At 39.5% G+C, this 72,089-nt stretch overlaps 2 protein-coding genes across 2 annotated transcripts; one reads left to right on the top strand and one right to left on the bottom strand.

Annotated features, from left to right (window-relative positions):
* Nucleotides 1-42,059: 42,059 nt before the first annotated feature.
* On the top strand, nucleotides 42,060-43,637 carry LOC107766981 (BURP domain protein USPL1-like). Its single transcript, XM_016585901.2, has 2 exons — nucleotides 42,060-42,241; nucleotides 42,357-43,637. Exons 1-2 carry the CDS (start codon nucleotides 42,188-42,190, stop codon nucleotides 43,455-43,457), a joined length of 1,155 nt encoding a protein of 384 aa, XP_016441387.1. The 5' UTR covers nucleotides 42,060-42,187; the 3' UTR covers nucleotides 43,458-43,637.
* A 20,239-nt stretch (nucleotides 43,638-63,876) lies between these two features.
* On the bottom strand, nucleotides 63,877-66,170 carry LOC107766982 (cysteine--tRNA ligase, chloroplastic/mitochondrial-like). Its single transcript, XM_016585902.2, has one exon. The coding sequence runs from the start codon at nucleotides 65,731-65,733 to the stop codon at nucleotides 64,162-64,164; it is 1,572 nt and encodes a 523-aa protein (XP_016441388.1). The 5' UTR covers nucleotides 65,734-66,170; the 3' UTR covers nucleotides 63,877-64,161.
* Between the last annotated feature and the right edge of the window lie 5,919 nt (nucleotides 66,171-72,089).

The following is a 72,089-nucleotide window of genomic DNA, read 5'->3' as shown; positions in this document are numbered from 1 at the left end:
ATTCAGTCATGTGTTGCAATGATTCTCCTGAAACGAGTAAAGTGAAAGATTCTACAAAGTGAAATATGTATCCTATTAGCGGTTTAGGAGTTATGATTAAATTTTTGGGTTCTCACGTATTGGTAAGATAAGTACGGTGAGCGGCACGAAATTTGAAAGTTAAGGATCAAGGTTGCAGTTTGGTGTCGACAAGAGTGTCAGGGAGCTCGGATGAGCGGGAAAGGATTCAGATGGTTAGAGTAAGCTGGTATTGTCTTTAGTGTCACCTAAGGTCGATGTCACATGTTAGAGGCCTTGTGTATTGATTTGTGGATTCTTGATTTGCTTTACAGCTTTAGTGCGGTCGGTGGTATGGATGTGCAGACTTGTTACCTGGTGCGGAAGGTCGTGGGAGCGTGTCCCACGAGAAGATTGTGTAAGAGTGGCATGTAGTCACTTAATTGAGTGAATATTGAAACCAAGTACGAAGATTGTGGTAATATCACTGATTCTAGAATTTATGTCTGGAGGGCGCTCAGTTCACTTGGTTGTGGATTGTGGAAGTTTGTTCTGGTTATGATGGTTGTTCTTGTGTGTTATGGGAAAATGGGTTATTATGGATCCGTGAAAGGTTATTAGCCTAGTACGGTGCGATCAAAATCGGCTTGAGGTCCATGGATGGATTTAAATATGAATGTGGGATCTATATCCGGCCGGATGTGTTCATTTCAGTATAGTGCTCCTTATGGGGTATTCAGACGTTAGATGTCATTTCGCCGTCGGCTATTTCATGTAATACTATATTATGTCGTGTGAGTTGTGAAACGGCTTGGTAAATTTCTTATGTGTTGAAGTTTCGCATAGCGATGGTGTTATGTGAGCAGGATGGCTCTCGAGATTCAGATCATATATCGCACCTTAGTTGTGCTTGAGTTTAGTAGCATATGACGCTATCTGTCTCCCCAGGGATGGTATTATGCACTTAGCGTGCTTGTGTCAGATATTCAGATATTTTGTAATAATGAGCATTCTAGCTCAGTAAATATCTCCTTATATAGATTTTTATGTGTGGATCGGGTGGCACGCCGCCACAGGTATGTTGTTTGGATCGAGTTGTGCGCCGCAACAGTGGGATGTTATTTACAGTCCCCTATATCTATTTTCGTGTGTTTTGTTTTCCATTTTCTGGGGAAGGTCCATAACACCTTTTCGGTTGTCTAATTCATTACGTGGGTTGAGTAATCCTTTCTAGAGTTCATTTCCTTATGTATCACGTTTGAGTTGGTAGCTTGTTGGCACATTGTGGCATCACATGAGACTTTTGATCGTGTCTGAGGTGGCTTATTTCCTGAGCAGCTTATACTGGGTAAGGCGAGATTATTGGATCCGGGATCAGTGCGATAGGATTATGTAAAGTGTAGTAAAGAGCAAATACCATTATTTGGTTATAATGGGGTGATGATTCTAGTCAGGAGGAGAGACTCAATGATTTGTTGACTCGACAGTCGGTTATGAACTTCTACACATCTCTTCCATCGTGGCGGTATTGCAAGAGTTGGAACTAGACTTATATATGTCATAGGTGCATGGTGAACATCAAATTCGGGGAATGTCAATTATTATGATCAGAGAATATTATTATGTTTATATGAATGTTGCGGTGCATGGCGTGAATTCAGCAAAGGTGTGCAGTCATGTTCTGGTACATCGTGTGGTGATTGATACGGTGTTCATATGTTAGAAGCAGGCCTGTCAGAGAGTTCCGGATGTTGGAACTGGGCTCTAAGGCTTGTTTGCCTAAATAAAAGAGAATATCTTTAGATTTGATCGAGCTAATGTGCTCAACTGAGTTGTGGTAGCATGGGTAGGTGCACGAGGTGATTAAACAGTGATTTCGGACAACTCCAACGCAGTTCTTAGCACGTTCGAGGATGAACATATGTTTAAGTGGGAGAGAATGTAATGACCCGACCGGTTGTTTTGAACTCTAGCACGTCGTTCAGCAGTTTGAGGCCATGAGCAACTTAACTTTAGGTATTATGACTTGTACGCGTGGTCGGAATTGAAATTTCGGGAAGTTTGGAGTTGATGTGGAAAGAAAATTCTAAATTCGGAAGCCTTAAGTAAAGGAGTTGACTAAAGTGTGATTTTTGAGTAAACGATATCGGAATCGGGATTTGAAGGTTTCAACAGGTTCGTATGATGAATTCGGACTTGGGCGTATGTCCGAATCGGGGTTTGGATGACCCGGGAGCGTTTCAGCACCTATTGTGGAAGTTAGCATTTTGGAAGAATTTCATAAATTTGGGTTGAAGTGCATTCCAATGTTATCGATGTCCGTTTGGAATTTCGAGTCTAGGAATAGTTCCGTATGGTAATTTCGGTATTGGGAGCGCGCCCGGAAGTGAATTTGGAGGTCCGTAGGTCATTTTGGAGTCATTTGGCTAACATTAGAAATTTGAAGGTTTTTGAGAAGTTTGACCGGAAGTGGACTTTTTGATATCGGGGTTGGAATCCGATTCCGGAAGTTGGAGTAGGTCTGTAATGTCAATTATGATTTGTATGCAAAATTTGAGGTCAGTCGGACGTGATTTGATAGGTTTCAGCATCGAATGTAGAAGTTAAAGTTTCAAAGTTCATTAAGTTTGAATTGGGGTGCGATTCATTATTTCGATATTATTTGATGCGATTTGAATGCTCGACTAAGTCCCGAGGGCTGCGGGCGGATTTCGGATGGTTAACGGATTAAAATTCGACTTGGGGGATCTGCTAAAGTTGCTGTCATGGCTGTTGCTGGTTTCCTTATACGCGATCGCGATAGGAAGTCCGCGATAGCGTAGAGTCATTTGGGGCATCCGGTGTTGTGCATCGCGATTGCGGGTGGATGTACGTGATCGCGAAGAAGGATTTATGGACCATGGATTTTTGCCTTATGCGAACGCGAAAGGTAAGACGCGAACGCTGTGAAGAACTTGAGGAACCTATGCGAACACGAGTGGGGAGTCGCGAACGCGTAGAAGGAAATGAGGACTGGGCCTGAGGGTATTTGGCCTATGCGAACGCGAGGCTGGGTATGCGAACGCGAAGCAGTGAGGGCAGAAAGCTTCGCGAACATGTCTTGAGGAACGCGAACGCAAAGAGGAAATTGGGGGCAGTGTGTCTTTGGCCTTCGCGATCGCGATGGTCTTTCCGCGATCGCGAAGAAGGGCGGACCTGGGCAGTGAAGTTTTATATACGGGATTTGGCCATTTTCCTCCACATTTCATTTTGGTTGGGCGATATTTAGAGCTTTTGAAGGGGAGATTTCATCATCTATTATGAGGTAAGTAATTCCCGCACATTGTGAGTTAAATACATGGTTTATATATGGATTTAGACATGGAAATTTGTAGAAATTGTGGGTTTTGGTAGGAAACCTAGATATTGGTATCTTTGGATTTTGATCACGAAAGTGAGCATGAAATGGAGAATAAATTATATATTTGAGTTCGTGGGGTTATGGGTAAAGTTTATCCTCAAAAATCTTCGAAATCTGGGCACGTGGGCCCGAAGGTGATTTTATCAACTTTTCGAACGGAGTTGGAAATTGTTATAAAATGATTCATTATGAGTATTAGAGTATATTTTGATTCGGTTGCATCATATTTGACTAGTTTTGGAACAATGGATTTCAGTTTGAGTTGTTGGAGCGGCTTTGGAGCCGGTTATGGAATTTCGGAGCGAGGTAAGCCTCCTTTCTAACCTTGTAAGATGGAATTAACCCCATAAGTGAATTAAATCAATACATGCTTCTATTTGTGGGGGCTACGTACGCACGAGGTGACGAGAGTCCGTGCGTAGCTACTATTATGCTTAAGTCCGGATAGTCTAGGACCAAAAAGCATTCTTTACTTGCGATATTTGTAACCTCATTGTCAAATGTAAATTGCTTAAATCATATCGAACTTGGTTAATAATTTCAAAAAGGTTAAACATCATTTTCTTGACTTTTAAAAAAGAAATTGCCTTTTTCTTGGATAATTGCCCCTTGAAGAATTCTTGATTGATTGTTTGAATTTGTTATCTTTTGTGGAACAGGTCGAATGCCTCGGTAGATTAAATAGATGCATCTATGGTTCGCTCCATTCGACCCTCTGGTAGTGCACAATTTAAATATTTATTGGATCGGGCCGTACGACCCCGACATGATTTGCGCATGCTTGTATTGCTTGCCTTGAAATTTATAAATAATGATATTGCCTTCTCGGCCTGAGTTAAATTGTTAAATAATGGGAGATAAATTTGGAGATTTCTTAATTATAAAAGAACTGCTTACTTACTTCAAAATATTGAGCTTGCAACCGTTCATAAAATCCATACTTAATTTTGTCATTGATATCCTATTTATAGCCCATAGTAACTGTCGTAGTAGACCCTTCGTCACTACTTCTTCGGGGTTAGGCGGAATACTTGCTGGGTATGCGTTGATTTACGTACTCATACTACACTTGCTGCACGTTTTTGTGCAGGTCCACATATGTTTAGCGGCCTTGTGGGAGCAGAGGCGTGATTATGTCGGGGACGTAGGTGACTGCATTCTATATGACGCACCGCAGTTAGCAGTCTCCTTCAGAGTATTGTGTTTTCTTTCCTATCCAAATTTGCATTCCGGACAGTTATTGTATTTTAATTTAAATTTCTAGAAAAGTCTCATGCACTTGTGACACTGAGTTCTGGGATAATTATGGGATGTTCAGTATTGAAATTTGAAAAACATTGTATTTATTATGTAAATTCATCTTTTACTAGATAATTTGAAGAAAATTTACGATTTTAAAAATATTAAAATGAGGATTTAATTAACTATTTAGTGTTGGCTTGCCTGACAGTGGAGTCCGGCTCCATCACGGCCTTTATGGATTTTGGGTCTTGACAACTCTACTAATACACAATATTTCCAAAACTCGAAACATCATAAGTCACAAGCTTCAAAAGAAAACTAGTATCTCAATATACCAGATTCTAATAAAGGAAGTACGGAAGATAAATGACATAAGAGAGAATAGAGGGAGACTCCGACATCTGGGGACGCGACAGATGTACCTTGAAGTCTCCGTACAGCAGCAAGAACTCTCAGCTAGTAGCGGGGCTAATAAGAAGCACCTGGATCTATACACATATCATGTACAGAAGAGTAGCATGAGTACACCACAACGATACCCAGTAAGTGCCAAGCCTAATCTCGGTCGAGTAGTGACGAGGTCAGGTCAGATCCACTGGTAAATAATAAATAAGGTAGGAGAATATGCAGTATAATAAGAGACTATAATTTAGCAAAAAGAAACACAACAAAGCAACAATACAATACACAGGGGTAAACAGCAGGGGATCTCCCGAGATACCGTCTCGTAGTCCCAAAATAAATATGCAGGAAGAACTCCCGAGATACCACCTCGTAGTCTTAAAAGTAAATATATACAAGGAGAACTCCCGAGGTACCGCCTCCTAGTCTCAAAAGTAATGTGCAGGAAGAAATTCCGAGGAACCGCCTCGTAGTCTCAAAAGTAAACACAAAGCTCAAACCGATAAATACAACAGTTAACAACAAGGTTTCTACAGTTAATACTGATAAAGAACAAGAAAAAACAGAAAATCAACTAGGCATACTTCACAGAGTTCAAATAAGCAGTTAAAGCACGTATGCATGCGATATTAGACTAAACAGGATAATTACAAAGGTTGGTATAACGCAACTAAGAATGAAAAGCAAATTACTACTCAGAAAAATGGTATAACCCAAATTAAAAGGAAAACAGGTTGCTACTCAGTAAAATCGAGTTTTACAACAAATAGCATGTGTACGTACTCGTCACCTCGCGTACACGATGCTCACATATCACAACAGTACCAAAACCTAAGGGGATTTCCCCCACACAAGGTTAGGCAAGCCACCTACCTCGCATCAAGCTCAATAAATCGGTAACAATGCCTTTTCCACGAATATCCGATTCCGAATGGCCCAAATCTAGCCAAAATCAATTACATACCATAAATACAACTATAAGAAACTAAACTAATGAATGAAATCAAAGCTAAAGCAAGAAATTAAAAAATCGCCTCAAAAAGCCTCCCCGGGCTCACGTCTCGGAATCGGGTAAAAGCCACAAAATACGAACACCCATTCACTCACATGCTCATTCGTACAAAAATTATCCAAATCCGATATCAAAATCCCAATCAAAACTCAAAAACTTAGTTGAAGAACTTCTCCCATTTTTCCTAAATGTTTCAACCCAAATCCGAAATTAAAGGATGGAATTAATGATAGATTAGTGGGATATAACCAACAACAAGTGAAGAATCATTACCCAATCGATGCCTCTGAAAATCCCTCAAAATATCGTTCAAATCCGAGCTCCCTATCTCAAGTTTTGATAAAAATGGCCAACCCTTGTTTTTGGAAACTTTAATACTGCCCAGGCATTTCCTTCTTCGCGAACGCGGCCACACCCTCGCGTTTGCGAAGCACAAATTTACTTCGGCACAAAATGCTCCATCGCGAACGCGATGCCCTTGTCACGACCCTACGCGAACGTGGGACCAACGTCGCGAACGCGTAGGCAAAAAGGGCCTAGGGACCCAGTTGGCCAATACCTCTCCGCGAATGTGGGACCTCCATCGCGAATGCGAAGCACAAAATCTTGCCTGCCTCCAGTTCCTCTTCGCGAACGCGAGACTACCCTTGCAAACTCGAAGAAGGAAACCAAAACTGAAGAACACTAGAAATCTGTAATCTCTCCTAAGTCCAAAATGATCTGTTAACCACCCGAAATCAACCCGAGGCCTCCGGGACCTCAACCAAATATACATACAAGTCCTAAAATACCACACGAACTTAGTCGAGCCTTCAAATTACATCAAACAATGCTAAAAACATGAATCACCCTCCAATTCAAACGTAATGAACTTTGAAACTTCAACTTCTACAACCGATGCCGAAACATATCAAATCACGTCCGATTGACCTCAAATTTTGCACACAAGTCATAATTGACATTACGGACCTACTCCAACTTTCGGAATCAGAATCCGACCCCAATATCAAAAAGTCCACTACCGGTCAAAATCTCCAAAATTTGACTTTCGCCAATTCAAGCCAAAATCAGCTACAGACCTCCAAAACACAATCCGGACATGCCCCTAAATCCAAAATCACCCAACGGAGCTAATAGAACCAACGAAACTCCATTCCAGAGTCGTCTTCACACAGTCCTGACTACGGTCAAAATCCTAAGACTTAAGTATCCCAAAACACTCCGAAACCAAAAACGGAACCTCCCAGCAAATCACATAAGCAGAAAAAGATACGGGGAAGGCAGTAAATAGGGGATCAGGGCTAATACACTCAAAACGACTAGCCTGGTCATTACATCCTCCCCCTTTTAAAAAAATCGCTCGTCTTCGAACGAGCATAGAGACATACCTGAAGTGGTGAAAAGATGAGGATAGCGGCTGCGCATATCCTGCTCGGTCTCCCAAGTCGCCTCCTCGACCGGCTGACCCCTCCACGAAGCCTTCATGAAAGCAATATTCTTCAACCTCAGGTTTCGAACCTTCCTGTCCAAAATAGCTATCGGCTCCTCAACATAAGATAAATCTTTGTCCAACTGGACTGAGCTGAAATCCAACACATGGGACGGATCGCCATGATACTTCCGGAGCATAGAAACATGGAATACTGGGTGAACCCCTACTAGACTGGGAGGCAAGGCAAGCTCATAAGCAACCTCCCCAACACGCCATAATACCTCGAATGGGCCGATAAACCTTGGGCTCAGCTTGCCCTTCTTTCCGAACCTCATAACACCCTTCATGGGTGACACCCGAAGCAGGACCCTCTCTCCAATCATGAATACAACATCGCAAACATTTCGATCCGCATAACTCTTCTGTCTAGATTGGGTTGTACGAAGTTAATCCTGAATCAATTTAACTTTCTCCAAGGCATCCTGAACCAAGTTTGTACCCAATAGCCTAGCCTCACCCGGCTCAAACCAAGCCACTGGAGACCGGCACCACCTACCATATAAGGCCTCATACGGTGCTATCTGAATGCTCGACTGATAGCTGTTATTGTAAGCAAACTCCGCAAGTGGCAAGAACTGGTCCCAAACAAGTGGCATATCCTCCAGTATCTGAATAGTGCGCTCGGACTGTCCGTCCATTTGAGGGTGAAGTGTTGTGCTTAACTCAACCCGAGTACCCAACTCCTGGTGTACAGCCCTCCAGAACCGTGATGTAAATTGCGTACCCCAGTCAGAGATGATAGATTCCGGTACGCCATGAAGCTTGACAATCTCGCGGATATAAATTCGAGCCAACTGCTCAGAAGAATAAGTACTCATCACATGAATGAAATGAGCTGACTTGGTCAGCCTATCCACAATCACCCAAACTGCATCAAATTTTCGTTAAGTCCGTGGAAGCCCAACAACAAAATCCATAGTGATCCGCTCCCATTTCCACTCCAGAATCGCTAACTTCTGAAGCAATCCGCCTGGCCGCTGATGCTCATACTTCACCTGTTGGCAATTTAGACCCGAGCTACATACTTCATATGTCCTTCTTCATTCTCCTCCACCAGTAATGCTGCCTCAAGTCCTGATACATCTTCGAGGTACCCAGATGAATAGAGTACCGCGAGCTGTGAGCCTCCTAGAGAATCAACTCACGCAACCCATCTACATTGGGCACACATAGCCTGCCCTACATCCGCAATGCACCATCATCCCCAATAGTGACCTCCTTAGCATCACCGTGCTGAACCGTGTCCTTAAGGACGGGCACATGGGGGTCAACATACTGACGCTCCCTGATACGATCATAAAGAGAAGACCGAGAGACCACACAAGCCAATACTCTACTCGGTTCAGAAATATCCAATCTCACAAACTGATTGGTTAAGGCCTGAACATCCAATGCTAATGGCCTCTCTACTGCTGGTAGATATGCTAAACTCCCCAAACTCTCTGCCCGGCGACTCAAAGCATCGGCCACCACATTGGCCTTCCCCGGATGGTATAAAATGGTGATATCATAATCTTTAAGCAGCTCCAACCACCTCCGCTGACACAAGTTAAGATCCTTCTGTTTTAACATATGCTGCAAACTCCGGTGATCGATGTAGATCTCACAAGGGACACCGTACAAATAATGCCGCCAAATCTTCAAGGCATGAACAATAGCTGCTAACTCAAGGTCGTGGACAAGATAGTTCTTTTCATGCACCTTCAGCTGTCTTGATGCGTAGGCAATCACCCTACCGTCCTGCATCAACACCGCGCCAAGACCAATCCGCGATGCATCACAATATACAGTATAAGACCCCGAACCTATAGGAAATACCAATACTGGGGCTGTAGTCAAAGCTGTCTTGAGCTTCTGAAAGCTCTCCTTACACTCCTCTGTCCACCTGAACGGAGCACCCTTCTGGGTCTGCCTGGTCATAGGTGCTGCAATAGATGAGAATCCCTCTACAAAACGACGGTAATACCCCGCCAAACCAAGAAAACTCCGGATATCCATAGCTGATGACGGTCTAGGCCTACTCTGCACTACTTCCACCTCCTTCGGATCCACCTTGATCACATCACTCGACACTACATGACCCAAGAATGCCACTGAGTCTAGCCAAAACTCACACTTTGAAAATTTTGCATATAACTTCTTTTCTCTCAAGGTCTGAAGCACAGTCCTCAGGTGGTGCTCATGATCCTCCTGAGTCCGGGAGTGCACCAGAATGTCGTCAATAAACACAATAACGAAAAGTCAAGATAGGGCCGGAACACACTGTGCATCAAGTGCATAAAAGCTACTGGGGCATTGGTCAACCCAAAAGACATCACAAGGAACTCATAGTGACCATACCAAGTCCTGAAAGCAGTCTTCGGGATATCTGGCTCCCGAATCTTCAACTGATGATAGCGTGAACGCAAGTCAATCTTGGAAAACACTCTGGCACCCCTATAACTGATCAAATAAGTCATCAATACGAGGCAATGGATACCTGTTCTTCACTATAACTTTGTTCAGCTCGCGATAATCAATGCACATACGTATAGAACCATCCTTTTTCTTCACAAACAAGACCGGAGCACCCCAATGTGACATACTAGGATGAATGAAGCCCTTATCAAGCAACTCTTATAACTGCTCCTTCAACTCAGAAGGAGCCATACGATATGGAGAAATAGAGATGGGCTGAGTGCTCGGCAACAAATCAATGCCAAAATCAATATCTCTGTCGGGCGGCATGCCCGTAAGATCAATTGGAAAAACATCCGAAAAGTCCCTTACTATTGGAACTGACTCAACTATAAGGGTATTAATATTGACATCTATAACATAAGCTAGATATGTGTCACACCCCTTCTTAACCATTCGTTGAGCTTTAAGAAATAAAATAACTCTGCTGGGAGTATACTCTAAGGTACCTATCCACTCTAATCGTGGTAATCCTGGCATAGCCAGCGTCACGGTCTTAGCATGACAATCAAGAATAGCATAATAGGCGACAACCAGTCCATGCCCAAGATAACATCAAAATCTACCATACTGAGCAATCATAAATTGGATCTGGTCTCAAAACCACTAAGAGCAATCAAACACGACCGATACATGTGGTCCACAATAAGAGAATCTCCCACAAGAGTAGACACATAAACAAGGGAACTCAAAGAGTCCCGAGATACGCCCAAATACGATGCAAAATAAGAGGACACATAGGAATATGTAGAGCCTAGATCAAATAAGACCGACGCATCTCTATGACAGACTAGAATAATACCTGTAATGACAGAGTCAGAAGCAACTGCCTCTGTACGAGCTGGAAGAGCGTAATATCTGGCCTGGACTCCCTCTTTAGGGCGACCTCGACCTCCTCAACCTCCACCTCTAGCTGGCTGAGCAGGTGGGGCGGTAGCTAGTGATGGAATCATAGACTGAGGACTCGGTAGAGCACGCGGTGGCTGAGAAGCCTGTGGAGGTGCACCCCTCCTAAGTCCAAGCAATCCCTCGCCATATGGAGAGTGTTGCCACACTCAAAATAAGCTCTCGGAGAGCGTGGCTGTTGTGATTGGCTCGGGCCAGGTTTGCTAGACTGACCGCTAAAAACACCCCGTGTAGGAGGCACACTAGACACTGGCGGTGCATAATAAGGCTCCTGGGGCCTAGAAGGGACCGGAACACCATTGGCGGTCGGAAGAGCTGAATGATCAGGGTGACTCCCATAGCCCCTACTATGGCGAACTGCAGCTGGGGCACGAGTACCGCTATAAGTGCCAGACTCTCGAGACCTCTTGGCCTCACTTTCCCCTCTCACCCGAGAAAGCATACCCTCTAATCTTCTGGCAATACTCATAACCTGCTGGTAAGAAATATCCATCTCCAACTCCCCGGCCATGCTAAGCCTGATACTGGGGTGGAGTCCCTCGATAAACCGTCGAACCCTCTCTCAAACTGTGGCAACCAAGGCTGGTGCATGTCGGGTCAAATCACTGAAGAGAACTGCATACTCTGATACAGTCATAGCACCCTAGCACAACTGCTCAAACTCCGCGCGCCAGGCGTCCCTGAGACTCTGAAGGACATACTCTCTAAAAAATATGTACGAGAACTGAGTCTATGTAAGTAAAGTTGCCTCAGCCGGACTACTCAACTCATAAGCACGCCACCACTGATAGGCTGCTCCTCTAAGCTAGAATGTAGTAAAATAAACTCCCGCTCAACTCCGCTATGCCCATAGTACGAAGAATACAGTGACAATCATCCAGAAAACCCTGGGCATCTTCTGGCACCAATCCACTGAAGGTAGGAGGGTGGTACTTCTTGTACCTCTCAAGTCAGAGCTGCTCTGCCTCAGAAACTGCTGCCCTAACCTCGGGCTGAGATGGAGCTACTGGCTGTATCGGTATAATCTCTAGAACCTGATCGACCTGAACCCGCTGCTCTGGAGTACCGGCGACGGGAGTCTGTGCCCCTCCCCCGGCCTGAGATGTGGCATGAGTAAGTGGAATCAATCTAGCCTCAGCTAAGGTGCTGAACATGCTCAGAAACTGGGCTAGAGTCTCCCGGAGGGCTGGTGCAGCAGCAGGTACCTCAGGTGCCTGCCCTCCAGCTGGAGCTACTGGGGGCTACTCTGTCGTAGCTCGCGGATGTGCTCTGGCTGCACCGCGTGGACGTCCTCGGCCTCTACCCCGGCCCCGGCCCCGGCCCCGGCCTCTCGTGGCTCTAGCAGGGAGCGCGAGTGCCTGGTCATCAGATCCGCCTGCACGTGTCCTCACCATCTGTGAGAGAATAGAATACAGAAGTTTAGAATTTCGAAGTCAACAATTTCGCACGACAAGGAATCAAGGAAGTGTAATTTTCCTAATAGTTCCATAGCCTCCCGAAGATAAATACAGACTTCTCTGTACCGATCCGCGAGATTCTACTAAACTTGCTTGTAACTCACGGCACCTATGAACCTAGAGCTCTGATACCAACTTGTCACGACCGAATTCTCCCTCCGTAATACGTCATGACGGCACCTAGTGTCATGCCCCAAACTCGGGGAGCGCGACCGGCGCTCAACCGAGTGAACCCGGCCGAGCAAGCCTATTAGATTTTCTTCTACCCAAACTTATCCATAAATAAAGAGGAGATGCACTCCATTAATCAAATACTGAAAATATTTTATTAATAACTCCTATTTCATTCCATTAGCAACTTCATTCATAATTTCCAAAATAATACAAGTTTTTAGATATAATGAAAAATATGTTTTCCAAATAGCAACATTTCTAGTATAATTTTCAACATCATACACAACCCACAACCTGTCTACGGAGCCACTAAGTACAACACATGAGCAATATGGAAGTGCCAGCAACAAGGCCCCGACTATACCTCAAAACACAATGTACAACTCAAATGACATCAGGCCCGGAATAGAGTAGGGCTCACCAAAACCTGCTAAATAGAGAGTGATTGCTAACGTGGACCAAAGCTGCCCGCTGATGAACCACCTGTATCCATTAAAGATGCAACGCCCCCGAAAAAAGGGACGTTAGTACATAAAGAATAGTACTAGTATGTAAAGCTAAGTGTCATATTTCAAAATAGAATACCAATGTAAGAAAGGGAAAACAATAGAAACAACAATCAACAATCAATGATATCCAATTTCCAAGTTAAAACAAATTAATTTTCAAGATACGAAGATAATATTATTTGTAGTTGGGAGATCTTTAGCACCGATATACCACTATTCGCAATACCACTGTTCATAATATCAATATTCACAATACCAATATTCACAATACCAACATTCACAATACCAATACCATCGTTCACAGTACCAATATTCACAATACCAATACCACCGTTCACAGTACCAATATTCACAATAGCAATATTTACAATACCAATACCACCGTTCACAGTACCAATATTCACAATAGCAATACCACCGTACTTTTAGCGCGGAGTCCGATCACGACCTGATCGGCTAGGCTATCTCATTAGAGATATCAACCACAATCACTATCAATACCAATACCACCGTACTTTTAGCACGGAGTCCGATCACGATCCGATCGGTTATGCCATCTTATTTGAAGACATCAACCACAATCACAATCTCAATCACAATCTCTATGCAAATATACTACCGTGAATCTAGCACGGAGTCTGATCACGACCTGATCGGCTAGGCCGTCTTATTTGAAGACATCAACCAAAATCACAATTTCAATTACAATTTCTAGCACAATCACCACCATGTGTGCGACATGGCATTTGATCATGACCCGATCGGCTAGGCCGTCTCATTAGAGACATCATCCCTTTATATCAGTCATCTCATCCCAATTAAGGGAAAATAATTTTATCACATCAATCTCATCCCAAATAAGGGAAAATAATTTTATCACATCAATCTCATACCAAACAAGGGGAAATAATTTTATCATATCAATTTCATCCCAAACAAGGGAAAATAATTTTATCACACCAATCTCATCCCAAACAAGGGGAATGATCACAATCCACTTCTACACCGGCACATGTAGTTTCAGGGTTAGGGTATTTCAACCTACCCTTCTTCGATGACTATCGATACTCCCAAAAGCATTTTTGATTTGCATACAAAGGAAACAGAAGTACAAATTGTATTTTTACCCCATAACCTTTCATAACGTATATAGCTTCATTGGTACTTTCAGCTACTTACAACATCATTATTTCATTGGCTCTGTTGGCCATACATAATGTTCTTCATTCATGGAACAATGGCCGTATTTCATATTCTACACTTTCATTTCTTCCCTTTCATAGATCATCATCATAATTATCAACAAATAGAATATTCTGGAAATCATAACTTTAAGTTCATTAGTAATGAAGGCTTTAAACACAATGGATTTCTTTCCAAGAACTGGAGTAAAATGATTGGGAATCGAAGCACAAGTTAAAATCATATACAAGTAACACATGATTTATTCTTGAAATACTTTTTCCTAAAAAGAACAATATACAATTTCCACTCACGAACATGTAAGAATGCAAAACACATTGAAAATACTCACAAAGCATATCATTAGCTAAAACAGCCACATATGTGCATCACTTGAGTTCATAAGCTTTTAGGCAATTCTATTATCGAAGAAAATTTTAGAATAGTTGAATCAAAGCTCATTTATAATATTTCACACATTATTTTATTTCATTGGCACCATTGGCCGCAAGTATAACTTTCACTCTTGGCACTTTGACCACACTTTATATCCCCAATTTACTTATTTCACTTCCAACCATCTTTATAGGTTATCAACAGTAAGACATTTCTAATCAAGACTTTAGGTACACATATGAGCAATTAAGAGTCTTAAGCATATTGAGTTTTCTCACACAATTTGGCATCATAACCTTCATTTGAAACACAACTCAAAGACATAACATTTTAACACATATCATTCTTGAACACATTCCCAAAAGATAACATAATGTGATAGGAACATTCGGAACACGTTCTGAATACTTAATTCTCGAAACTTTTCTTATTCGGGACATTTGAATTTATTGGGAACAACTCGGAACATAGAATAAGGAACTTGAGATAACCATACTTGAAACTTATGAAAACATCATTGAATTCAATTCTAAGAGAGTAGTTTAGCCAACAAACCTTGATGGAGCTCTTTAGTGCTACTAAAACCACCCAACTACTCTTACAACTTCAATCTACATCAACATAATTCAATTGGACCAATATTAGTAAATATTTCCAGGTTTTTGGTCATTTTGGCATTTTATCAAATACCTAGAGTGCATAGCATTCAACTAACTCTATTAATGGTGTTTCTTCATCCAACAATACTTCCTTACCACCAACAAGAGATACTACAACATCCTTTGTCCACTAACTACCTTCTTAGCACCATTATAATCATCAATGAACTCACATCTACCAAATTTTACTAATTAACTCATTACAAAAATCTCTACAACACCCAATAATCTAGTTTAAGTATTTATGGCTTCCAATCACCATCTCATAAGTGCTAGTGCTTATTCCTTGCTCATATATTCACTAACGATCCATGCATGTAGGTTTAAGGGTAAAATATTACCTCTTGTAGACCAAATCTTGAAAATCAACTTTTGAGGTGTTCTTGAGATTTTGAAGAAATCCTATGGAGTCCAATACAAAACCTTGTTGTAGCTAGTGATTGAGAAGTGGAATCATCATAAAAACACACTTAAAAACTCACCTTAAGTATGTATTGGAAGCCTTGGCCGTATGGGTGATGGAGAGAAAAGCCCTAGTCTTGAAATCATTTTATTCTTCTCTCTCCCCGCTCATGTATTAATAGGCCCATGTACAATATTTTTCCACTGGTGCTATCCATGTACTATAAGGCTTTAGCTCACTGGTTTTCTAAAATCAGGTGCAGTATTTTCCATTGGTGCTATCCCTGTGCTATAAGGCTTTAGCTTACTGGTTTGCTAAAATCTTCTACTCCCCTCTTGTGTTATAGCTGCGCTATGGGGAGATAGCTCACTGTATTTTCTTTAGTCTTATTGCTTTGAAATTAATAACCAAGTGTTCCCCATTATTACAAAACTCAAAGATTAATAAAATAATTATCCCCAAGTATCCAAATAACTTTATTCACTCCAGTAATTCTAATGTGGTTCATGTCTAAATTAAATTGTATTCCTAAGCTCGAAATCAATCGAATTAGCAATAGAAATTCAAGGGGCCTTACACATTAGTCTACCTCGGCACCACAAACCTTGAGTTCTTGGAAAATATTTTACGGGGCCTTATATTCTCCCCCGCTTAGGATCATTCGTCCTCGAATGAGAAGTAGAGTCCGCCCAAAACACCCAACATAATTCATCTCCTTCTTTCACACATCGCAATCCCCCAAATTTGACTAAATCTCAAATTTTCCAAATATTTCGGCAGAGTTTCTTTTGTATTCAGGCCTATCTACCTGCTAGAGAATCACCAAAACCACCCCTAATAACACGTCCATAATTCGGCAAAGCATATCAATATATCAATAATACAAATCTTTACATTACCTGCATTACATTATCATGAGTGATATCTGGACATGAGCTGCACACATTTAAATCATAACACCTAGAAAACACCTTTCGATCCACAATCATTTGACTATACAATCAAGTGAGAATATTTTATTTCCCAACACTTTTAGCCTTCAAGGTGACCTCCTCGACTCACGAACTTCGCCATAGCACTTGACGGAGGCAATCTCAATTTACGGACTTATCTAACAGGAATGACAACTAGGTACCTCTTATAAGCCAATTACCCATTAACTTCACCTTCAATAGATTCCACCAGAACGATAAGCAAAGGATTTCTAACAAACTTCTGGAACCTAGACACATGATGCATCGGGCATGAAGGACAACGATGGGAAAATATCATACTCATAGTTTGGCCTATTCCTTCAATATTCCATAAGGCTTAATGTGACTACACATACTTTACCTTCCTTAACAATTCACCCAATATATTCATAGAGAAAATCTTGAGAATAACCCGTTCACTTTCTATAACTCTAAATCCCTATGCCGAACACACAAACTAAACCTTTGGTGACCTTCAACAATTACTCTAAGATTTGCTAGCATGAATATTACCATAAAACTTCCTATCCAATATATTTGATCACATGATAATGCTTCTTCTTTGACATGTTTGAACATTCAATCCCCATAGGTTACTATAAATATGAATAACGAGGTCCGAGATTGTGCTGGAATTATTCAAAATCCATCAATGTGCTGAGAAGGGCATTTCAGGAGGTTATATCCTAAGAGACATGAAGGTTACTACAAATAGCGCTGACATGGTTAATCATTGTGATGACTTCATTGATTCGACAAATGAGGCATAGAGTTGCCCAGTAGGCATTGATAATGTATGGATCATGTTCATGATTCTAAGATTTAAATAAATGAGTCATTTTAGACATGTGACATATGGGTGGCATAATCAGAAGGATAAGACATTAGCATCAATTATTCTTGGAAGGCTATGAGTCATGAAAAAGACAACAACAATTGTTTCATTCTATACATGCCTTGTTTGGCAATAGTAGACCTCAAAGAGAGATAACACTTATGTGACACCAGCCGCCTCTTGGAATGTAGGGAAAATCAGTTTAACTCGAAATGAGAATATTCTAACATCCTGAATGTGATATGGGTTTCAAGATACACGAAGTTGCATTACACTCTTAACTATATTTGACACAAGGAATCTATGCCACAAACCCATGAGGATGAAAAAAAAGTTGAACACTTGTGAGATTATTATCATTCTCACAACTTAACCTTTGCCAATAGTTGATCCTATATAAGAGGACTAGAGATACGACGAATTTGTGAAAATCTCAAATTTCCCAAAAACTTTGCGGACAAGTGACCCCTTTCAATTGACAACTACACATATAATAGGTTCTGAGATATGCTCTCATGCTACTAGACAGTAAAAAAGATTCATGATACTATTCATAAAGTAGTAAAGTGATTGTTACAATCATAGGAGCCACATACACAGAAGAGAGAGAATTGCTCGAGAATGATCTCAACACTAGGGTGTCTTACGTTAGATTTGATACCACATAGGTAAGCTGTAACGACCCGACCAGTCGTTTTAAGTATTACAATCCCGCTTCCCCCTTTACTGCTCAAATTGTACTTTACAGTTGTTGTGTGAATTGTCGAGGTAAATGGTTCGGGTCCGGTGAGGTTTTGGAATGAATTGGAACACTTAGTTCCAAGGTTTAAAGCTTAAGTTAAAATAGTGACCGGATGTCGACTTATATGTAAACGACACCGGAATGGAGTTTTGATGATTTCAATAGCTCCATATGGTGATTTTGGATTTAAGAGCGTGTCCGGAAATTTTTTTGGAGGTACGTAGAGGATTTGGCTTGAAATGCCGAAAGTTAAATTTTTGGGAAGTTTGACCGGGGGGTTGACTTTTTAATATCGAGGTCGGAATCCGATTTTGGAAATTTGAATAGGTCCGTAATGTGAAATGTGACTTATGTGCAAAATTTGAGGTCAATCGGACGTGATTTGATAGGTTTCAGCGTCGTTTGTAGAATTTGAAAATTTCAAAATTTATTAGGCTTGAATCCGTGTGTAGTTCGTATTTTTGAGGTTGTTTGATGTGATTTGAGGCCTCGAGTAGGTCCGTGGTGTATTTTAGGACTTGTTGGTGTATTTGATTGAGGTCCCGGGGGCCTCGGGTGAGTTTCAGATGGTTAACGTATCAAATTTGGACTTAAGGAAATATTGAAACTACTGCCTACTGGTGTAATCGAACCTGCGAAGCTTTTGATCGCACGTGCGAAGTCGCACGTGCGCAAGATCAGTCGCAGAAGCGACCAAGAGTGGAACTGGGCAGTGCTCGCAGGTGTGAGAATTTTCCCGCATTTGTAAGGCCGCATGTGCTAAGGGTAATGCGCATCTGCGTGCCCGCAGATACGAGAAGGGCATCGTAGATGCGAGATTTTTGATGGCCGGATGTATTCGTAGACGCACATTTTTTGTCCGCAAAAGCGGATGCGCAGGTGCGAGCCCAGGCACCGCAGGTGCGGAAATGCCTGGGCAGTGTTATAAACGAGGGTTCCGAGATTTTTTCTCATTTTGGATATTTTGGAGCTCGGTTTGGGCGACTTTGGAGAGAAATTTTTCTACACAACTTGGGGTAAGTGTTCTTGACTCCCTTGTGAAATATTCCATGAATCTATCTTCATTTTTAGCAATTGGTTGGTGAATTTAAAGAGAAAATTGAGGGTGTTGGCCTAAAGTTCATAATAAGAATTTTTGAGTTTTGAACGTCGATTTGGAGTCGGAATTGAGTAAAATTAGTATGGTTGAACTTGTAATGGGATGTGTTGTTATATTTTGTGAGTTTCGTTGGATTTCGAGACGTGGGCCCCACAATAAATTTTGGAGCGTAATTTTGGATTTTTGTAAAAATATTAGTATTTTGATATGGAATTAATTCTTATAAATTGTGTGGACTGAATTAAATTAATTGTGACTAGATTCGAGCCGTTCGGAAGTTGATACACGCATAATGGGATTTTTGTGGAGCATTGTTTAGTTTGCTCGGCATTGGATGTGGATTGTTTGAGGTAAGTAACTCTTCTAATCTTGGAGTTAAGGGTATGAACCCTGAATATATGTATTTCATGAATTTGTTGGGAGGTGACGCACATGCTAGGTGACGGGCGTTTGGGCATGCACTATAGAAATTGTGATATAATTATTTCTGTGAAATTTTGTAGTTAAATAATCTTGGCATTTTCTATGCGATTTTATGTGTTAAAGAAATTGAGCTGAATAACATATTAAAAATTATGTGGAGGCTATGTGCCAGTATTTTGGGACCCACAGAGGTCATATTACTGTGAATTATTTGTTTTAAATTGAAAATTCATACTAAGTCATATTCATTTCATTACATATCATATCTCAGTCTCTGTTGTTATTTATCGATACATCGTATCATCATTTTTGGGCTATTCGCATGACATTGTGAGCCCATGAGAGAGAGACTGGAGAGATTGATGACTGAAGGAGGTCGAGGGCCTGATTGTGAGGATATTTTTGGGATTGGGCTGCACGCTGCAGCAGGCCATGTTGGCTTTATATAATATTATTACTATTATATGGATCGGGGCTGCTCACCTGCAGAAGGCCTTATTGGCTTATTATGGAACGTGAGTTGTCCGTGCGGATTCTGATATGATATTATACTACGTGAGTTGTCCGTGCAACACGTGAGTTGTCCGTGCAGATTATAGCGCTTGGGCTGTAGGAGCCCCTCCGGAGTCTGTACACACCCTCGGTAAGCGCAGGTACCTATTGAGTGCGAGTGCCGCGTGCTGAGTGACTGGGAGGCATGAGTGATTGTCAGGTATGCCCGAGGGGCTGTTTACGAGTGATTTTGAGGTATGACCGAGGGGCTATTTACGAGTGATTGTGAGGTATGCCCGAGGGGCGGTTTACGAGTGATTGTGAGGTAAGCCCGAGGGTCTGTATACGAGTGATTGTGAGGTCTGCCCGAGGAGCTGTTTATGATTTTATCATTGAGTTGCATCGCATTAACATGCACACATGACATACGTGCATAAAGATGTATTTTTTTCCTCATGCTATACTGCATCACATCATTCATGATTTTTACACATTTTTGACATATGGGCATAGTGATGTATTTGTTTTTACACGGGTTATCCGGAAGGAAAATGAAACATCTTATTTATTTTTGACAAGATTTTGGGAGGAATTTAATGTTTTCAAACTATTCACATTTTTGACAATTCCGGCAAAAGATTTGAGTTTTCACTGATGGATTTGAAAGGAAGAACTATTATTTTTGAAATCATGATTTAGCTGAGCATTTTACCTCTGAGTTACTTCTGGTATTATTTGCTTTATGTTGTTATGGACTATTGTGGACTATTGGTTTTGGACCCGACTTTGGTGGAAGCTCGTCACTACTTTCAACCTAAGGCTAGGTTTGTTACTTATTCAGTACATGAGGTCGGTTGTTCTGATACTACACTTCTGCACATTGCGTGTAGATATTGGCTGTTGTTGTTGCTATGCTCGATGGTTGCCGGATTTGAAGATGTACCTATGTTTCCTGCTGTAGCTGCCTCTTGTTCATGGTAGCCTTAGATTTATAAAAGCTCTATTTATGTACTATTCAAACAAACTATGTATTTATTTCATTTTCGCTTTGTAAACTCTATTCTTAGAAGCTTATGATTTGTACTACCAGTTCTTGGGGAATGTATAAGATTAAGATCTCTATTTACTTAAATTGCTATAATAATTATTAATGAAATTGGATAATTGAAAGTTGGCTTACCTAGCGGGTTGGGTTAGGTGCCATCACGATTAGTTGGATTTTGCACACAAGTCATAATAGACATTACGGACCTAGTCCAACTTTTGGAATCGGAATTCGATCCCGATATCAAAAAGTCCACTACCGGTTAAAATCTCCAAAAATTCGACTTTTACCAATTCAAGCCAAAATCAGCTACAGGCCTTCAAAACACAATCCGGACATGCCCCTATGTCCAAAATCATCCAACGGAGCTAACGGAACCGACAAAACTCCATCCAAAGTCGACTTCACACAGTCCCGACTACGGTCAAAATCCTAAGACTTAAGCTTTCGTTTTAGGGACTAAGTGTCCCAAAATACTCCGAAACCAAAAATGGAACCTCCCAGCAAATCACAAAAAGAGAAAAAGATACGGGAAATACAGTAAATAGAGGATCGAGGCTAATACACTCAAAACGATCGACCGGGTCGTTACAGAGCCAATAACCGACGGGACAAAGTCACGAGCCTCTAAAGATTTAAATCTAAATATATAAACTATGGGGCATTCCATTGGAATATATAACATGCAAAATAAATAACATAAGCTGAAAACATTTGGCTATCGTTGGAAAGAATCAACAGGCTCACCAACAAAGTCTACAGAGTCTGCCTCTAGCCATGAGTCTCCTCACCTACAATCTCAACACCTGCCATACAACGTGATATGCCCAAACAGGCTAAGTACCACCAAATGATACCCAGTAAGTCTCATCAACTACCTCCTAAAAAGGCGGAGCGAGACCTTTTGGGAAAAATCATAATATGAAAGGAAGCATGTTCACAGGATATTATGTAAATCATTTAAAATATATAAACAAGTAATGAGCTGAAAACTGAAATTATAAGCAGAACTGTAAACTGATAACTAAAACTGAAAACTACGTCTATAACTAATAACTGAAACTAAAGTTGAAAATTGAGTTATTTTGAAAAGAATGACTTTCCCAAAAATTAGTTACACACAGTGGCCCTGCGTACGCGAGATCTGGCAACACGCACGGGGGAGTGTCGGCCTATCTCCCCAACAAATAATAGCCCCTACGAGCATGGGGTAGCTAACCCTGGCCCTGGTGGCACTCACGCAAGGGGAGGTCGGCTAGCTCTCCCTTCTGAATATGATCACATTAATGTATAATTGAATGTTGAAACTGAATACTGAACTGAATTTAAATATCATAAATAAAGGTACATAATAAGTGGTAATACGTCTAAGCATATAATACTATCACATATAAAGTCGTACTAAACAAGAATGGAATGAACTGAGTACTGAAGTACAAGAAGACATGACTTAAATTTATCGAACATATGAAGCACGTGGGTTCTAAATGGAATTCCCTACTAGGAGAGTAAGCCTCAACTCACCTCAATTTTCCCTTTCATTCCAAACATATGCTCTAACAAAGCCAAACACTGGTCAAACAATTCATTCTTGGCACATGAAAATCTACATTCTTCGTCTTTTAGGTAACTTGATAGGTTTTCTTGAAATTGAGCAATTGAATAGAATTTGATGTTAAAGTGTGCGTATGAGATATATAATAACGTAAACCGGCCATAAATAACTTACTTTTATTCTGTAGTTGCACGTTAATACCTGAACCCTTGACCCTAGTAATAAAGCTATTTAGTTCCTCAAAGTGGCGTTACGATGGCCTGGAACAACATGGATTTATTGATGCGTTCTCTCCTTTCCGGATGCCAAACAAATTATTTGTTCCTTTGCCGTAGCTTTACATTTGTGGCTGCGCAACTACCGTAACCAAGCTATTAAGCTTTGTATCTATGTTCATGTATGTAGAAACCAAGAAATTGTTTGGTTTCTAGTTAACCCTTATATTCCCTTTGACTTATGAAAAAATTCTTTTCTAGTTTCGTACTAATTTGAATAGCCAAAGCATTTTGCTTTCTTCCAATAACTTATGCGGCAAAAGCTTGTAGTGATTAGAAGTATATCACTCCATCCCTTACGTTACTATATGGGTCACGGCCCACAAGATTCTTATTTTGTTTTTTTTTTCTTTTGTGTCAAATTTATCCTTTAATTTTTGGGATATTACATTAATATACAAAAAAAGATATAATTTCCTAGTGAAAATATTGATTTTACTTGTATTGTTATAATAAAGGTATGTTCCTTATTTAAAATGCTAATTACGTCTATTTTTTAATATTTGAGATGTAATTTTTGTATTTGCAAATAAAAAATATCTATTAAGTTGACTCGAATAAACTCAAAAAAATCGAATAAACATTCCTAACAAATTTTATATTAGTTATTACAAGGAATACATTATAAGAAATTATGACACCCACCATCTTCAAATCCTAAATACGTCTCTGGGTACGCCGTAGTTTTATACAATTGGATAGTAAGTATTTCCGCAAAGATGCTTAGATATAGATAGAGCTAAAAAGTGAAAGCCAGAGCAATTTCGTAGCCATTTAGACAGTATGTGCAAATGTTGTTTAGAAAGGTTATTTCGGTGAAACAAAGTTGTATTTGGATTACAGCCTTTTCATAACTTGAAATTTGTGAAAGGGACACGTATTTGCAAATATTCTTCATTGTTTGTAAATATTTTTTGTGCCCAAATGAAAATTGATGAGTACTTATTAAGCTTTGTAATACTGATCTCTTCTTATAACATTGAGCATTTATATGATGATTTTATTTATATAAACAAATAATCTAAAGAAAATTAGGTAAATTACATTAGTAATGTTGGTTATGAATTGTAGAGATTACTTGTTTTTTTTCAAAGTACCAACTTTATTTGCTTTAGAAAGCTATTTGGGATTAATTTTTCAGTAACATGAGATGATTTAGTCTTTGTAACTTGTCAACGTAGATAATTTTTGGATTATTAAATCTAAACCATAAATGTATAATTTAAATCCTCTTAAATAACTCATTGAAGCGACAAGTTAATGTTGCAAGACTAAGTGATGCAGGTCAATATGTCGAAAAGGATTTCACAACATCTATATATGTGCTTAAGAGTTAATTAATGTATTAAGTATTAACCAATGAATATTGTATTTAGGGTAGCACGATGATTTATTATCTCTTCAAACGTTTTATATCAACTAAAAATTTAGTGGGATTGAAAATGCACTATCATCTCTAATAGCTTCTAAGTTGTGGACATGGTAAACACCTAATTTTTGTCAAACATACTTTTGAGTTCTAAGCAATTTTCTAGCTTAACTATAGTCAAACTCTCAGTTTTCATTTTGGTAAATTCAATTTGTTAATTTTGAATCATGGTGTATCACTCGTATAGTGCAAGTTATTTTTGGTTAGGTGATTTTATTTGTAACATCTTTTTAAAACAAAAAGAAAAAAGAAAAAGAAAAAGAAAAAAGCAGAATAAATATAAGCCCAAGCCAAATTCGGCTAAGCCCACTTCCTCCAAATGTTGTACTTTCATAGCCAATGCTGATCTTCCCCTGTTTGATTTAGCTTATCGCAATTTGTTGTAACATTCAGTAGGTGCGTAAACCATCTTCTTACTAGCTTCTATTACTTTCATTTCATGCATCACATTTAGTGGTTAGAGAGATGTTTACCCGAAAAATGGATAGAGTTGAATTTATATGTAGTTCTGAGGATATGTGGCGTAACTTGATACAAAATGCAAGGATAAATAAAATGTGAATGTAAATTGGAGAGAATGCAATCTAGATAGGGCTATCAAGAACAGTGAACCTTAGGATTCGACAAATAGAATCAATCTAAGAAACTGGAAGAGCCATTCTTTACTGTAGAAGAATATAATACTTTTATTACAATGTAAGTCTCAGAAAAAACCTATGCTACAGAAATGATAACCAAGCCCTTTTATAGTGGAGGGATTCGGCACCGAGCATAATAAAATAAACATTTAGTGGGAGACCCATGATAAGCAAGCTTTTCCATAATTTCTGCCAAGATTCCCTCTAGTGGGATTGCAACGGCTTTTGTCTGCGAGCTCGATCTCGCTTAGAATCCTCAATTTTGGTTCGAGCTTGATTTCGGCTCGAACTTGTGATCTTGGTTCGAGCCCGATCATGGTTCGAGCCCTCGAATTGATTCCAGATCAATGTTGGTCGGTCTTTGGATTATCAGCACGATAGGTCTATCCTGCGTCATTGTTCGATTCTTGTTCGAGTTTGATTAGGATATCGATCTCGACACGGACCGACCTCCCCGGGTTCGAGGTTAGTTCGTCCTCTCTTCTGGATCTTACTTCAATACATCACCCTTCGAACCATACCGGATATGCCAAGGCTGAAATCTATTTCGACCGTATACAGATAGTCCGCTCGTTTCTCAGAAAAAATATGGCGAGAAACGATATGATTTTCAACAGCTCGATCGGATTATATCTTGTCGTTTCCATCGGGTTCGACCATGACGCATCTGGAAGCTATCCCGTCGGTTTAGTCTTTCAATGCATTTAATGCATGTCAGGCGGTGGTCGGCCACTGCTGATACTGAACCGCCATCGTTTGAGCCTATAAATAACCCTTACTTTTATCCTTTACTATTTTTACATCTTCTATCTTCCAAAATTTCCCAAGTTCTTCTTCGTACTCTCCAACTTACCGGTAAAGCTGTGATTTCTTTCTGAAAAAACCCTTCTTCAATTCTACCAAATCTCTATCACTTCCTTCTATTCCTTACTTTTGAATTCAAAAATGATGAAAACATCGCAAACCAATCCTCAGAAAGAGAAGGCTTCATCTTCAAAGTGTGTCGCCGATGAGGCACCGACAGAACCACAGCCTGAGGAGTGTGTTCCCGGGGCGTGCGTCCTTACTTCAGATTTTAAGGTTGATAAAGGTTCATCGGTCCCTGGCCGGTGTGAGCCGGTATCGAGGTATATGTGTTCGATAACCGAGAAACACCTCGATCTGTTAAAGAAGGATTGCAATTGGGGTGAAAAAGAAGTAATAATACCTACCTCTGACGAAGATATCACTTCTTACGTGAAAGGGTTTTTGAATGTATATACTTACTCTTTCACTTTGGCTCCCCTTGATTCCGTCATTATTGACTTCTGTCGACAATATCAGGTAACCCTAGGCCAGGTCCATCCTTCCTTGTGGCAGATCATTATCCTGATTCGATATTTTGTGAGCAAAATCGAGGGGATGTCGTTCACCCTCGATCATCTTATCCAGCTGTACCGTCCCCGACTTTTTTGAGGAGGGTTAATAAAACTCCAGCGTCGGGCTACCAAGGCTCTGTTCTCGAGTATTGACGAGGACATGGACCGGGGTTGGATGGGCAGGTTCGTTCGAGTAAGGACTTCGGACCTGATCCCGACTGAGAAGATGCCCTTTCCCGATGAGTGGAACATGAAACGTAAGTGTGATCTTGCTGTTGCTTCTATTTTGTTCTTCCATTTATTCTCTTATCGGCACTCCTCCTTTTGTGATGTAGCGGTTCCCTGGATGCCCGAAGCGGTTCCCGATCTCAAGAACTAGGTACGGGCTCTTGTTTCGACCTCCACATACGCCGAGCGCTCATGGCGTGATTTGTCAAAGGGTCGGTAGGAGGCCAAAAATCACGGTAAGCTCATTTCTCGGACTCTGATGATCCGAACGAGGGGTTTCTCAAAATATTGTTTATAAGGTTTCCCATATGCAGGTTTGGGTAAAGACGTTGTCTTGAGGCCTCTGTCCAATGAGGAGGATGTTTCGACCTCTGTCCCAAAGCCGGTGAAGGAAAATAAAAGGAAGAGAGCCTCGGTTCCCGAATATCCAAAACCGAAGAAGAGGACGGGTCGTAAGCCGAACAAGAATGTCATTCCTTTGACCGTGGAATCCGTTTTGCGTTTAAGGGATGAAGATGAAGAAGAAGAAGAAGAAGAAGAAGAGGACAATGAGTTCGCGCTGGCGGTCCGAACGAAGAGAGCCGCCGATGCCTCATCGCCGACTGGATCGATGATGCTCTATGAGGCTCCGCCTCGAACTGAAGATATACCGGAGAAAGATCCAGGTAGAGTCCCCGAACTATCGGATGTCGAAGACGCCCCTCATCGGAGTCAACCGGCAGGGGTTACAATCGAAGAGCCCCTCGAACCCCTCCGAGCCGAGGGGAACGCTCCAAGCGAGTCATTTGGGGCAGCAACGATCGAGGATTCGCCTACCTTTCCCGCTTTTTCCGCAGGGGTGATTCGGGAAGATCAAGCTCTGGGAGATCTCGATCTAGACAGGCCCCACGATGGAGAAGATTCATTTCGTGACCTGTTTACCGGTATCGAGGACGTTGCCAGTGCCGGTGAAGAATCAGATCTTTTTCACGGATTGCGGCACGCTTTGAATCAGGTGAGCCTTTAAATTGTTTTTTGTCGGTACTGTCTTTATGTTCATTTTTCATTAACTTTGCTTCTTGTTTCTTTGTAGGATGCGGCAGTCCATCGAGAACAATGTTCTCATTCCCAGAATGAGCTACATCGATACGCGGCTGACCTACACCGTGTTACTGACGAGAGGAACTCCCTTAGACTTTCCTTAGGGCAGAGAGAGGAGGAAATAAAATACCTCCGAGCTGAGCTGGCCAAGGCTTATCGAGATCAGAATGATTTATCTAAGCAGGTAATGATGCTTTTGAAAGCCTATGGGCTTGATACCGGAACGATAGCTAACATTTCGGTCTCACAGTTGCAGCAAAAAATCGAGATGATCGGGAAGCTTCGTGAGGAGGTCGACGTGATAAGGATGGAGTCCTTGCGGTGGAAAGAAGGTATGGACCGCTTTGCTGCAGAAAAAGAGACTGCTCGAGCCTAGTTATCGTCGTATGAAACCTAACTTTAGAAAATGAAGGAAAAAGGCCTGGTTCAAGAAAGAAGAATTGAGGAGCTTGAGGCTCGGTTGGCCTCTGTACTCGCCAAAGCCGAATTCGATGCTGAAAAGGCAAAGGCCGATGCGGATGCGCTCGTGGCCGTCTATCGAGCCGATGCTGAAGCTGCCCAAGTCCAGGTAAGAAAGGCAGCCGAATCCGCCGATAGTCGAGCACATTAGGTCGCCAAACTTGCTAAGTGCCGATCCAGAAGGGAAACTCTCGAGGAGATTCATGCTCGCGGCTTCGATCTCGCGGAAGAGATCAAAAGGGCAAAAGAACTCGAAGCTGATGCTGAAGCTTTGGTTTCTGATGGTGATGATGATGACAATGGGAGCAAGAGCGGATCCGAAAATGGGGGGGGGGAACCTAATAAAGAAGAGACCGTTCCAGGTCGAGAAATTTAGTTCTTAGTTTTTGCGTTGTAATCACCTATGCAGATAAATTTGTGTATAGGCATATCTCCCCTTTCCCCGACTTGCTTCTGTTTTTGTTTCCCGTTTTGCTAGGACTTTATTTGCCTTATGAATATTTCCACAGTGTTTTAAACAACTTAATCAAATTTGGACCTCGTAGTCTCTGTAACCGAGCGAGCGTTTACTCAAACTTGGGCTAATGTAGCCCTTTAGGCTTATTAGTTGCCAGTGATTCGATCTTGAAGAAATATAGCCCGTGGGCATGATGGTCGAGCCAGTGTTTGTTCGAACTCGAAAATGTAGCCCGTAGGCTTAGTCGAGTGAGTATTTGCTCGAACTCAAAAATAAAAAATAGCCCGTAGGCTTGGTCGATGAATGATTCAAACTCGAAGTAGTGTAGCCCGCAGGCTTAATGGTCGAGTGAGTGTTTGCTCGAACTCGCAATAAAAAATAGCCCGTAGGCTTGGTCGAGTGAATGATTTCGAACTCGAAGTAATGTAGCCCGTAGGCTTAATGGTCGAGTGAGTGTTTGCTCGAACTCAAAAATAAAAAATAGCCCGTAGGCTTAATCAAGTGAATGATTCGAACTCGAATTAATGTAGCCCGTAGGCTTAATGGTCGAGTGAGTGTTTGCTCGAACTCGAAATAAAAATTGCCATAGGCTTAGTCGAGTGAATGATTCGAACTCGAAGTAATGTGGCTCGTAGGCTTAATGGTCGAATTGTATCTTAATTCTGATTGCACAATAAATCTCAAAATAGAGAAATTTTCATTGGATATAAGATGCCGATAAAAAAGAGAACTTTCTTCGCACGTTATTACACGCCTGGGTTTGGGCCAATCTATATGAGCATGGTTCGCTTCGACCATTTGGCTCTTACAGTTTTTCCTATTGGGATCCTATTGCTGTGAAATAACTTTCTTGCGGGACCTCGGATATTGTCATAAATGCTGCACGACCAATGGTTGCCTCATTAAAAACCTTGCCGAAAAATCCATTCGGGATAAAATCGGTCTAAGGGAAAAAGAGTGCAACACGTGCTTTCTAGCGAGAGATCCGTCCCTTGTTCGGACTTCTGCAGGGGTCAGTTTCGAGATATAAATGAATATGAAAAGGTTGTACCTTAGCAGTAGTACCGTTTTAGATGTGATACATTCCAGCTGCTTGATAGCTGTTTGCCGTTTATAACGCCGATCCTGTACGACCCCTTTCCGATATCCTCGAGTACCTGATATGGTCCTTCCCAGTTCGGTCCTAGCTTCCCTTCATTCGAATTTCGGGTATTGATGGTAATTTTTCTCAACACTAAGTCCCCAGGCTTGAAATGGCGGAGCTTGGTTCTTCGATTATAATATCTTTCGATTCGCTGCTTTTGGGCGGCCATTCGGACGAGAGCAGCTTCTCGTCTTTCGTCCGATAGTTCGAGGCTTGTATTCATAGCCTCGTTATTTGATTCTTCCATCACGAATGGAAATCTGGCACTGGGTTCACCAACCTCGACTGGTATCAATGCTTCGGATCCATATACTAAGGAGAACGGGGTCGCCCCCGTACTGGATTTTGACGTTGTCCGATATGCCCAAAGGACTTCGGGCAGGATTTCTCTCCATCTCCTTTTAGCGTCGTTCAACCTCTTCTTTAAGTTTTGAATGACAGTTTTGTTTGTTGATTCGGCCTGCCCATTCCCACTGGGGTGGTATGACGTCGACCGTATCCTTCTTATCTTGTGGTCTTCGAGGAATCTTGTTACTTTGCCGCCAACGAATTATTTTCCATTGTCACATACTATTTCGGCAGGTATCCCGAACCGGCATACGATATGATCCCAAATAAAGTTTATAAATTCTTTCTCTCTTATTTTCTCGAACGCCTGCGCTTCAACCCATTTAGAAAAATAGTTAGTCATAAACAAAATGAATTTGGCTTTACCTGGGGTCGATGGCAGAGGGCCAACGATATCCATTCCCCATTTTATGAATGGCCACGGGGATAGGACTGAGTGGAGTTGCTCTCCGGGCTGGTGGATCATCGGTGCAAACCTTTGACATTTGTCACATTTACGAACAAATTCCTTCGTATCTTTGCCCATATCGATCCAATAATACCCTGCTCTGATTATTTTTCGGACTAATGTATCGGCTCCAGAGTGATTCCCGCAAGTACCCTCATGCACTTCCCATAGGACGTAATCGACATCCCTCGGACCCAAGCATACCGCCAACAGTCCATCGAACGTGCTTCGGTACAATGTTCCGTCCGCAGCCAACGTGAATCGAGCAGCTTTGGTCCGTAGGGTTCTGGAATCTTTAGGGTCCGATGGGAGTTTTCCGCTTTTCAAATATTCAATATACTTGTTTCTCCAATCCCAGGTTAAGCTTGTAGAATTTATTTCGGCGTGACCTTCTTCGATTACCGATCTCGAAAGTTGAACAACATTCCTCGAGCCCGTATCATTTACCTCGACCGACGACCCCAAATTCGCAAGCGCGTCGGCCTCATTATTCTATTCCCGTGGTATATGCCATAAAGTCCATTGTTTGAAATGGCGCAAAGTGATAAGCAGTTTATCTAAATACCTTTGCATTCTACCTTCTCGAACTTCGAAAGTTTTGTTCACTTGACTCACCACCAGCAAGGAATCGCAGTTGGCTTCAATGACTTCTGCTCCCAAGTTTCTAGCTAGCTCGAGACCTGCAATCATGGCTTCATACTCGGCCTCATTGTTAGTCAACCTGATAGTTTTAATAGATTTCCTAATAGTGCTACCCGTGGGTGGTTTCAAAACTATGCCCAGCCCGGACCCTTTTACGTTCGAAGCCCCGTCCGTAAAAAGGATCCATACCCCCGATGATGTACCTAATTTCAACAGTTCTTTTTCGACTTCGGGTACGAGGGCTGGTGTGAAATCGGCCACGAAGTCTGCTAAAACTTGAGACTTGATGGCCGTGCGGGGTTGATATTCGATATCGTACCCACTGAATTCGACGGCCCATTTGGCCAGTCGGCCTGATAACTCGGGTTTGTGCAAAATATTACGAAACGGGTAAGTGAACAATACACATATGGGATGACATTGAAAGTACGGCCTTAACTTTCTTGAGGCGCTTATCAGTGCAAATGCCAATTTTTCTAGGAGCGGATATCTAGTTTCCGCCTCTCCTAAGGTTCGACTCGAATAATAAACGGGGAATTGCGTACCTTGCTCTTCTCGAACTAGGACACCGCTTAAGGTGACTTCCGATACTTCCAAGTAAAAATAAAGCTTCTCGTTTGTTTTTGGAGTGTGAAGCAGTGGTGCGCTTGATAGATATCGCTTTAGTTCTTCTAATGCTTGTTGGCACTCCGGGGTCCAAGAAAAATTGTTCTTCTTTTTGAGTAGAGAGAAAAATTTATGACTTCAATAAGATGATCTTGAGATGAACCGGTTTAAGGCGGCAATCCGACCCATTAGCCTTTGTTTGGCCTTCACACTGTCCACAATGACGATGTCTTTGATGGCCTTGATTTTATCGGGGTTACTCTCTATTCCTCGATGTGACACCATGAAGCCAAAGAACTTGCCCGACCCGACCCCGAAAGCACATTTCTCGGGGTTGAGCTTCATGTTGTATTTTCTTAAAATCTCGAACGTTTCCTGCAAATGAATTAAATGGTCCTCTGTGCGTAGGGACTTAACTAACATATCATCAATATAAACTTCCATTGATTTTCCTATTTGTTTTTCGAACATTTTATTTACTAGGCGTTGGTAAGTAGCCCCTGTATTTTTTAGCCCGAAGGGCATCACATTATAACAATACGTTCCATATTTGGTGACAAATGAAGTCTTTTCCTGGTCCTCCGGGTTCATTTGGATTTGATTATACCCGGAATAGGCATCGAGAAAAGTGAGGATCTCGTGGCCGGCCGTAGCATCGATCGTGCGATCGATATTGGGCAGCGAAAAGGAATCTTTGGGGCATGCTTTGTTCAAATCCTTATAGTCCACGCACATTCTAAGTTTGTCCCCTTTTTTAGGGACTACAACTACGCTGGCTAACCATTCGTGATATTTCTCCTCCCGAATGGACCTTACTTTGAGAAGCTTGGTTACCTCGTCATTTATGAATGCGTGCTTTCTATCGGACTGGGGTCTTCTCTTTTGCTTCACCGTTCTGAACCTGGGGTCCAAACTTAGCTGATGCGTCGTTATGTCCGACGGGATCCCTGTTATATCTAAAAGGGACCAGGCAAAAAAATCGATGTTATCGAAAAGAAATTGAACGAGTTTCTTCCTGAGTTCAGGGCTCAACCCTGTTCCCAAGTATACCTTTCGCTCGGGCCGGTTCTCGATTAATATGACTTGCTCTAGCTCCTCGATCGTCGATTTTGTGGCGTCGGAGTCATCGGGAATCACGAAAGATCGAGGGACCCTTTGATCACCATCCTCTTCGATTTTCTGGTTGTCTGGATGGGTTGAAGCCGATGTCTGTGATTGCTATTTGGTGTCCCGTTCTCCTTCCGGGCCCGATCCTTTTATCGGCGAAAGTGAGGACACTGGTTTAGCTTCGGCGACGGCGAACATTTCTTTTGCGGCTGGTTGTTCTCCGTACACTGTTTTGACACCTCCCGACGTTGGGAATTTGAGGACCTGGTGCAGGGTCGAAGGCACAGCTCTCATGTTATGGATCCATGGCCTTCCGAAAAGAGCGTTATATCTCATATCGCCTTCGATCATGTGAAAGTTTATTTCCTGGATGGTTCCGGCCACGTTTATTGGTAGGACTATCTCACCTTTGGTGGTTTCGCATGCCATATTGAACCCGTTTAGGACCAGAGTTGCGGGTACGATCTGATCCTGTAGGCCGAGCTTGCTCCACTACCTTCAATCGGATGATGTTGGCCGAGCTACCTGGATCGATCAACACACGCTTAATTTTAGTTTTATTCACGAGTACGGATATTACCAGTGCGACATTGTGAGGTTGGATGACCCCCTCTGCATCTTCATCATCAAAGGACAGAGTCCCCATGGGTGCATAATCTTGAGTCCAAGATCGCTTTTCTCTCACCATCGATGTTTTAGTGCGTTTAAGCATTGGTCCCCGAGGGGTATCGATGCCGCTGATGATCATGTGGATGACGTGCTGCGGTTCTTCTTGCTCGTTTTGCTTGATGAAATCCCTACTTCTAAAATGGCTCTTTGCCCTATCACTCAGAAACTCCCGAAGGTGCCCTTTGTTAAATAAGCGAGCTATTTCCTCTCTTAGTTGCTTGCAATCTTCCGTTCTGTGGCCATGGGTACCATGATATTCGCACATTTGATTGGGATTTCTTCGGGCAGGATCGGTCTGCATTGGTCGAGGCCATTTAGTGTCTTCGATGCGTCCGATGGCCGACACGAGAGCGGATGCACCAACACTGAAGTTATATTCTGATAATCGAGGTGCTTCTATAGGCTCGGCATATTTATCGAAGCCGCTCTTACTCATAAGCCCCCGAGAATTTTGTCCTCGATCAATCCTTCGATTGTTCCGAACTGCGTTGCGTGCCGAACCGTTGTTCACCCGATCTGCGACGTATGGTCGATATCGGTCTCTGTTCGACCTTTGTTCTCTGTTGATCTACTTTTGATTAATACCTGTCCTGTTCCGATGAACGGGTCCGTACAGGGCTCCCGACCGATCATCCTCGACCCTAATTTTCGATTGATATCGGTAGTGCACATCTGCCCAAGTTACCGCTGGATACTCGATCAAATTTTGTTTCAGCCGATGTGATGCTGTCGAACTTAGCTCTTTCAACCCTTGGGTGAAGGCTTGTACGGCCCAGTCATCTGTGACCGGGGGTAATTCCATGCGTTCCATTTGAAATCGGGATACGAATTCCCTCAGCATTTCTCCCTGCCTTTGCTTTACTTTGAAGAGGTCTGATTTCCTCGTTGCAACCTTTATGGCACCAGCATGTGCCTTTACGAATGAATCTGCTAACATGGCAAAAGAATCGATGGAATTCGGCGGTAAATTGTGGTACCAGATCATAGTTCCTTTCGAGAGGGTCTCCCCGAACTTTTTCAACAGCACAGATTCGATCTCATCGTCTTCCAAATCGTTGCCTTTTATGACACATGTGTAAGAGGTGACATGTTCGTTAGGATCGGTCGTACCGTTATATTTGGGAATTTCGGGCATACAGAATTTTTTGGGGATTGGCTTCGGTGCCGCACTCGACGGAAAAGGCTTTTGTATGAATTTTTTCGAATCAAGCCCCTTTATTATTGGTGGAGCCCCCGGGATTTGGTCGACCCTGGCATTGTACGTTTTCACCCTTTTATCGTTGGCTTCGACTCGTTTTGTAAGTTCCTCGAGCAATTTAGTAATTCCGGGAGTAGTCCCCGATTCTTGCTCGTTAGATTTCACTATGGCAGGCTCTGTTCTGGGGGTGACTTCTCGAAGTGGATCGGAAACCGGCCTGCTTTGTGCGCGAGTTTGGCTCTGTAGCTGAGCTATCGCTACTTTTTGGGCTTGCAACATCTCGAAGATCATGCGTAAGCTGGCCCCGATTTCCCCTGGGTTTTGGGTGTCTACGGATCGAGTATCGCCCTGAATGCTTCTTTCCGGTTCGGAACGCTGGTTCGCTTCCAAAGCTATTTATGAATTGACATCTAGTTGTATTTCGGCTCGAATTTCGGGTACTTCAATTCGAGCCTCGGGTGGTGCCAAGTTGTTGGTTTCATCTTGAAGGCCGGCTTCGTAATCAATCAGTGAAGCCATTCGATCGGTGGTTATTCGTAGCTGACCCTAAATTGAAGATGTTTTCGGAAATAAGTGAAAAGCACAATGGCGTGTTTTTTTAGATTTGTATCAAATGACCACTGTTATCCTCGGCACCACGGTGGGTGCCAAACTGTTTACCCGAAAAATAGATAAAATTGAATTTATATGTAGTTCCGAGGATATGTGGCGTAACTTGATACAAAATGCAAGGATAAATAAAATGTGAATGTAGATTGGAGAGAATGCAATCTAGATAGGGCTATCAAGAACAGTGAACCTTAGGATTCGACAAATAGAATCAATCTAAGAAACTGGAAGAGCCATTCTTTACTGTAGAAGAATATAATACTTTTATTATAGTGTAAGTCTCAGAAAAAACCTGTGCTACAGAAATGATAACCAAGCCCTTTTATAGTGGAGGGATTCGGTACCGAGCATAATAAAATAAATATTCAGTGGGAGACCCATAATAAGTCAGTTTTTCTATAATTTCTGCCAAGATTCCCTCTAGTGGGATTGCAACGACTTTTGTCTGCGAGCTTGATCTCGCTTAGAATCCTCGATTTTGGTTCGAGCTTGATTTCGGCTCGAAATTGTGATCTTGGTTCGAGCCCGATCATGGTTCGAGCCCTCGAATTGATTCCAGATCAATGTTGGTCGGTCTTTGGATTATCAGCACGATAGGTCTATCCTGTGTCATGGTTCGATTCTTGTTCGAGTTTTATTAGGATATCGATCTCGACACGGACCGGCCTCCCAGGGTTCGAGGTTAGTTCGTCCTCTCTTCGGAATCTTACTTCGATACATCACCCTTCGAACTATACCGGACATGCCAAGGCTGAAATCTATTTCGACCGTATACAAGAGCAAAGGCGGATCCAAGATTTCAAGAGGATGGGTGCACTATTGTGAAGATGCGGATTTAGAATTTATATTTGACGAGTTTAACTTTAGTATCTATCATGTACCCACTACACTTTTAAAATTATAAGTTTCAAAACTATATTCTTTTAAAATTTTAGTGATTTTCATGTGTATATCTATACTCCGTGTCAAAAACAAGACCGTCCGGAGTGAGATTTGAACCACCAATTTCACTCGTAGAGGTGCACCCAATGATTATTGCACCATAAGAGTCTTTGAGCATGAGTTCACACACATATAATTAAGAATTTTCAAAAAATATAACATTATTATACATAGTTTAGGGAGAGAAGTATGGGTTAACGTGAACCCATACCCTAAGACTTAGATACGCCTTGTTAGAGAGCTCTTAATTTGTCTTAAAAGACAACTTTTTCTTTTACTAATATCTTAAAGGCGATTTATTGAGCACGGAATAAAAGGTACATTTAGTGGTTACACGCCTATTCCAAGACTATTTGCTAGGGTACACGTTGTGCGTGTATTTTATCAATAAGAATAAAAATTAAAAAGTCACACATATAAATATTAGTCTAAAATATCTTTGAGTTTTGAACTGATTTTTTTTTAAAAAATGTATGTTGAAAGCGATGAATATTCTATTAATTTACTAATAAATAAAGAAATTTTGCCTCGCATAATTTTTTCGTGATGGCTTAAGCGCCAATATTCCTTTAATTTGATTATTCGACCATATTGGTCAGTCTCGTGATAAAAAGATTTTACATGCGAGTAATCAAAATTTTTAAACTCGATTTTCACTTTATTTGACCATAATATTGAAAAAACAACTCAAAAATCAAGAGTTTAAATTTTAGACCATAAAATTTTGTCAAAAAAAAAAAAAAACTCATTGAAATAAATACCTCATTTTGAGCTATATTAAATTTGGCAACAAATTTTCGTCCTCGCCCAAATAAAAATAGAAAGAAATAAAGAATCAGTTTTACCTTTAACGCCAATAAAAATAACAATTTCCTACTTTCCTTCCTTTCCTTCAACCATCAAACAAAAATTTTCAAAACGTCTTTTTAAAATATATTCCAAATAGTTGTATAATATGTGTTGTCTCTTGGTTTTATAGATAACAATAACAAATTTTAAACTGATCATAAATTTGACAAAAGAGGCGGTTTATTTTGTTCTTTAAAGCAAAAAAACATAATTTATATGTTTATGAAATACAATATTTTTTATTGAATTTTATTCTATAATTCAAACATGTCTAATATAGTAGAATTAATTTATTTATATAACGTTTGAAAGTTTATACTTATTGATACATGGTACACGCACAATAACTTAAGCAAAATGAACAAAGTAGAGCTACTTATAAAGACCAAAATTCAGCACCATAAAGACAATTCTGGTCCTAAAATATACACGCTCAAACAATTAAACGACACAACATCAAGAATCAAGAAATCAATATATGTACAATAACCACAAACTCAAAGTCGTTGGTTATGCATCTATTTTAATTTCGGTTATGTCAATATTTGATAAGAGTAAGCCTTTACTATTTTCTCTTGAAAGGGTACATATAAATATAATATTAGTTATTTATTGTCCTAAAAAGACCCAATTTATGAGGTTAAATTTTGGGAAGATTATGTATGTGGCAACTGAGTAACATCGTCATAATATTTTACGTCTTTATAGTGGATAGTCAAGGTGATAGAAAATCCCCAACCAACCGCACAAACAATCCCTTAACCCCAAAAAAATAACTCATTTGAAAAAGAGGATTGATTCTTGTGTCAAAGATATAAAAAAAATACCAAGAATAAATAAAATAGTACTAAAAATGCATCACTATTTATCAGGAATCTAATTCCATCAGAAAATTAAAATTTAATAAAACACATAATAAATGCAGTAATTAAAGGAGATAAAAAATACAAATATATAAACACACATGCAACAAGAATGTGAATAACAATTTACTGTTTTGGTTGAAAAATTCCAGAGACTTCTCCAGTAGATAAATTGAAGTGAGATTTTTGCATAAAAATTATAGCTTTAGAAGAAACAACCATAAAGAAAGTCACAATAGTACTCCAAAAAAAAGCATTTGATGAGCAACAAATAATTTTGAGCTCTACAACATGAAATCTCAAAGTCTTCTTGAGTGTTGGATATTTGTCAAAAAAAAAAAAAGTTGCTTCAACCAATTCTCTACCCGTAAAACTAAAAAGATACTAAGGTCTCTTTAGTTTTAGTGTAGGAATTACCATGAAAAGTATATATTATATAGTTCAAATAAGAAAAAGATTTATACAAGGTAAAATATTAATTAATTTCAAACTCCTATGTATTTAGGACTTCTTACATAGTTCTGAAGGATATTAAGAGGTCATTCGATTTATTTAGTTAGTGCTAAGAGTCCTTCCCTTTGAATCTGTAAGACAGTAACGTTATTTATTCTGCGTAAACTTTTTATGTGGAACATATTGAAACTGTTCTTAATTTGTTATATTTGCTATATTAAAAGCATGAAAATAATACAATTCAAAAGGCGTTATTCCAAATTCAGGGTAAGGTTGCGTATAATAAATCTTGTGGTCTGACCCTTGCCCGAACTCCGCACATAGCGAGAGCTTAGTCACCGGGCTATCCTTTTTTTATTCAAAAGTAAATTTAACAAAAGAATTAATAATATTTTATGTATATTATAGAACAAAAATAATACTCTTGGCTCAAAAAATAATAAAATAAATCTCAATATATTGTTTTTATCCGTTACCTCTTTCACTTTTCCAATCTTAATAGATTTTAATGTCCTAAATTTTAGGATTTCCAATGTAGTTCATTCAAATAAGGAAAATTTTCAATAATAAAATATATAGTTGCATTCAAAATTCCTTTTAAAATTTAAATATTAGAAAAATAATCATATGACAAATTCGTCCAATATGTAACCTATTTTTTAAGAGTAAAAAAAGCGAAGGATAATTCGCTAAGGAGTTTCGTGCTTTAATATAGTATAGATAAGTTCGATGTTCAAAAAAATTGGTGATTCTCGGTTTAATTTTGTTTAAGGGTGCCATATGTAATCATATAGAGTTACAATTTATTTTTCGCATGTTTCTTTACAATTTTAACTTCAGTTTAGTTTTGAATTTATTATCTTTTGTACTCATCGACATTAAGTTAATCATATTAGTCTTCCAATTTAATTATTGGATTTAGCACCAACTTATTGGCTTCTATTATTTCGTGCATCATATAGAGTAGTGGTTATATGGCCTTTCATTTGTCTTAAAAGACATGTTTCTGGTAAATCCTCTTAAAAGAAATTTACAATACGAAAATAAAATGGATCTGAATAGTGTGGAATAAGTGTAAGGGGTTATTAGTTTGACTATACATGAATGACCAAACATTGGTTGCTATATCAGTAATTCGAACATCACATAATTAATGGCTTTCCTAAAATATGGCCAATTTGTTCCCATGTATCAAAAGATGTATATCTCACATGCAATTGTCAGCCCGGTTTTGACCCAATTTTCTCTTTTCTCTTTTTTGGACGGGGAAGGGAGGGAAAAGTTTGTGTTAGTGTCACCTGCAAGCCAAGATTTTCTTGGTACCAAATAAAGATGGTAGAAGCAAACAATTATAGAAAAGCTATTTATACTTGATGTTTCTATCATACTGTATTAATTGTTAAGTGAAAAATATGTATCGCTTAATTATGATTTATTGACAACAGTATATATGAAGACATATACTATTATGTATGCAATTGGTTTGTGTAAACACTGAGTTTGTAACTTTTCTTATTGTCATGTAGTGTTGGTGTTGTCATATCGTGTTACTTGTTGAATCTCCTAACTAGAGACTTTTATGTAGGTTTCACTTGCAAATATATTGAGTTTTCAGAGTAAAATTATTAGCAGTGGCGGAGCTAAAATTCTAGCTACAAGTTCGGCGGAACGCAGTAATTTTAACAAACATTTTGTAATTTTAACAAAAATTTCTTCAACCTCCACATATCTATTGAGTTTCTATCTTTCATAACCATGATTCACGTGATAATCTAGAGGAGAAATAGTTTATATAGGCAATCTTTTGAAGACAAAATTAAAGTCATTTTTTGATGGTTCAACCACTAAATTTGCTGAAGTGACTTAAGGAATTAAAATCTCATGGAACTAAGTCCAGTGACGGACCCAAGATTTTGTGCAAGCAGGTTCAATTGGAGAAGTCCATAACTAATATAAGCAGTATAAGGCACGAGAAACAAGTTTTTTTTTTATCTTTACTGCTCACAATGTGATCTCGTATAAAGTCCTCTTAAAGTCGGTGCTCTATATTTTAAACAAATTTTTTCTTATTTTAATTTTAAAATCTAATTTTAGCTAATTTATTGAACTTTAGCGGAAATTTTTTTTTGACCAATTTTAGAATTTATTAACTCTTAAGAAATTTGATCGATTATAAAATCTTTTTAGCATTTATAAGTAACAAGTTATCTTTTTCAAAAGAAGACAATAAGAAAAGAGTTACAAACTAAATTAAATTAACACCAATAATCAAAGAAAGAGAGCTTATACACTAAAAAAATTAAATATAAAAAAATGAAAAGAATTTCAACATAAACAAAAAAATGACAAATAATTTCAACAAATATATTTGCAAGTCTTAGCAAATTTTATGAAAGGGGAACTAAAATTACCTTCGGGAGTAAACTAAACTTCAGTATAATTTCTATTGAATTTATGTAAAGAAAATAAACTATAAAATAAAATAAAGAAAACGGAAAAATATATACTACAAGAAAAATAATTTGATTTGATTGACAATATGCTGCTATCTTTTATGGGTTTGTTTCCTTTTCTGATTCTTATTGTAATTTATACAAATAAAAATATAAAATAGACACAAAATATAAAAAGGATTCGAACACACGACCTAACCAATACTTCGAACCCGCTCGAACACTTTGTAATTTATACATATAATTTTTTGACGAAGTCACGCTTATCATCACGTGGATCCGCCCCTAGAACTAACACCTTTTGCTGATGACGACTAGTCACATGCTAGTGGAACGTTTTATTCACGTTTTACCCCTTGATACTTTGCTCTCTATGCCCTACGCGGTTTTTTAAATAAAAAAATATTTTTAAACAGAATTTTAAATAGTAGCATTTGATTAGAAATAATATTTTGTTATTCTACGAGTAAGATTTCATGACTTATCATTATGCACATATATTATTACGCCTAAATAATTTATCAGTTATAAGCAAATCTTTTGCTTTTGGATATTATGAAAATTTTAAATATATTTTTATAATTGTTTCAAGTTTTTATTATTTTGAAAAAAATATTAAAATTAAAATGCTTTGGCGCTAATGCCTTACCCCATGATAGGGAAATTCCCCACGTACCTCACACCTTTATAAAGCAGTACATGTTATTGATTCAAAATTAAGTCACTTAAAACCCCTCTAACGTGATCCATGATATGGTTAGAGTAAAATAACAGCTTCCTAATAGAGTAAGATAGTGATAGCTAGATTCATGTATTATTGCAAGATATCTTCCAATTGGACGTTCTCAATAATTGACAATAACATTATGAAGAAGCTTCCTGTTAATTGATAACCTGTCATATAAAATAGCAGTCGTATCACTCCATATACGAATAGATTAAACTATGCCAACTTGTATTAAATAATTGTGATATGATCGTCCAATAATTTCTGTATTCTTATCCTTGTTTGTTCAATCTATATCTCTACTATTACTTCTTGAGGAAACTTTCTCAAGGACTCAACAAAAGAAGAAACAATGAATATTAAGCTTGGTGCTTGTATTCTCTCCCTGAATCTCCTGATTTTGTTGGTAAATCTCAATCTATTCTTCTCATTCTTAAATATTATTTTCAAGTAAGTTTGTTCAATGGTACTTCTTATATAAACTCTGATTAAAATGTTGCTACTCACCTCATTATATACAGGTTACTTATGGAACTGAAGCTAGGAAACTAGCTGAAGGAAACAATGAAGTTGTCCAAAAGACTGATGTCTTTTTCTGGATTTATGATAACCAAGGAGAAAATGGTTATCACAAAACATTTAAAGAAAATGCACAAGTTCATTCATTATCAAATAACAAGGATCTTGAAAATAAGGATGATACTTATTTCTGGATATACAATAACCAAGGTGAAAATATTCAGCAGCAAAATGGCAAGATCAAGAAAGAGAATGGTCAAGTTCATTTATCATCAAATAACATGGATCTCCAACACAAGGTTGATAATTATTTTTGGATATACAATAAACAAGGAGAAAATAATCAGCAGAAAGCCAAAAAAGAGAATGTCCATATCCATTCATCTTCCCACATGGATCACATTGATCCTTCTCTAAGAGTTTTCTTCCTTATGGATGATCTAAAGTTAGGAAAAGCAATGACTGTCTCCTTCCCAAGAAGGGATCTTTCTTCTTCTTCTCCTAAATTCTTGCCCAAAGAAGAAGCAGATTCCATTCCATTTTCACTAAAGAAACTCCCAAACCTTCTTCAACGTTTCTCGTTCTCTCAAAATTCTCCACAAGCTAAAGCTATGGAAGATACATTAAAAGAATGTGAGGTTCCACCTATAAAGGGAGAGACAAAGTATTGTGCCACATCCTCAGAGGCAATGCTTGATTTTGTACAAGGAATTATGGGAGAAAATATTCAATTCAAAGTTCTATCGACAACTCATTTCTCAAACTCAACTCCTCTGCTTCAAAAGTATACCATTTTGGATGCTCCACAGGAAGTTGCAGCTCCTAAGATGGTGGCATGTCATACAATGCCTTACGCTTACGCGATTTTCTACTGTCATTATACAATTAGTAAGAGCAAGGTGTTCAAGGTTTCATTAGGTGGTGAAAATGGTGATAGAGTGGAAGCAATTGCTGTTTGTCATTTGGATACCTCTGAATGGAGTCCATCTCATGTATCTTTCCGTGTGCTCGGTATATTACCAGGAACATCACCTATCTGTCACTTTTTTCCATCCGATAATCTAGTTTGGGTTCCAAAAATTGCTACTGTACAAGAGCTTTGAAAGAGCAGTTACACCATTTTGGCAGTAGCTTTTACTTCTCTAGCGCCTTATCTGTTATCTGTTATTGCTTGTATGGGTACTAATATTTGTATGTATCTTTTCCTGTTTTTCCGGTGTACCTCTGGTTTAGATTTCTCTCCACTAGTGGGATCTTAATAAAACAATACAATTTTCTAGCAATGGAAGTACCAGACTTGGTTTGTTGTCATAAAAATATACTTACACAATTGGATTCAGATCCAGAAACGATACAAGTTCTTGCAAAGAAGTTGGATACCTGTACATTAGTCACAACTCACAGGCAGGACAAAAAGATCTCGGAGAAGAGTTTGACAAATACTAATACAAGTTCTTGCAAATAATTTGGATTTTATAGGAACATCAGCAATTCAATATGCATCTTTGTAACAATTCAAATTAAGAACACGATTCTTTCTCTTTCTGTACTAACATTTGAGTTGTCTCTACCAATACACCGGCAAAAAGAAGTTATTTTTGAAAAGGTAAGTAAGAGCATAAAGAAGTTCAACATTTTTTTTTTGTTTGTTTTTTTTTTTTGAAAAAGTTTAACAAGTTTCTACTGGGTACACACTACCCTCCCAGACCCCACTAGTGGGATTATACTGGATTGTTGTTGTTGTTATTATTATTGTTAACAAGTTTCTTCGCCTCAAAGTTACTATTATTGTTTTTCTATGGTTAGCCACGAAAGATAGAAAGTTTTCACTAATTATCTCTTTTTTGCAAGGGATAATATATTATGTTACCAAAATTTCCTGAATGCATGAGTGTGGGCCTTTAAAATTTAGGCTAAAGATTACACTCCAACTCAGAATTGAAAACTCAAAGCAGCAGCACTCTGGACGAAAACATTAGCTTGGTGTTCTACTGACAAAAACGGACAGATTGTTTCAAGAACGTCCCGATTTAATACCAAGAGGAGATGCTTCATACAGGTTCAGGGCTTCATATCGAACGAGTTACATAAAGGCTCATAGACACCACAAATATGACCCTCTTTTTGCATATATATCCGTGTACCTCGAGCTCATGGGTTATTTGAATCTATGTTGCATTAGTACTTCACAAAAATAGTAAAGTTACTGCTAGTTTCCTTCTAGCTAACCTGTTTTTCACTAGCCTTGTAATAGAGCATTTTCTGCACATAGAACATCATGTATCACGCAGCTCTCACAATGTTCTCGCTCACATGAGTGATCCAGGTGAGCGAGTAGCTAGCTGAAGTGCTCAGCACTGAAATTCTCCAATAACGTTGGCTACATCAGTGTGACATAGGAAGATTGTATTGAGATTTTAGACATACCAAATATTTAACCTTTTGAACACAATTAACATATTGTCTTTGATGTATATCGTCAAAGTCAATTAAGGCTCAAAAATCACAGCTATAGATGCATGTGAGTTGTTTTATTACCATTTTGGCAGCAGCCTTTTATAAAACTTCACCAGTGCCTTATTTCCTGTTATTGCTTGTATGTGCACTAATATTTGCATGTATCTTGTCTCTCATCGTGGTTTACCTTTAAGGGCGGCTCAACAAAATTAGTGGTCTAAAGCAAATTTTAATAAGAATCCGAATTTTATACATCTACGTACATGCAAAACATATAACATTGTCTTTCTTTTTCTTTTCGCACTTATTTATAATGTAGTATTCTTACAATATATAAAAGTTTAACTTCACCTAGTAATATCATTATTTATATTAGCAAAGGTTAATTCAAGTTAATAATGTGTTAGCCATGTATTTGCAATATATTGCCTTGTATCTTGTTTAAAAAAAATTATTTACTAATATAAAGATTTGGGTAGTTTAATTCAAAGTTCTAAAATATTTTTAATGGTAAAAACTAGACATTCTTTAGTTTCGCTCTTTTTTTAATATAAATTTTGTATTTTCGGAGCCTCATAACTTTTCGGGGCCTAAGGCAAAGGCTGTTATAATCTGTATTCGAAAGTATAATTTCTGCAAAATAAAATGAAAGCAGAAATCAAAGACAGAAATAGAATGAAATGAATAACGTTCCGAGCCCAAGAAAAAGCACTGTTTCCTTAAGGAATTTAATTCCCTCACTATTGCACGAGGTTGTTGGATTAATTCCTCCAAGGATAGAACAGAACAACTATTCTATAATACCGGCAATGGAAATTACAGAACTTCGTCGAACTCAAAAAACGACAGTAAACCACACTGATGCTTATGTTTTTTCTTTTGGAAAAACAAATGCAGATATGCAGAAGAGAGAGGGGAGAGTATGCAAATTTTTGGTGGTCAGAAAGTGAGACCAAACCTTTGAATTTATAGCCAAATAGCCTGGGTTGAATAGGTGCGAAAGTACATGTTCACATGAGGTACTGTTTCTGCAGAAATATTTTTCTCTTTGATCGCAAATTCAAAAACGACCGTTAGTCGTTAGGAAATTATCTGCGAAACAAAATCCACGAGAAAAATATCAGGAAAAAGAAAAATAAATAACGGAAAACGAAAAATAAATTTGGTCCAAAAAATTACCAATCAATTATATCAATTGACCAAATACGAATCCGAATGAATCCGAAGCCGAGCGACAACGACGACGACGGCGCGAGGCACCAGTTCTTCTTAACTCTTTAAGAGCTAGAAGATGTGCTTCTCTATATAAGCACAAAGATTTTCTTTCCTTCTTCCAATGAGGGACAAAGTGCATTAGTAAAAGAAACTATTTCAAACTTTTCGTTTTCCTCCTAATCTTTTTCCTCCATTTCCCATTCACACCTCTTTATCTAATTAGATAAAAAACCCAATAATCTCCCACATGAATGGGGAATGGCTATATGAAAATATGCGCATGCATGAAAAATTATGTGATTTACAAGCAAGGATTAATTGCATCTGGATAAGTATGTTTCCATTTAAACTTTTCATAGTGAACTTATGTCGGATATACTCGGTCAATCGGTAGATTTGATATCTTTGAACCGTCGAATTTTGGTGTATACCTAGACAACCATAAATCACACAATCAACCCTTTAACCGCCTTTGGTTCTCATTGTTGTGTTCGTTTCAGCCATGAACACCGCCTGGTTCATAAGTACGTAGAGAACTGGCCTTACAGAATTCTTCTTGAAGCGGCTTACACTTCACACTTATATAGGTGATTCCTAAACGTGTTATCCCATAGATACACTATTTGATATACTCCGTATCAAACTTAGAAACTATTAAGAAGCCTTTACGTTTTATCCTTGCAACTGAACAATGTCTCATCACGAGAATAGACCAAAATTTTGATAATGTTGAACCGTCACTAATAACTTTGTTTGATCTCCTTAAACCTAGATATTGGGATCTCCAGTCTTTTAGGTAGAGTTACCGCCACAGTGACTTGTCCTCGGCCATATTCCCATTCTCTTCGATGATTTATCAACCTCCTCTCTATTTAGGCCTTTTATAAGTGGACCCGGCACATTATCTTTTAACTTTACTTAGTCAATTGTGATAATTCCACTAGAGAGTTGTTGTCTAACGGTATTATGTCTTCGTCGTATATGACGAGATTTTTCGTTATACATAACGCTTCCAGCCTTTCCTATTGCCGCTTGACTATCGCAATGTATGCATATATGAGCCACTGGTTTGGGCCAAAACGGAATATCTTCCAAGAAATTCTGGAGCCATTCAGCTTCTTCTCCAGCCTTATCTAAAGCTATAAACTCAGACTTCATTGTAGAGCGAGCAATGCATGTTTGTTTGGATGATTTCCAAGAAACTGCTCCTCCACCAATTATAAAAACATATCCACTTGTGGACTTTGTTTCTGATGACCCAGTGATCTAATTTACATCACTATATCCTTCAATTACCGCAAGATACTTACTGTAATGCAATGCATAATCTTAGGTATGCCTTAGATACCCCAAAACTCGTTTCATTGCCATTCAACGAGTTTGGTCGGGATTACTTGTGTAGCGACTCAGTTTACTTACTGCACAAGCTATATCAGGACGTGTACAATTCATGGTGTACATTAAACTTTTCAACACACGAGCATAATCAAGTTGAGATCTGCTTTGACCTAGATTCTTTGTAAGAGCCACATTTACATCAATTGGGGTCTTTGCGACTTTGAAATCTATATACTTGAATTTTTCAAGTATCATTTTAACGTAATGAGATTGAGACAATGCCAGTCCTTGAGGAGTCCTATGAATTTTAATTCCTAGAATTAAATCAGCAACTCCTAAGTCTTTCATATCAAACTTGCTAGCAAACATACACTTAGTAGCATTTATATCTGTAATGTCTTTGCTCATTATTAACATGTCATCAATATATAAATATACAATGACTATATGATTTGGAGTGTTTTTAATGTAAACACATTTATCACACTCATTAATCTTAAATCTATTTGCCAACATTGTTTGGTCAAATTTCACATGCCATTGTTTGGGTGCTTGTTTCAATCCGTAAAGTGACTTAACAAATTGGCACACATTATTTTCTTTTTCGGGAACTATGAACCCTTCAGGTTGTTCCATATAAATTTCTTCCTCCAAATCTCCATTTAAGAAGGCTGTCTTCACATTCATCTGATGGATTTCAAGACCATACACGGCGGCTAACACTATTAACACCCGAATAGATATAATCCTCGTTACCGGTGAGTATGTATCAAAATAATCAAGATCTTCTCATTGTCTAAACCCTTTGACAACTAATCTTGCCTTATATTTGTCAATAGTACCATCACCTTTCATTTTCTTTTGAAAATCCACTTAGAACCCAAAGGTTTATTTCCTGGAGGAAGATTAACCAATTCCCAAGTATGATTACTTAATATGGATTCTATCTCACTATTGACTGGCTCTTTCCAATATTGTGCTTCCGAGGAAGACATTACTTCTTTAAACGTTTGAGGCTCATTTTCTAACAAAAATGTCAGAAAGTCTGGTCCAAAGGAAGTAGTTGTCCTTTGACATTTACTACGTCTTGAATTTTCCTCATTAAACGTACTTTCCTTTTCTTCTTCTCGAGGTCACTTAGATTTTCCAATAGACGACTTACATTTGTATTTATACGGATAAATATTCTCAAAGAATTCAGCATTATCAGATTCAATTACCGTATTAATATGAATGTCGAGATTTTCTGATTTATGAACCAGAAAGCGATATGCCTTACTATTTCTTGCAAATCCTATGAAAATGCAATCATCTATTTTCGGTCCAATCTTTACCCTTTTGGGTGTAGGGATTTGCACTTTAGCCAAACACCCCCACACTTTAAAATAATTTAAGTTGGGTTTCCTACCTTTCCATTTTTCATATGGAATGGATTGCGTTTTGTTATGGGGAACTCAGTTGAGTATTTGATTGGCTGTAAGAATAGATTCCCCCCCACAAGTTCTTGGGTAAACCCGAACTTATCAACAAGGCATTCATCATCTCCTTTAACGTTCTATTATTTCTTTCCGCAATTCCATTAGATTGCGGTGAGTAAGGGGCAGTTGTTTGGTGAATAATGCCATATTCCAAATATATTTCTTCAAAAGGAGATTCATATTTACCACCCCTATCACTTCTTATCATTTTGATCTTTTTATTTAGTTGCGTTTCAACTTCATTTTTGTATTGCTTGAATGCCTCAATTGCTTCATCTTTACTCTTAAGTAAGTAAATATAGCAATATCTAGTACTGTCGTCAATAAAAGTTATGAAATACTTTTTCCCACCGCGAGATGGTATTGACTTCATGTCGCAAATATCTGTGTGAATTAAGTCTAAAGGATTTGAATTCCATTCAACCGACTTATAAGGATGTTTAACATACTTAGATTCCACACATATTTGACAATTCAAATTATCGCATTCAAATTTAGGCAATATTTCCAAGTTAATCATTTTTCATATAGTTTTGAAGTTGACGTGACCTAAATGTGTATGCCATAAATTATTTGACTCAAGTAAGTAAGAAGAAGCTTGAACTTTATTGATATCAATCACTATTACATTCAACTTGAAAAGGCCCTCAGTTAGGTAACCTTTTCCTACATACATATCATTCTTACTTATTATAACTTTTTCAGAAACAAAGACACACTTAAATCCATTCTTGATAAGAACTCCAGCAGAGACCAAATTCTTGCGAATTTCAGGAACATGAAGAACATTGTTTAGAGTCACATCTTTCCCCGAAGTCATCTTCAAAGCTATCTTCCCAACTCCTTCAATTTTTGCTGTTGCGGAGTTTCTCATAAAGATAGTCTCGTCGGGCCCTGCAGGAACATAAGAGGCAAATAACTCTTTGTTAGCAGAAACATGGCGAGTGGCTCCAGAATCAATCCACCACTTCTTGGGATTTCCTACCAAGCGGCATTCAGATAGCATGACACATAAGTCCTCTATTTCATCATTCTTTTCAACCATGTTTGCTTGACTCTTCTTCTTGTCCTTTTTCGGTGCACGACATTCCACAACCTTATGTCCAACCTTTCCATAGTTGTGGCAATTACCTTTGAACTTCTTCTTGCTCGGGTAATTCTTTGAACCAGACGACTTCTTTCTCTTTCTGTTGCTTGTAGACGCTTTCTCAATAATATTTGCTCCCATTATTGTTGAGTTACCATGAGACTTCTTCTCAGCAGCCTTGTTGTCCTTTTCAATCCGTAGACGAACAATAAGGTCTTTAAGCGTCATCTCCTTGCGCTTATGTTTCAAGTAATTCTTAAAGTCCTTCCACAGCGGAGGCAGTTTTTCAATAAATGCCGCAACTTGAAATGCTTTGTTTATGACCATACCTTCAATTATAAATTTATAATTAGTAAAATAATCAATATCTTGAATAAGAATATTGACTCTGTTTATACCTTCAGCAAGGAGGTCATGAACAATAACTTGCAATTCTTGGACTTCCGTTATAACAGGTTTGTCCGTCAACCATTTTGAAATCTAGAAATTTGGCGGCTACAAACTTCTTAAAGTCCAGCATCTTCAGTCTTGTACTTCTTTTCAAGAGCATTCCACAATTCTCTTGATATTTTTATGATGCTATAAACATTATACAAGTCGTCTTCCAAGCAACTTAAAATATAATTTTTGCATAAGAAGTCAGAATGCTTCCATGCCTCCGTGACCACGAATCGCTCATTTTCAGGAGTTTCTTCTCCCAGAACTGGAACGTCCTTGCTGATAAAGCGTTGTAAACTGAGTGTGGTCGGGTAGAAGAATATTTTCTGCTGCCAACGCTTAAAGTCCACACCGGAAAACTTTCCAGGTTTTTCTGCCGGTGCCATCGCCGGTGCATGAGTTGTGTGACTTGAAGACGCAGTAGCCATTGCAGCAGAACCATTGTGTTGTTCTGTACTTGTTGTCATTTTTCTGTAAAAGAAATTGACACAACCAGAATTAGTAAGTCAGTGAAATTTTTATATCTTCAAATCGAATACAACCAACTGAGTAGAAAATCACAAGAATGACTTTAATCTCCAAAACGAGAGTAGAAAATAAGATGAACACAGAATATAAAAAATATTAAATTCCTTAAGCTTGTTATAATCTGTATTCGAAAGTATAATTTCTGCAAAATACAATGAAAGTAGAAACCAAAGACAAAATAGAATGAAATGAATAACGTTCCGAGCCCAACAAAAAACTGTGTTTCCTTAAGGAATTTAATCCCCTCACTATTGCCTAGGGTTGTTGGATTAATTCCTCCCAGGATAGAACGGAATAACTATTCTGTAATACCGGTAATGAAAATTATAAAAATTTATCGAACTCAACAAACGACAGTAAACCACACTGATGCTTACGTTTTTGCTTTTGGAAAAACAAATGCAGAAATGCAGAAGAGAGATGGGAGAGTATGCAAATTTTCAGTGGTCAGAAAGTGATACCAAACCTTTGAATTTATAGCCAAATAGTCTGGGTTGAATAGGTGCGAAAGTACCTGTTCACATGAGGTACTGTTTCGGCAGAAATATTTTTCTGTTTGATCGCGAATTCAAAAAGGACCGTTAGTCATTAGGAAATTATCTGCGAAACAAAATCCGCGCGAAAAATATTAGGAAAAAGAAAAATAAATAACGAAAAATGGAAAATAAATTTGGTCTAAAAAATTATCAATCAATTGACCGAATCCGAAGCCGAAGCCGAAGCCAAGCCGAGCGACGACGACGACGTGAGGCACCGGTTCTTCTTAACTCTTTAAGAGCTAGAACATGTGCTTCTCTAAATAAGTCCAATGATTTTCTCTTCTTTTTCCAATGAGGGACAAAGTGCATTAGTAAAGGAAACTATTTCAAACTTTTCGTTTCCCTCCTAATCTTTTTCCTCTATTTTCCATTCACACCTCTTTATCTAATTAGATAAAAAAACCCAATAATCCCCCACATGAATGGGGAATGGCTATCTGAAAATATGTATGCATGAAAAATTATGTGATTTACAAGGAAGGATTAATTGCATCTGGATAAGTAGGTTTCCCTTTGAACTTTCCATAGTGAACTTATGTCGGATATACTCGGTCAATCGGTAGATTTGATATCTTTGAACCGTCGAATTTTGGTGTATACCTAGACAACTATAAGGCACACAATCAATCCTTTAACCGCCTTTGGTTCTCATTGTTGTGTTCGTTTCAGCCATGAACACCGCCTAGTTCATAAGTGCGTAGAGAACTGGCCTTATAGAATTCTCCTTGAAGCTGCTTACACTTCACACTTATATAAGTGATTTCTAAACGTGTTATCCCATAGATACACTATTTGATATACTCCGTATCAAACTTAGAAATCATTAAGAAGCCTTTACGCTTTATCCTTGGTACTGAACATTGTCTCATCACGATAATAGACCAAAATTTTGACAATGTTGAACTGTCACTAATGACTTTGTTTGATCTCCTTGAACCTAGATCTTGGGATCTTTAATCTTCTAGGTAGATTTACCGCCACAGTGGCTTATCTTTGGCCGAAGCCGAAGCCGAGCCGAGCGACGACGGCGGCGGCGCGAGGCACCAGTTTTTCTTAACTCATTAATAGCTAGAAGATGTGCTTCTCTATATAAGCCCAAAGATTTTCTTTCCTTCTTCCAATGAGAGACAAAGTGCATTAGTAAAGAAAACTATTTCAAACTTTTCGTTTCACTCTTAATCTTTTTCCTCCATTTCCCATTCACACCTCTTTATCTAATTAGATAAAAAAAACCAACAAAGGCTTAAGGAGCCTCACTCATGAGCCACCCCTGTTTACCTTTTGTCTAGCTTTCTTTTCGGTAGTGGGACATTAATAAAAGAATAAGATTTGCAGCAAATGAAATTCTCAGACCTGATTGGTTATCATAAATTTTTTGAGTTTGCGGCAAAGTTTGCAACTCAAAATTGCAAATTAGAAACAATAAAATGTCCAGTAACTAAATGCAAGAGGAAGATATTGTAGATGCTAAAATCTACCTGGATCTGGAGAGGCACTGGCAACAAATATCGTAAATAATTGTGTTTACCCAAAAAATCAGATAACGTTAAATTTGTGTATAGTTCTAAGGATATGCGATATAATTTGACACAAATCATATAGGGAAATAGAAATATGAGTGTTCCTGGCTATGAGAATGGAAATAGCGAGCAAAAAAATGAATATAAGTAGTGATCTTTTGTTACAGTGTATTCTGCCTGCCATCTTACAAGGATCCCCCCTCCTTTTATAATAGAGGGATCCTACTTCATTTATAATAAAATAAAGCGTACAGTGGAGGACCCATGATAAATTGTCTCTTCCTTGATTCCCGCCAAGATTTCCTTTCTTGGTGCGGTTGTAACAGCTCTTGTCTGTGAGCTCGACACTGGCTCGGACTTGTTATTGGGTCGAGCCCTCGGTTTTGGCTTGAGTTCGACCTCCGGGGTAGGCGTAGCGCATTTCTGACCTCGAAGGAATTCCTTGCGGATCGATTTGGTCACGGGCTCGATAAAAGTATCGAGCTGACTCCTTGATCAGCCTTCGAACTCGAGGCTCATTTGTACTGCCTTCGGAACTCATCCTAAAATCCCACTCAGGTTGATTATCATTCGAACTCGATCGAACGTAGTAAGGCAGAAATCTATTTCGACCGTATACAAATAGTCCCCTCGTTTCTCAGAAAGGATGTGGTGAGAATCAATATGAGCTTCGACGGTTCGATCGGGTTATAAGCTGATGTTTTCACAGGGCTCGATCATGACCTATGTGATAGCTGTCCCATCGATTTAGTCTTTTCAAGGTATTTAATGCGTATCAGTCGGTGGTCGGCCACCTCTGATATTGAACCGTCACGATGCAAGCCTATAAATAGCCCCTCCATCTAACATTCACCACTTTTACATCTTTCATTCTTCCAAATTTCCTTACCCTTTCTCTCTATTCTGCCGCTTGCAGAGCCATCTGCATCAATTTTCCATTTTCCTTTGCCTTTCTTTCTCTTATATCAATGGCCAAAACTTTGAAAACTGTACCTCAGAAGGAGAAAGCTTCTTCTTCACGGCCGTCCGGCGACAAGGCGCCGGTGGAGCCGCCTACCTATGAGTATGTTCCCGGCCCGTGTACTCTGAAGATCGATTTTAAGGTTAAGAATCCTTCATCTGTTCCGGGTCGATGTGAGCATGTGTCGATGTATATGTGCTCGATAACGGAGGGTCATCTCGAGGCTGTGAGAAAAGACTTCAACTGGGGTTCCGAGGTTGTGTTGCAAATTCCCTCCCCTGAAGAGAACATCATTACCCATGTGGAGGGGTTTTTAAGTGTTTATACTTACCTCTTCACGTTGGGTCCCGTCGACCCGGTGATCATCGATTTTTGCAAGAGATATCAGGTCACCCTTGGTCAAATTCATCCCTCTCTATGGCGTATAGTAACCTTACTCCATTTCTTCTCCAACAAGGCCGGGGGGCTGGAATTGTCCCTGAGTCACCTCATACGAATGTATCGGCCTTAAATATTTCGAGGACTAATCAGGCTTCATCGTCGGGCATCGAAGGCTTTGATGTCGAACATCGACGAAGACAAGGATCGGGGTTGGATAGGCCATTATATCCGAGTGAGGACTCGTGACCTAATTCCTGAAGAGAAGATGTCGTTCCCCGAGGAATGGAATTTCGACCGTAAGTGATTTTCGTAAGACGTTGCTTTTCGTATATTTTTTCGATTTTATCTGATGTCTTTCTCCGATATACAACTGCCCCTTGGATGCCACAAGCGGTACCCGACCTCGAGGATTAGGTTCGGAAGTTAGCCTCGACTTCCTCTTATGCCGAACGCGCTTGGCGTGATTTGGCAAAAGGTAGATGGGAGGCCAAGAATCATGGTAAGGGTTACTTCTCGTGTTCTTCAAAATATTTTTTATGCTCCACTCGTCACTGATTTCCTTTTATGCAGGTGTAACCAAGGATGCCACTTTGAGGCCTTCGAGTGGTGAAGAAGAAACCAAGTCCCCGGTCCCGGAACCGGGGAAAGATAAGAAGCGAAAAGGTGTCTCTCGGCTAGAGGACCCCAAGCCCAAAACTCGAAGGGTGAGGAGGAAAGCAATCGCTCTTTCGATGGACTCGGTCCAACGACTGAGGGAAGAAGAAGAAGAAGAAGAAAAAGATGATGCCTCGGCTTTGGTGATCCGATCTGCAAAAGTTATCAAGGTTGCCAGAGCTTCCGAGCCGATGAAGGGTGTACCGGTCAGGGATGATTCCGGTACCCCGAGTCTCGATCAGAGCATCCCGAGCGATTTGCTTGGGACCATGACAGTGGGTCATTTTTCTTCTCTTCCAACCTTTTCTGAGGAGGCATTAAAGGAGGCTCGAGAATTGAAGACCCCCGATATGGGAGGAGGTTCTAGTGTAGGGGATCCTTTTCGGGATTGCTTTACTGGAGTCGATTATGCCTCCGACATTGGTGATGCTTCTCTTCTCCTAGAGGAGGCCCAAAGTTTCATTACTTGGGTAATGATTTTACTGTACTTAGTTTCTTCGTTCTTTCCCCAAACTTGACTTGTGTTCTTTCCCTACTGTGCAGGCCATTAGTAGGTTTCGAGTCGACCTCAGCCAATGTGAGGTCGAGCTTCAGAAGGTCTCGGGGGAGAGAGATGCCCTGCGGCTTCTTTGCAGCCAAAAGGACGAGGCTATAAAGGACCTTCAAGCAGATTTGTCTAAGGCTCGTGAAGAAGAGGCTAAACTAGATAAGCAGGTGAGCCTCGTTCTGTTAGAGTATGGGTTTGACTCAACTATGGAAGTTAACCCTTCGTTATCTCAGCTGCAGTAAAAGGTTGAAAAGATCGGGTTACTTCGGGAAGAAGTCGATCAAATCAAGGCTGAATGTAATCGGTGGAAGGAGACTATTGACCGCCTGGCTGCGGAAAAAGAAACCATCTTGGCCAAATTATTGTAGGCCGATGTTCAGCTTCGAAGCATCAAGCAAAAGGGTTCGGCTCAGGCTAAGAGGTTCGAGGAGCTTGAAGCACGACTTGCTAAGGCCAAGGCGGAGGTTGAGTTGGCAAAAGTCATGGCGGACAAGTCCATTGCCGTGTACCGGGCTAATGCCGAGGCTGCTCAGATGGAGGCACGAGAGGCGGCAGATACTGCCGACACTCGAGCACATTGGATTGCCGAACTTGCTAAGTATCGGTCTCGGAGGGAGACCCTCGAGGAGATACACGCTCGAGGTTTCGACCTTGCTGAAGAGATAAAGAAGGCTAAAGAGCTCGAAGCTGAAGCTGAAGCCTTGGCTTCGGATGGCGATGATGATGATGATGACGGTAGCAAGAGCGGATCCGAGAACGGGGGGAGCCCGATAAAGAAGAGACCGTTCCTGAGGATGACCAAGAAGTTTAGTCTTTAATTTTTACGTTGTAATCAACCATGTAGATAATTTTGTATATTGATAATTCTGCCGACTTGCTTCTGTTTCGTGAAGATTTTATTCACGCCTTTATGAATGTTTTTACAAGGATCTAAACAACTTAATCGAATTTGGACTTCGTAGTCTCTATGATTGATCGAGTGTTTTTTCAAACTTGAAGTGATGTAGCCCTTAGGCTTATTAGTTGAGTCAATGATTCGAGCTCGAGGAAATATAGCCCGTGGGCATAATGGTCGAGTGAGTGTTTGCTCGAACTCGAAATAAAAGTAGCTCGTAGGCTTAGTAGTTGAGTGAATGATTCGAACTCGGAGTAATGTAGCCCGTAGGCGTAATGGTCGAGTGAGTGCTTGCTCGAACTCGAAATAAAAGTAGCCCGTAGGCTTAGTAGTCGAGTGAATGATCTGAACTCAATATAATGTAGCCCGTAGGCATAATGGTCGAGTGAGTGCTTGCTCGAACTCGAAATAAAAGTAGCCCGTAGGCTTAGTAGTCGAGCGAATGATTCGAACTCGATGGAATGTATCCCGTAGGCGCAATGGTCGAGTAAGTGCTTGCTCGAACTCGAAATAAAAGTAGCCCGTAGGCTTAGTAGTCGAGCGAATGATTCGAACTCGATGGAATGTAACCCGTAGGCATAATGGTCGAGTGAGTGCTTGCTTGAACTCGAAATAAAAGTAGCCCGTAGGCTTAGTAGTCGAGTGAATGATTCGAACTCGATGTAATGTAGCCCGTAGGCATAATGATCAAGTGAGTGCTTGCTCGAACTCGAAATAAAAGTAGCCCGTAAGCTTAGTGGTCGAGTGAATGATTCGAACTCGATGTAGCCCGTAGGCGTAATAGTCGAGTGAGTGCTTGCTCGAACTCGAAATAAAAGTAGCACGTAGGCTCAGTAGCCGAGCGAGTGATTCAAAGTTGATGTAATGTAGTCCATAGGCATAATGGTCGAGTGAGTGCTTGCTCGAACTCGAAATAAAAGTAGCCCGTAGGCTTAGTAGTCGAGTGAATGATTCGAACTCGATGTAATGTAGCCCGTAGGCGTAATGGTCAAGTGAGTGCTTGCTCGAACTCAAAATAAAAGTAGCCCGTAGGCTTAGTAGTCGAGTGAATGATTCGAACTCGATGTAATGTAGCCCGTAGGTGTAATGGTCGAGTGAGTGTTTGCTAGAACTCAAAATAAAGGTAGCCCGTAGACTTAGTAGTCGAGTGAATGATTCGAACTTGAAATAATGTAGCCCGTAGGCATAATGGTTGAGTGAGTGCTTGCTTGAACTCAAAATAAAAGTAGCCCGTAGGCTTAGTAGTCGAGTGAATGATTCGAACTCGAAATAATATAGCCCGTAGGCGTAATGGTCAAATTTATCTTAATTCTGTTTGCGTAATAAATCTCCAAATAGAGGAATATTTCTTGGATATAAGATGTCGGTAAAGAGGAGAACTTTCTTTGCAAGTCACTATACATGTGTTCATGTTTCGCGCCTGGGTTCGGGCCAACTACATGAGCATGGTTCGTTTTGACCATTTGGCTCTTACAACTTTTCCTATTGGAACCCCGTTGTTGCGAAATAACTTTCTTGCATCAGAACTTGATATATTTGAGGGCTAATGCCCCCCAGTATTCGAGGTCGATTGTAAAGAGGCCTCGGATACTGTTGTAAGTGCAGCACGATCATTGGTTGCCTCGTTAAAAACCTTGCCGAAAAACCCATTTGGGATAAAACCGGTCTAAGGGAAAAAGAGTGCAACGCGTGCTTTCGGGTCTTAAGGCTCCGTATTGAGGGATCTATCTTAGCTCCTGATCGAACTTCTACTGGGTTCAATTTTGAAATGTGAATGAATACAGGAGAGTCGTACCTTAGCAGTAGTATCGTTTTAGATGTGACACATTCCAATTGTTTGATAATTGTTTGCCGTTTATAATACCGAGCCTGTACGATCCTTTTCTGACGTTCTCGAGAACCTGATATGGTCCTTCCTAATTCGGTCCTAGCTTTCCTTTGTTCGGATTTTGGGTATTGATGGTGACTTTCCTTAGCACTAAGTCCCCGGGCTTCAAATGGCGGAGCTTGGTTCTTCGATTATAATATCTTTTAATTCGTTGCTTTTGGGCGGCCAATCGGACGAGAACAGCTTCTCGTCTTTCGTCTGATAATTCGAGGCTGGTGTTCATAGCCTCATTATTAGATTCTTCCGTTGTGTATCAAAATCTGGTACTGGATTTGCCGACTTCGACTGGTATCAATGCTTTGAACCCATATACTAAGGAGAACGGGGTCGCCCCGTATTGGATTTTGACGTCATTCGATATTCCTAAAGGACTTCAGGTAGGATTTCTTTCCACTTTCCTTTAGCCTTGTTCAGTCTCTTCTTTAGGTTCTGAATGATGGTTTTGTTCGTTGATTCGGCCTGTCCGTTCCCACTGGGGTGATACGGTGTTGATAATATCCTTCTTATTTTGTGGTCTTCGAAGAATTTTGTCTTTTTGCTGCCCACAAATTATTTCCCATTGTCACATACTATTTCGGCGGGTATCCAGAATCGGCATATGATATGATCCTAGATAAAGTCTATAACTTCTCTCTCTCTTACTTTCTCGAACGCATGTGCTTCAACCCTTTTAGAGAAATAGTCAGTCATAAATAAAATAAATTTAGCTTTACCTGGGGTCGATGGAAGAGGGCCGACGATGTCCATTCCCCATTTCATGAATGGCCATGCAGATAGGACCGAATGAAGTTGCTCTCCGGGTTGATGGATCATTGGTACAAACCTTTGACATTTGTCACAATTTCGAACAAATTCCTTCGCGTCTTTGCCCATATCGGTCCAATAATACCCTGCCCTGATTATTTTTTGGACTAATGGATCGGCACCGGAGTGATTCCCACAAGTGCCCTCGTGCACCTCACGTAGGATGTAATCCGTATCTCCTGGACCCAGAAATACTGCTAATGGTCCATCAAATGTCCTTCGGTATAGCGTTCCATCTGAAGCCAACGTGAATCGAGCAGCTTTGGCCCGTAGGGCCCTTGAGTCTTTAGGGTCCCATGGGAGCTTTCCGTTCTTTAAGTATTCGATATACTTATTTCTCCAATCCCAGGTTAAGCTCGTAGAATTTATCTCGGCATGACCTTCTTCGATCACGGACCTCGAGAGTTGAACGACAGTCCCCGAGCTCAAGTCACCTTCCTCGACCGATGATCCCAAATTCGCAAGTGCATCAGCCTCACTGTTTTGCTCTCGTGGAACATGCTGTAAAGTCCATTGTTTGAAATGGTGCAAAGTGACATGTAGTTTGTCCAAATACCTTTGCATTCTATCTTCTCGAACTTCGAAGGTTTTGTTTACCTGACTTACCACCAACAAAGAGTCACATCTGGCTTCGATGACTTCTGCTCCCATGTTTTTAGCTAGCTCGAGACCTGTAATCATGGCCTCATACTCGGCCTCGTTGTTAGTCAATCTGGTAGTTTTAATAGATTGCCTAATAGCGTTACCTGTGGGTGGCTTTAAAACTATTCCCAATCCTGAACCTTATATGTTCGAGGCCCCGTCCATAAAAAGGGTCCATACCCTCGAGGACGTACCTTATTTCAGCAGGAATTCTTTTTCGACTTCGGGTACGAGGGCTGGCATAAAATCGGCCACGAAGTCTGCTAAAATTTGAGACTTGATGGCCGTACGTGGTTGATATTCGATATCGTACCCACTGAGCTCGACGGCCCATTTGGCCAATCGGCCCGATAGTTCGGGTTTGTGCAAAATATTACGAAGTCGGTAAGTTGTTAATACACATATGGGGTGACATTGAAAGTATGGTCGTAACTTTCTAGAGGCGCTTATCAGTGCAAGTGCCAATTTCTCTAAGTGTGGATATCTAGCTTCTGCTTCTCCTAAGGTTCGACTTATGTAATAAATGGGAAATTGCGTACCTTGCTCTTCCCGAACTAGGACACCGCTTACTGCGATTTCTGATACCGCCATGTATAAGAAAAGTTTTTCGTCTGCTTTCGGAGTGTGAAGTAGTGGTGGGCTCGACAGATATTGTTTCAGTTCCTTCAGTGCCTGTTGGCATTCCGGGGTCCAAGCGAAATCGTTCTTCTTTTTGAGTAGGGACAAAAAATTGTGACTTCGATCTGATGATCTCGAAATGAACCGGCCTAGGGCCGCAATTCGTCTTGTTACCCTTTGTACAGTTTTTACACTGTCCACGATGGTGATATCTTTGATAGCCTTGATTTTATCGGGGTTAATCTCGATTCTCCGATTTGATACCATGAAGCATAGGAACTTGCCCGAACCGACCCCGAAAGCATATTTTTCGGGGTTGAGCTTTATGTTGTATTTCCTCAAAATCTTGAACGCTTCCTGCAAATGGGTCAGATGGTCCTCTGCATGCAGAGACTTAACTAGCATGTTATCAATGTAAACTTCCATTGATTTACCTATTTGTTCTTCGAACATTTTATTTACTAGGCGTTGGTAAGTAGCCCCCACATTTTTTAGCCCGAAGGGCATCACATTATAACAATATGTTCCATATTTGGTGACAAATAAAGTTTTTTCTTAGTCTTCCGAGCTCATCTGGATTTGATTATACCCGGATTAGGCATCGAGAAAAGTGAGGATCTCGTGGCCGGCTATGGCATCGATCATGCGATCGATGTTGGGCAGCGAAAAAGAATCTTTGGGGCATGCTTTGTTTAAATCCTTATAGTTCACGCACATTCTAAGTTTGTTTCCTTTTTTAGGCACTACAACTATATTGGCTAACCATTTGGGATATTTCACCTCCCGAATGGACCCTATCTTAAGAAGTTTGGTTACCTCGTCTTTTACGAATGCGTGTTTTACCTCGGACTGGGGGTTTTCTCTTTTGCTTTACCGGTCTGAACTTAGGGTCCAAGCTCAGCCGATGCATCGTTATGTCCGGTGGAATCCCTGTTATATCTAAATGGGACCAGGCAAAACAATCAATGTTATCGATAAGAATTTGAACAAGTTTCTTCCTGAGTTCGGGGCTCAACCCCATTCCCAGGTATACCTTTCGTTCGGGCCAGTGCTCGATTAGTGTGACTTGCTCCAATTCCTTAATTGTTGATTTGGTGACGTCGGAGTCATCGGGAATCGCGAAGGATCGAGGGACCCTTAGATCATCATGTTCTTCGATCGTCTGGTTATCTGCAACTGAGCTATCGCTACTTGTTGGGCTTGTAACATCTCGAAGATCATGCGCAAGCTGACTCCGATTTCTCCCATGTTATGGGTGTCTCGAGCTACGGATCGGGTACCGCCATGAATGCTTTTTTCCGGTTCGGAACTTTGGTTCACTTCAAGAGCCACTTGCGAATTGACATCTAACGGTACTTCGGCTCGAATTTCGGGTACTTCGATTCGAGCTTCAGTGCCATCGTCAAGCGGCCTTCCGGCCCTGGGTACCAAGTTGTTGGTCTCATCTTGAAGGCCGGCTTCGTGGTCGATAGGTAAAGCCATTGCTGATTCGAAGTTGTAGACTGGTGTGTACTGCAGATTTATATCAAACAATCACTGTTATCCTTAGCCCCACGGTGGGCGCCAAACTGTTTACCCAAAAAATCAGATAACGTTAAATTTGTGTATGGTTCTAAGGATATGTGATATAATTTGACACAAATCGTATAGGGAAATAGAAATATGAGTGTTCCTGGCTATGAGAATGGAAATAGCGAGCAAAAGAATGAATATAAGAAGTGATCTTTTGTTACAGTGTATTCTACCTGCCCTCTTACAAGGATCCCCCCTCCTTTTATAATAGAGGGATCCTACTTCATTTATAATAAAATAAAGCGTACAGTGGAGGACCCATGATAAATTGTATCTTCTTTGATTCCCGCCAAGATTCCCTTTCTTAGTGTGGTTGTAACAGCTCTTGTCTGTGTGCTCGACACTGGCTCGGACTCGTTATTGGGTCGAGCCCTCGGTTTTGGCTTGAGTTCGACCTCCGGGGTGGGCGTAGCGCATTTCTGACCTCGAAGCAATGCCTTGCGGATCGATTTGGTCACGGACTCGATAAAAGTATCGAGCCGACTCCTCGATCAGCCTTCGGACTCGAGGCTCGTTTGCACTGCCTTCGGAACTCATCCCAAAATCCCACTCTGGTTGATTATCATTCAAACTCGATCGAACGTAGTAAGGCCGAAATCTATTTCGACCGTATTCAAAGTGAAAGAAAACAACGATTAATTGAAGTTTCGTGATGTCAAAAACCACCACGAATATGGCTTCTTTGTATTCTGATTCAAATTCAAGTCCAATTCCTAGTAAAGCTACAGCATGATCTTTCATTTTCGTAGGGTCAATTATGAACAGACACGCAAAGACAGTAGGTCAGTGGAAGAAAATACATGGATTGCTATGTGTCTAAGTCCGGGTTATACTACTTGTATATTTATATCCAGATCCAGAAACAAATTAAGCTTTAAAACACAAATCAACAAATTACATCCTATGTATCTCGTCAAAGTAAAATAACGCTTAGAAATTACAGATGCTTGTAAATCATCAACAAGATGTTAGCAGACCTTCAAAAATTACCATGCTAAGCATTTTGCAAACCATCACACTCACTCCTAGTTGCGCACGACGCGTCATACAAATATCACAGATCAAATTTAATAGAAGAGTGCTAGAGGCATTGCGACCTGCAAGTAAATAAGTTTTCTTTATACCATGCTCTATAAATCAATGCACAGATTAAATTTCAAACAGATTTTGATATTAGTTTGTTCTTTGAGAGATTCAATAATTAATATCATGACAAGAACTTCAGAAATTCAATTAGCATGGGACACGTACACGCTTGCCAGTCTCGAAATTGGTAGTAAATTCCCAAAAACAGCTTTAAAGCTGAAACAAAAGTGTTAACTTCAGGGATGAATCAAGAATGCACCAATCTCCCAGTGCTATTAACCTATCAAGTTTCTCCTAGGATTCAAAATGACCATTGCTGTAGCATTTTGCATCCTCAACTTAGCCACACTCACCATATTGCAGTGTTATCAAAAGCGAAAAGCGCAAAAAAGCTCTAAGGTTTGTCGGGGCTTTAAGCGCAAAGCGCAAATAAAGTGTGGGCTTTAATGAAGAAAGACTCAAATGGAGAAAAACTACAAATATGTATGTGTAGTCCAAGACTAATATCTATAAGTATGAATACCAAATATATGGACAAAGAAATTGAACAAAATTTATAATAAAGTGAAATATCAATTGTTTAGTGTCGCCTCTTCCGGATTACGCTCGTTAGCAAGGAAAAGTATGCCTTAGAGCCTTGATGACAACACTGAAGCGCCCATTAAGAGAGGCGAAATGCTCAATATGTTTGGAGCCTCGCTTCGGGGCTTAAGTGCGCTTTAAGCACGCGTTTGATAACACTGCCATATTGTTGAAGGAAGATCAGACTGGTGGTACTTGAAGCTAACACATAGTTAATTTCAGCGACAATTTTTAAAAATTTCATACCACAAGCATGTCTATGGCCTATATCCCAACCCCAGGAAATTAATCAGAAAGGTTCAAATGTTCTTCATCCATAAGCAAAGACAGTTGCTTGCATTCAGACCTTGAATGATCCCAGCAGTTGTAGACTGAATACTTCTCTCATAGACGCCCTGAGTTTTTACAGCATCAGAGTTTAATTAACGACATAAAATGCTAATGTAGAATGAAAATCCTAACAGAATTACTAAAGAGGAATCAAGAACAGCAGAAAAAGAAGAAGTCCTAAGACGCAGATTCTAATGGTGAAGCAACAAATCCTAAACATAAAATCATTAGCAGAGTGAGGGGAATATTACTCTCCGGGACCAGGTCTTACACAAGGCCTCCAAACTGTTTCTCTTCCTATATCCATTAAAGCAATCCCCTTGGCCACCAAATCACTTCTAATCTGATCGCTTCGTGCAAACTCCTTATTTTTCCTTGCCAGAGCTCTTTCCTCTATTGCACGCGAGATATCTTCCTCCGTCAACTCTGCTCTTTTCAATGCTCTCTCTTTAATCTGTTGCAAAACCTCAGCATAAGTTGAACGAGCAGCGAGCAATCCAAGTACATCCAACACCGCCTTAACTTCTTTCTCCAGCTCAGTTAGGGACAAAAACAACTGTTCTTGGCGCTGTTGCATTTGCCTTTTCTTCAGCATGTTCAAATAACTATTCATAAGTCCAAGGGCTTCCTGAAGTGCAGCATTTAAAATTGTAGGTGTATGCAAATCATCCGCAAGTTTTGTCTCCAACTCATTACGCAGCTTCTTGATGCATTTTTCTGCCTCAGAGCTAACACGCGCCACGTCCCTAATTGTTTCATCAGTTCTTAATTGTTGGAAAACTGATGACAATAAGGCTTCTTCAGTATCACGTAAGGTCTGATAAATGTAGAACACAGAATCTGAAGCAATTTCAATCTGTGATATTGAGTAATTAACATCAGACCGGTAGTGAGTCCCCAATAAGAAGTACCTCAATGCAAGGGGATGGTACAATCGAGTAACATCACGTATAGTGAAGAAATTCCCTAATGATTTCGACATCTTCTCACCATCTCTGTCCTTAACAAAACCATTATGCATCCAATAACTAACATTACTCTCCGGGCAAGCCGCGCAACTTTGAGCAATCTCATTTTCATGGTGAGGAAATTTCAAGTCCATTCCACCACCATGTATATCAAACGAATGTGTTAAATAGTGCGCGCTCATTGCGCTGCACTCAATATGCCAACCCGGTCTTCCTGGACCCCAGGGGCTATCCCAATGCGGTTCACCAGATTTTGCAGCTTTCCACAAGGCAAAATCAGCAGTGTTTCGCTTTCTTAAATCAACTTCACCTTTTCTTGCTCCAGCGCGATTGTCTTCTAATTTTCTTCCACCAGATAATAATCTACCGTACTCTGGAAAACTATCGACCGAGAAATAAACATCTCCATCAATTGTGTATCCATATCCATTAGAAATTATGTTAGCAATCATATCCTTAATTTGGTCCATATGCTCAGTTACACGCGGCTGATGAGTCGGTGGGAGGACTTGGAGATCATCCATGTCTTTTAGAAACTCTTGGCTGAATTGACAACTCAGAGCAATTGGATCATGATTTTCTTCACGTTTTTTAGCCTCATTTATTATTTTATCATCTATATCAGTGAAGTTGCGGACGTATACGACATCGTATCCTAAGTATTTTAGATACCGGTAGAGAACGTCGAAGGCTACATATGCGCGGGCATGGCCGATGTGACTGGAGGTGTAAGGCGTAACGCCACAGACGTACATTCTAACTTTTCCAGGTTCCTTCGATTTGAATACCTCCTTCTGTTTCGTCATAGTATTGTATAGCTTTAATTCCATCGCCACGTTCTCCTCCGCCATTCTGATCGACGGCAAAATTGTTCGTTGATTGAATTGGCTGAGAGTATATTAGTGGGTGGCGCCGTGGCGGTGCGGTAGCCTGTTACGTTTGTGATTTAAAAAAGAACCCTAATCCTATACCTATAGGGTTTGGGTTTATAATCAAAACATACCATAATCGTAATTGGGTTAGGGGTTACACGGTTCAAAATACGAACATTAATTGGTCAACCTAATAAAAGGGAAAGCAATTTTCCATGGTGTAAAAATATATCTTTATACGTGCATAAACTCCTTTCCTTTCTATATTTCTTCTAAAGTTTGTGGTAGTTTCCACCGTTCCTTTTCGAAATCGAAGCAGAATTGTATTTTTGAAATAGTTTTCATTATTGTAAATCTAAATCGATATTTAAATTAAAATTCTCAGTATCGATCCCATCTGATTCAAATATTTATTATGTTCCAAACTTCATATTCTCTTACTAACAACTTGTTTGGATGGTTGTTACATGTTGTATTTTGTACCATATTATCACTTTAAATACAATGTTTGTTTTGACTGTTACTTAAATTTTATTGTATCGTATCGTTAAATTCGTTGTTACGTAACGATGAAAAGTGTCACTTTATGTAACGACGGATTTGGTGCGATGGCCTCGTTACCTTGCTTTTTTCTCTCATTTTGCCTTCTTTATAATTAAATAATCATATTTTATCCTTTACCATATTTTTTTATATAATAATTCTACTTCGTATCCAATTTTTTCTTAGTAATATTACAAGTTTATTATTCATATTTTTGTACGTGATATCATGAAACGACGGCAAACGATACAATCTATCCAAATATTGTATTCATCAAACAATACAACACAATACAGTATAATGCAATACGATACATTATGAAACGATATGTAACAACCATTCAAACAAGTTGTAAAGTAGTTTCTCTCATTATAGTTTAAGCTTTCTTTTTCTTTTTTGTGCAAGGGGATACAATGTCACTGATTTTTGTCCAACAGGTTAAGAAATACTCCGATATAGGAGTATAATATGGTAAATATATTGATCATGATTTATTTGAAAGATTCATATCAATATGGTATGTTTTACTTGTTATATTCATTGTACAGTTCTAGAACTGGAGCCAAGGGGTTATTAAAGTTATTTAAATCTGAAGAACTCCAAAGAAGGCAACTAAATGATTCGCGGTAAATTACCAATAGTCATTGTTAGAAGTAAATATTACTTAGTTCCAGAAAAAATTATTTAGTTAATATAATCGAAGCGAAATAATAAATAAAATCTAATAAATATCTTACAACTTGCAAACCGAAAAAAATTCATCTATTTTTTTTCCAAAAAGATTAAATAAATCTATCATGAATTTAAGTTATATACACTGACAATATAAATATTTTTTACACAATTAATGTAATGTAACCTATTAAAGACATTTATTATTATTTTATCATGAAATTTTATTACCTTATATATAAATGAATTATGGAAATATACTATACACGGTCAGTACATCTATCTATACCTATCTATACAAGCACGAGTGCCCTTAGCGAAATGTTGTTCGTCTATTTTACCCTTAAAAATATAGTTCACATAGGACAACATTATCATTTAATTATTCTCCTAATATATTAGGATTTCAAAAACAATAAAATTTTTACTCATTCCTTATTTGAACTAGATAGAAAGTCTTAATATTTAGAATTTTAATATGTAAGAGCTTTATTCCTCGTAGGTAACTTTAATTTGCTAAACGCATAGTAGTGAGATTGTTGCTTCTTTCCAAGTTTGTTTTTTTTCCTTTTCTTACTCTGTTATAGTTAATTTCAATCGTTTTAAACCAACTTAATTAAATTATCAATAAATTTGTTAGTTAAAAATTAATATCATTATTATAACCAGTAAATATATAAAATTTACCACATACTCATTAGTTTTATGTCATCTATGCAGTTAAATTTGAGTATCGTATTCCTAATCATGCAGAAATTAATAATTATACTTAAGTTAGAACAATACATCTATAAAGATTTAAGACATTGGTGATCGTGATATGGATTTAAGTTGTATAATATTCATATTCTTTTTTATAATATCAGTAAAATGTGACTCGTGATACTTATTAAAATATGTAGTAAAGTATTCTCTTTAAATTTTATTAAATCAAACTTACTATAAATTGATCTATATATCAAGGAAATTATTAAGATAGAAAAATCAACATATTTGTTTATTTCACTTTGAACATCTCTTTCAACCCTTCATTTTTTCTTCTTCTTTAAATAAGTTTACGTTTTATTAATTAGGTGATAATAGTTATCTTTATGAAGCCACGATAGAGAGTTATTTTATTTTACAAAAAAGATAATTTTAAATTGTGATGATAAATAAGTTTCTCGAATAGTAAATATTTGTTTTAAAAATATTTTTTTTGTTGGTAATGTTAGATTCTCAAACAAGCTTCTTCTAAGCTAATACTTCAAACATACTTTAAGTTATTCTATCTTAATTATTCAAGGATTGTGTATTCTTGTTGAAACTGAAAAGGAAGCATAATAGCCTGTGAAATTAAAGTGATAAATTTATGAAACTGAAACAAATTCTAAGATGAATATATCAAAGGATGATTAAGGACTTCTATATGATAATTTTCTTTATTGAATTAGCTATATAAGATCAATATTCATCTTTTTCTGCTGATTTGACTGGACTTGGTCAAATCAGCAGAAAAGGATATACTTACTCCTGGTGCAATAAGAGAGGCAAAGGACAAAATATATAGTTTGATTGATTGGGCATTTGGTAATGATCTCGGGTGTATGAGGTATGAAAAACTGGAAGCATTCTACCATCATCCGGAATACTTAGATCACTCACCAATCATCAGAATAGGTGTGGCCAAACAGAAATTGCCTAGGCCATTGTCACGACCCGAAATTTTTCACCGACGGGACCGTGATGGCGCCTAACATTTCACTTACTGGGCAAGCCAACGTTAGAGAATCATTTACCAATTCCTTATTTCCGTTCAGTAATTAGCAATAATTAACTACGATAAAATATAACAAGTACGGAATATCATAAATCTGAATTAACTACTACCACCCGGATCTGGAGTCACAATTCACGAGCATTCTAGAACTTACTCCAAGTAATAGTCTGAAAGAAATACAACTGTCTGAATGAAAGAAAACAGTAGGACATAAAAAGATAGACGGGGACTTCAAGGTCTGTGAACGCCGACAGATCTTCCTTGAGTCTCCGGACAGCGGACCAATAGTAAATCTCGATCAACCTGAGCCGGTATCAAAATCTACACAGAAAGTGCAGAGTACAGCATCAGTACAACCGACCCCATGTACTGGTAAGTGTCGAGCCTAACCTCGATGAAATAGTGACGAGGCTAAGGCAAGGCACCTACAATCAACCTGTACAATTTAACAGTGTATACGCAAATAACAGGAATGAAGAACTAAACAGAAAATGCCGGGAGGGAAGACATACTGAGGGGAATACAAGATAAAGAACTACAACATAATGATCACCGGAGCAGTCAATATACCATGAATCAACAGGAATATCGAATACAGTAAAGAAGAATGCACGGCATCACCCTTCGTGCTTTTACTCTCAATCTCACCATAAAATTAATAGAAACGGTACGGCATCACCCTTTGTACTTTTACTCTCATATCATGGCACGACATCACCCTTCGTGCATTAACACTCACAATATGGCACGACATCACCCTTCGTGCATTAGCACTCATAATATGGCACGGCATCACCCTTCGTGCATTAACACTCACAATATGGCACGACATCACCCTTCGTGCATTAATACTCACAATATGGCACGGCATCACCCTTCGTGCATTAATACTCACAATATGGCACGGCATCACCCTTCGTGCATTAACACTCTCCCTTACCATAATGCAATGCATAAATAACAACAGAGAGATAGAATAACAAGTACAAACCTTACTTCAACATTTGGTTCCATAATATCAATATTAACTTTGAAATAAAAACTCAATTATCACCAGAAAATTTCGTAAACATGATAAGAACGATAATTTAAACAACACTAGTATAACACGTAGCAATTTGGCATAGGAATGTGACAATATCAGAAAAACATAGAAAAATATGGAAAAACAGGTAAATTGGCAGCGCATAGGTACTCGTCACCTCACATATACGCCGCTCACATGAATTTCACTTAGCAAATAATCTACGGTTCCTAATTCCCTCAAGTCAGGGTTAGACATAACACTTACCTCGCTCCGAAGGCCACTTAATTCTCAATCACAGCTTTTTCTTTGGAATTCACCTCCAAACCACTCGTATCTATTCAAAAATGACTCAATAATATCAAATATTGCTAAAGGAATCAATTATATTGCATAAATTAAATTTCTCAAATTTTTCTCCAAAAAGTCAAAAAAATAACCCCGGGCCCACTTGGTCAAAACACGAGGTTCGAACCAAAATCCTTTTACCCATTCACCTCCGAGCCCGAATATGTAATTAGTTTTGAAATCCGACCTCAAATTGAGGTCTAAATTCCCAAATTCCCGAAATCTCTATTTTCTACCCTAACCCCTAATTCTACCATGAAAGCTCTAGATTTTAGGTTGAAAATTCAAGAAATGTAATGGATAATTGAAAGAAAATGGTTTAGAATCACTTACCAATAATTTGGGGAAGGAATGACTTTTGAAAAATCGCCCCTCACCGTTTGGTTTTTGAGAAAAATGAGTTTTTTGGCAAAAATCCCGTTTTGGATTCTGTTAAATGCTGGGCGATAGTGTTCATCGCGTTCGCGAGAGCACTGTCGCATTCGCGAAAGGTACTGGCTTCCAAGACTTTGCGTTCGTTAGGCCCAGCTCGCATTTGCGATGATCACTCCCCTTTGGCCTTCGCGTTCGCGAGGAATATCTCGCGTTCGCACTGAAGGAATGACCCCCCCACCCCCCACCCCAGGTCCCCACATGCTTCGCGTTCGCATTGATCCGGTCGCGTTCGTGAAGGATAAATCCCCCATCACTTCGCGTTCACTTCCAGGCCTTCGCGTTCGCGAAGAAGAAGTCTCAGCCTCATCAGATTACTCTTCGCGTTCGCGAGAGGACCTTCGCGAACGCGAAGAAGGATATGACAGACACAAAAATCTGTAGAAACTAGATTTTTTCCAAGTCCAAAACATCCCGTGGCCTATCCGAAACTCACCCGAGACCTTGGGGCTCCAAACCAAACATGCACACAAGTCCAAAAACATCATACGAACTTTCTCGCGCGATCAAATTGCCAAAATAACACCTAGAACCCTAAATTTAGCACCAAATCGAATGAAAATCTCAAGAACACTTTAAAACTTCTAATTTCTCAACTGGACATCCGAATCAAGTTAAATCAACTCCATTTCTCACCAAATTTTAAAGACATGTCTTAAATATCATTATGCAGCTGTATCGAACTCCGAAACCAAAATACGGACCCGGTACTAACAATGCCAAACATCAATCAATTCTTAAAAATAATTAATTTTCATCAAAAATTCATAACTTGAGCGAGGGACCTCCGAATTCGATACAGACCTATCGGGACCTTCAAAGCACGGATCCGGACCCGTTTACCAAAAATGCTGACCGAAATCAACTAAAATTAATTTTTAAGGCAAAAATTCTTATTTTCATCAGTTTTCAATATAAAAGCTTTTCGGAAACCTGCCCGAACTGTGCACGCAAATGAGGGAGGGTAAAAATGAGATTTTTAAGGCTTAAAAGTGCATATTCGAGTTCTAAAATATAAGATGACCATTTTGGGTCATCACAACCATTTAGACTTCTCGATGTTCTTTTGACTCAAGAGAACTTCAAGGAAGCAGTACGCAAAGCCTGGGGACAACATATACAAGGACATACCATGTATGCAATATGGAGGAAACTCAAGTTGATAGAGTTGAAACCTCTGAGATGAATAGAAAAATGTCAACACTGGAGAGGAAACTGAATGAGCTGAAAGATAAGCTGCAACATACACAGTTGGAACTGAGTGCAGATTTTTTCAATGAACAGCTCATTACAACCGAAAAGGACACTTTGATACAACTGGTAAAATGGACAACTATACATGAGAAAGTGCTTCGAAAGAAATCTAGAGCAACATGGCTAGCTTGTGAAGACTCAAACACAAAATTCTTTCATGCAGCACTGAAGGCTAGATAAGCCACAAATATAATCTCCTATATTTGCACAGAACATGGGATACAACTGCATGAACCTGTCCTAATTCAAAAAGAGTTTATAGGTTTCTTTAAGAACTTACTGGGAACAGCTGCAACAGAAATG

Source organism: Nicotiana tabacum, chromosome 19 (genome assembly GCF_000715075.1).
Source record: "Nicotiana tabacum cultivar K326 chromosome 19, ASM71507v2, whole genome shotgun sequence".
Classification (NCBI taxonomy): domain Eukaryota; kingdom Viridiplantae; phylum Streptophyta; class Magnoliopsida; order Solanales; family Solanaceae; genus Nicotiana; species Nicotiana tabacum.
The sequence above is the reverse complement of the archived record's forward strand: the minus strand, read 5'-3'. Positions and strand labels throughout refer to the sequence as shown.

Excerpts from the sequence above, each read along its gene's own strand:
- LOC107766981 (XM_016585901.2), top strand. The coding sequence starts at position 42,188 with ATGAATATTAAGCTTGGTGCTTGTATTCTCTCCCTGAATCTCCTGATT. Across the intron at positions 42,242-42,356 it reads TGAATCTCCTGATTTTGTTG|GTTACTTATGGAACTGAAGC; the intron begins GTAAATCTCAAT and ends CATTATATACAG.
- LOC107766982 (XM_016585902.2), bottom strand. The coding sequence starts at position 65,733 with ATGGCGGAGGAGAACGTGGCGATGGAATTAAAGCTATACAATACTATG.